General features: G+C 42.0%; 2 protein-coding genes across 2 annotated transcripts in view; both read right to left on the bottom strand.

The window, feature by feature from the left end:
* Positions 1-19031: 19031 nt before the first annotated feature.
* On the bottom strand, positions 19032-35865 carry ERCC6L (ERCC excision repair 6 like DNA helicase). Its single transcript, XM_089674473.1, has 4 exons — positions 35700-35865; positions 32960-33088; positions 26217-28797; positions 19032-21866 (listed from the first exon to the last, which is right to left on the bottom strand). The coding sequence occupies exons 1-4, from the start codon at positions 35789-35791 to the stop codon at positions 20505-20507; spliced, it is 4164 nt and encodes a 1387-aa protein (XP_089530599.1). The 5' UTR covers positions 35792-35865; the 3' UTR covers positions 19032-20504.
* Positions 35866-51290: 15425 nt separating this feature from the next.
* LOC149464502 (NXPE family member 1-like) overlaps positions 51291-60948 on the bottom strand; it is a 19229-nt gene continuing 9571 nt past the window's right edge. Inside the window, exons 4-5 of the mRNA XM_089674732.1 lie at positions 59071-59289; positions 51291-52165 (exon numbers count right to left, since the gene is read on the bottom strand). Coding sequence (XP_089530858.1) covers positions 51630-52165; positions 59071-59289 — 755 coding nt within the window. The 3' untranslated portion in view covers positions 51291-51629. The remainder of the gene's footprint in view (positions 52166-59070; positions 59290-60948) is intronic.

The following is a 60948-nucleotide window of genomic DNA, read 5'->3' as shown; positions in this document are numbered from 1 at the left end:
TTTAATTTATAAAGGTGTTTATATGAAGCTGTGAGTTTTACTCCTAAGTATTTTATATCTCTATCTTTCCATTTAAAGGGAAATTCCTTTTGTATTTTTTCTTTTTCATTTTTTGAAATATTTATATTTAGAATCTCCGTTTTTGTTGGATTAATCTTTAAATTTGACAATTCTCCATATTCCTTTAATAGCTTCATTAGATTTGGAAGTGTTATCCTGGGGTTTCCCACGTAGAACAACAAGTCGTCAGCAAAAGCGGCGACTTTATGTTCCGTGTCCCCTATCTGAATTCCCTTTATATCTCTATTTAGCCTTATTGTTGACAGCAGTGGTTCTAATGATATAACATACAACAATGGGGACAGTGGACATCCCTGTCTTGTACCGTTTGACATCTCAATGGGTTCTGACCTCTCCCCGTTCACCACAACAACTGCAGAGGGGTATCTATACAACTTTCCTATCCACTCTCTCATCCTGGGCCCAATTCCCATGACTTCCAACGTATCCGTCATGAATCTCCAGTTCACTCTATCAAACGCTTTTTCAGCGTCTATAGAGAGTAGTACCACCGGTTCTTTTCCCTTTTTACTTTTTTGGATCAGCATCAATGATCGTAACCCATTATCTCTACCCTCCCTCCCGGGAACAAAGCCCACCTGGTCCTGATGTATCCATTCTGGCATTAGCTCTTTCAATCTATTTGCCAAGACCTTTGCATATAGCTTAGTGTCAGTGTTTAATAATGAAATAGGTCTATAGCTCGAACACTGTGTAGCATCTTTTCCCTCTTTTTGAATAAGCACCATTTGAGCTTGTAGCGATTCTTTTCTTACTTCCATCACTCCACCTAATGCATTCATATATTTTCTAAGTTTTGGTACTAAGATTTCACTATATTTTTTATAATATCTCACAGTATAACCATCTGGTCCTGGACTTTTCCCAGACACTGTACCCTTCAAAGCTAATTTTATTTCATCTTGTGAGATATCTGCATCAAGGGAGTTCAATTGGACTTCGCTTAATTTTAGTAACCCAGCCTTCTCTAGATATTTCTTTCTCTTTTGATTCTTCACACTTTCTATATTTTCTGATTCCCGCAGGGGATTTATATTATACAGATCTCTATAATATTCCATAAAAACTTTGGTGATTTCTCTATTTGAGTGTTTCAGGTTCCCCTTAACATCTTTTATTTTTTCTATATAATTTCTATTTTTCTTTTTCCTCAGGGCCCTCATCAAATATTTTCCCGGTCTTTCTCCCCATCTATATCTCTCACTCAAAACCCTATTATATGCTTTTCTCCTCTCCTCTTCTATTACACCTTCCAATTCTTCTTTCTTTTTTTTTTAACTTCAGCTCTATTTCTTTTATTATTCTATTCTTGTGTTGTTGTTCTAGTATACTTATTTCTTCTAAGAGCCCACTCATTTTCTCTCTTCTTTCTTGCCCCAATCGCTATCAATATTCCTCTTATGTATGCCTTATGAGATTCCCACACTGTAGCTATGGACACATCACCTGTCTCGTTCTCCTTGAAATACCGTTCAATCTCTTCCCCTATTTTCTGGGCTATTTCCTTTTCTACTAATAGTGTCTCATTCAGTTTCCAAGCCAGCCCTCCTGTTTTCCCCTTCCCCCATTCCAATTTCATTATAACTGGGGCGTGATCCGATAGAGAGATTGTCTCTATTTCAACTTGAACCAGGTGGTCAATTAATTGATGTTCTATTAATATGTGGTCTAATCTTGAATACCTCTTATGCATGTTTGAAAAAAAGGTATAATCTCTATCTTGCATGTGTGTAATTCTCCAGGCATCTACTAATTGACTTATATGTAGTTCTTTCTTCAAGAGTTTCAGGGCCCTACTTCCTTCTCTCTGTACATGGGAGGTAGCATCCTTTTGTGGATCCATACAGAAATTAAAATCCCCTGCGAGGATCAGACGTCCTTTTTTAAAGTCCATCAACTTCCTCAGCACTTTTTTCAGATATATCTCTGGGCTTTTATTAGGACAATAAATATTGGCCAGTGTACATTCGATCTCCTGTAGTTTTCCCTTTAAGAACAAGAATCTCCCCTCTGCGTCTGTCATTCTATCTTCCAGCTCAAACCTAGTATTCTTTGCCATACCTATTGCAACACCCTTCGCTCTCTTGACCGGGGAATCTGCATAATACCATGTTGGGTGATTTCTGGACCCCAGCCTAACGTTCGATTCTATCTCAAAATGTGTCTCCTGTAAGAATACTACTGAGGCTGCTCTATGGTGTAGTTCTTTAAACAGTCTAAATCTTTTCCCAGGGGAGTTCAACCCATTTACGTTATATGTTATAAACTGAATCTCTTCCATCTTCCATAAATCTTCTCTTCCCCTTCTTCTCCCTTCTCACTTGCTTTTATATCTTTTTTTTTTTTTTGCAGGAAAAATACCCCCCCTCCCCACTTACCCACCCCCCCAGCTTTCCCCCTCCCCCCCACCCCCCTCTTTTTAGGCCTATCGTTTGCCTATTGATCATTTATGGAAGTAACTTCCACTTTTGACCTAATCCTTGGGCTAAAAACTCTGGGCATGGACGTCTTTCCCCTTGTCCGACCTCCCCATAGCTCCCCTGGTCCCTCTTGGGTTCATCTCCAGCACCGTAAGGCAGGGGCGGTAGGGTGAGGGCAGACCAGTGTAGAGGAAAAAAAAAAAAAAAACAGCCTTATCTTTCCTCCACCACCTCTCTCCCCCTCCCCCCGCCTCCTCCCCCCCACAAGTTGCCAATCCTCTTTTCTCTTCATTCTAAGTTCCCATTGATCTTCTTCCCAGCCTGGAATCTCCATTCTTTGTATTTTTAAACTGTCACAAAAATGTTTCAGATCTTCTGGGAACCTGAGGTACGACGTAACCCCGTTTTTCCATCCTATTAAACACTCAGGAGACCCCCATCTATATTGCACATTATGTTCTTTCAACCTTTCCAATAGGGGTCTCAAAGTTCTCCTTCTCCACAGAGTCCCTGGGGCCAAGTCCGCATATATCTGTATGTCTCCACCTTCATACTTAATAACTGGTTTCCCTTTGATCTTCTTCCAAATTTTTTCTTTATCTCGGAACTCATAAAATTTAACTATAATGTCTCTCGGCCTTTCTTTCCCCAGGTATCTCTGGATGTTTCCTTTTCTGAAAATTCCTTCTATTTTAGTCCTTTCCATTTCAGTGCTGTCTGTTATAGTATTTAATATTTTACAAACCACTTCTTGCAGGTTTTCTCCCTTAGAGTTCTCTGGGACCCCACGTATCATGACGTTTCTCCTCCTCTCTCTATTTTCTTGTATCTCAGCTTTATATATCAATTTTTCTTGGGCTTTCCCTATGTTAATTATTACATTTTCAAGCTCAAAGCTAGCCTGGGTCTGATTTTTAACTTTCTCCTCCGTTTCCTCCACTCTCACCAGCAGGTGTCACCAGGTCACTTCGGATATTTACCATTTCTTGTTTTATTGTTTTCTCCAGATCTTTAAACATTTCTGCCATTTCTTTTTTATTAGGTATTTGTAGGTCTTTTTCCGTCTCTATATTTCCTAATGATTGCTGATTACTGGTATCCAGGCCTAGTGATACTCTTGGGCTATTTTCCATGCTGAAATCTGCTTCTCCTCTTTCAATCCTATTCTGGGATCTTTCTGGGGTTACGTTTCCTTGGGAGGTATATTTTTTAATTGTACCAGTCTGGGACCCTTTAAGCCCACTTCCTTTTACACTTTTATTTTTCATTTTCTCTGTAACTTTTATTCTTTGTTCCTCTGTTATAAAATTCATGGATTTGGGGGGGAGAGAATCAAAGTTCTTGTATACAAGTCTCTGCACTATTCACCGGCTGGTCTTTTTGGGCTGTTCTGTCCTCAAATCTTTTCCACCTTTTTTGCAGTCACCGGGGGTCCCCCCTTTCACTTACCCCCTGCTACCCTTTAGGGAGCCATGTAATACATCACAGTTAGTGTATAGAAGATTTCAACTTTAGTCACTCACCCTCCTCGTATGTTTCATCCAGTGACCCCGCTGAGTGCTCTCACCTTCAGGGTCTTTGTTCATGGAGAGGGGGGGGGGACCCTCCAGAGGGCTCAGTGGGTATCCTCTTGCCTTACTGCATGCCCTGGGGGTCTCAGGGGAATAGGGGGAGAATGCACCGGTCCCCGGCCAACAGGTCCGCTCTGCTCTCCCACCGCAGAACGCCGGCCGGCCGGCTTCCCGAACTCCCAGGAGTGCTTTGCGGCCGGTCACGTGTTCGCGCCGGCTTCCCAGCATCCAATCGCTCTCTCACCGCTAGTCACCAGCCGCTCTCCACTCTCCCCCCGCACACCTCCACCTCCCGTCCCGGGGAGCCGCCAGGCCAGGGTAAGAGCTAAGCCGCAAGGCTTTCTACATGCCTCGGGAGGATCACAGGGGACCTGGGGAGGTCAGAACACGGAGCTCCATCCGAGAGCTCCTACATTGAGCTCTCCTCTGCCGCCATACTCAGGCTCCGCCCCGAGCTTTCAGTGTTTTTATCTATGATGATAAGCATTCGGAAATGGTATCTTTTTTTTTTCTTGCAGACTCCTTACCAGATTATGAAAAGAATGGCCGATTCAGTCAAAAAGAGATAAAAAGGAGAGAAGGGTATATGCTGACAATTGATTCTCCTTCACCCTATTACCAACCTATACAGCGTAACACACAAAAGTGAAAGTTATTGTAGCCCTCTTTGGAGGTTATGGCGCTCCACAAACAGGATATTGCAATAAACCTGCAAGCAAATAAAACCAGACCATTCACTAAGTGGAAGAGTGGGACTAATAATAAAGATGTCAGCACCTCCTCCTCCTACATGGCCTCTGGGAGCAGAATGGATTCCCTTTCTGGGATAGGCGGCACTGCTGGGCACAGGTGGGTGACACTGATAGGCACAGGTGGGTGGCACTGATAGGTACAGGTGGGTCGCACTGCAGGGCACAGGTGGGTCGCACTGCAGGGCACAGGTGGGTGGCACTGATGGGTACAGGTGGGAGGCACATTGCCCTGATGATCAGTGCTGATTACTTCTCTGACAATTGCTGGTTGTTGGCAGTACTTTCCTCACACTGTGACAGCATGAGGAAAAGCAGCCGATAACCGGCAACTGTATTTACCCGGTGATCTGCTATGTCATTGGATACAGCTGATCACGTGGTAAAAGGCGCCACGATTGGCCATTTACCGTATCCCGTGATCAGCTGTAGGACACAGCAGCGATCACTGGCAGCTCCGGGGGCGTGTTCTGGAATGACGTCCATGGACGTTGTCCCAGAACCACACAACCGCACTGTAGCTGTCCTTCGGCTATACCGCGGTTGGGAACTGGTTAAACATAAGTAGATAGGTGCACACCAGTAAGGAAATAATACAAGCTTTACATAAGAAAAGAATATTAGGACAATCAGGGGTTAGAAAAAAAAAGGAATCACTACATAATTTGCAGATGTGAAAGTGATGACATTTCATGTTGAAAGCGGAAGTAACATTCTTTTGCTTCTGCTGTGTGATGAGACACCTAACAGGTGGGAAGCCTCACTTTTGTCATTCATAGTAATACGGAGTCATGTCAAAGCTTACTGAGCTTCAAAGAGGGCAAATTGTTGGTGCCGCTTAGCTGGTGCTTCTGTGAAGTAGCCAATTTATCTGACATGTGGGGAGGTACAGTATCGCACCTTCAATAGGTGATTAGGTGGAAGTGATTCATTATGCAAGAAAATTTTTGGGAATCATCAAGCAATGTCCACACAACTATATTGATCAGAGCTTTCCACCAGTCTCACCGTAAGAAATTTGGTCCTAGAGGCATCCTGAAGCTCGGGGTCGGCACATGTGCATTAGTATGCAGTTACACGCAGCTGTAATGCTGGGTGTGCTTTCAGAAATTGGAAGATATGTAAAGATTTTGTGACCAGTGCAAATGGATATTAACCCCTCTCTTGCCTGCCTGGTCCTCTGCCTGGACACAAACTATCTTTCTGCTTGCCACTTGATTTAACCTTTGCATGGACACTGACTTCTTTCTTGACTGCTGCCAGCCCTGAACTATGCCTGAACTCCAACCTTCTGCTGTTTCATATCCCCTTGGTAGGGTGATCCGGTGGACCACAACCTGGTTACATTTCGCAGCAAAGTGGGCTTATCAGAATCTGGAAGCCCCCTTTAACAAGGGGGCCCCCAGATCCCGCCCCCCCCTACCTGAATGAGTATGCGGTACATGGTACCGCTACTAATTCCCAAAAAAACAAAGTGTAGTGTAAAAAAAAAACACAGGACAGGGTCTTTAACAAGTAGATCCAACGTCAATCACGGTGTCAGGCGTCGGCGACCGGCAAAAGAAAAAAAAAAAGTTCCGCTCCCGACGGAGGCTCACCAGCCTTATGCAGTGAGCCAGGGTGACAGTTCTTAAATAGGTAAGGGGCGGAGCCAGTCGGGGACATCATCTGAGTGACCCTGCCCCATGTGACATCATTGCTGTCACATGGGGTGGGATCACATGCTTGATGTCCCCGGCTGGCCCCACCCATTACCTATTTAAGAGCGGTCAGCGAACCTTTCTGCATAAGGCTGGCAGCCTCCGTCGGAAGCGGAACGGTTTTTTTCTTTTCTTTTTTTGGGTCGCCGGCGCCTGACACCGTGATTGACATTGGATCTACTTCGGGGGACATTCTTTTATTAAAGGACTTGTCAAAGACCCTGTTCTGTGGTTTTTTACACTACACTTTGTTTTATTGTGCTGAGATATTGCGGCCAAGTAACAAAATTTTTATTCATTCAAAATCATTACTAGAACTTTATTAATATTTGATGGTGCAGCAGTGCTGGTGTCGTGCATAGTGATATATGTATATATTGCTAATTATTACATAATTGTATTGATCTGATTGAACCCTCGAGATTGGATGAGGGAGATTGGTTAATAAATAACTGTATTGGGTTGTTTTGATAGTAGAATAGAATTTTATTATTTTGCTCTACATTGGTATTATGTAATTGCATCTTAAGACATATCTGAAGTGTTTCAGTGTGGATTATAATCAGGAATATTTTCCTAATTCTCTTTGGCCACGGGAATTGGAAATTATATACTGAATACTAACAATTGATATTTGTTAATCACTGAAAGATCAAGGTTTTGTTACTTTGCTCTGCTATAATATATATATATATATATATATATATATATATATTCTGTGATTGACCTATTTGAAATCTATTGTGGGTTATTCTCTGACTGTGTGTAGGAAATACTCATCACCAGTATATTAATTTGTATTAAAATATATATACATTTTTTTGTACATAAATAATTTATTTATTAATCACATTGGAGATATTTGTATATTTGGAAAAGAAATCACATTGGTAAAAGAACTCAAGAAAAATTAGTGTGTTAATATATTTATTCAGTTGTTTATATTATTGAATATTATTTAATTAAGTTATTTGGCTGGAGGCACTGCGTCATAATTATGTATGGGAGTTGGACACCGCCCAATTTATTTAGAATTAATTATCCCAAAAGCACCACAGGTTTTATTTAGAGGCACTGCTGAGAGTCAACAAAATCTTACCATAATACAAAACATACTGGTGATTGTATCTTCATATACATTGTCAAATATATATATTAAGTATTAACATGGCAGGAAGTAACAATGGGTCTACCTCTTCCTGACATAGCCAGGGAAATGAAGCCATCCAGACTGTAGAGGTACCAGTTCCTAAGGAATCTTGGAGACCTCAGGAAACTTTACAGGATATGCATGATATGGTGTAGTTGAATATCTTCGCAAAAGATTCGATATGGGAGACAGCGTGGAGATGTTGGTAGCAGAAAGAGGCAGGCTCAGAGCAAATGTGAGGACCTTCATCAGGGATACTTGTCCAAGAAGCGCCCGGATTCATATTAATTGATAAACACATCATAACCCAAAACTTTTACGTCAGTGTAGATCCAACGACCTCTATAGAGACGTTACAACCCACAAAGCATCCAATCTCCAGAAATCATAGAATGGTATACTATGCACCTAAAAACAGTGTGACAGAACGTGGGGTCAGACCCCAGCCCTTCTCACCAACTCGTGACCGAAGCACCAGCCGATCTCACACCGTGCTGTCACTTGCGTAACAATGCAACTCCAAGCTGCGCACTGCACAAAGATTTCATAGCTTGCGGGACTACAACCTATGTGCCAGCAGCCTGAAAGAGATTGTTACTGGGTCACGTTAATTACGCAAATAAACCCTTCACACTGCCACCACCTCCTTTTTACAAAGAAGAAGGAAACTCACAAATCTTAGCAGTAACACTATGATATTAGTATAAGCGTCTGTAACATATATTGTCACCACAGAGAGATATATTCAGAGGATTATTACATACAGTAGCACTCTTCAAGAGACAGGGATTCTTTAGTTTGCATTACAAGCTTTACAGACAGTTCAACACTTTTCAGAAAATAGGATTTATTACTAAAAAGGTCAAAATGGTACAATTAAAATATTTACAGAAAATAGATGTAACAAAGATATAAAGAGAACAATAAAACAACAGAGAAATAAAAGAAAGGAGTTCAGAAGGCAGAATACTTGCAAAAGTCCTTGGTTTGAGCAGACAGAGTCCAATTGTCCAAATAAAAGATTGCCTTGGCTCTCAAGTCTCTTAAATGGTTCCTGATTGATGTTAAAGGAGAGCTCCTCTTTTCTCCAGGCTGTCAGTCGTTTGCTATCATCTCAAAGGGGTGTCTCCTGAGAACAAATGACCAATCATCCAGTTTGGGGATGGGTGTTAGGTGGTAACCAAGGTTATCATCAAATCCCTTGCAATTTCATACTAAGGTCAATAACCTTTACTAGGTACAGGTAGCATCCTAGCACCTGGCAGATTAATATTAGAATTATATTCCAAACGCAAAGATATCAAACATAGCATATCCTTGCCACTTAGGATAAAAGAGACTGCTTTCTTCTCTCTTGTAGATACGAATATAGTCATGTAAGGTCTTGTGTGACTCATATTAAAATTACCTATCAGAATATACACTTTATATTAATGTGCCCAGTTCCTGGTGAAGTTTATGAATTTATATGAAAAATGACTGGAATGAATGTTTAATGGCAAGCTTTAGCACTATTGGCCTAACAGGTCATGACTGACTTTTTGTTTTACGATTCAGCAGAGGAAAGTGGTTTTTCAAAGAAGACCCCTTGAACCAGACTAATTAGTGGTTTACAGCCATGGAGCTCATCTAGCTGTGTTTTATTTAGGATAAGAGGCACTTTTGACCTCCATTCACTTACAGCCTCACATTCCATTCAAAAAGGAGGAGGGAGGACAGGACAGAACATAGCTGAGACCTAACCAAATGGCTGTCATGTACAGCGTCTATGTCTCTGGCGCGCACAATCGTCACAAACAGCACAAGCATGAGTTGAAGAGATCCTAATCCAAGCTCGCAAACCATTTGTCCCGGTAGCTACGGCTCATGAGGAAAGACCAAAGCGGTTCATTGAAGCTCTGATAGCCGGACTTATCTTCACAGTCTTAGGAACTGTTGTTTCTACCTCTATATCTGCTGCTAATTCTTTTTCAGTAAAGACTCTCGCAGCTGAAATTGAACACCTACAAATGAGTATAAAAGCCATTCACCATTAACTTGAAATGCAGAAAGCGGGGTTAATGGGCTTACTCGCTGTTGTCAATGATACTGTGGTGACTGTTAACATGCATTCAGAACTGGTCATCTGTTCTATAGACTCACATCAAACACATGTACTGTTCAAAAGAGAGCTCTTGTTCATTTAGGAACCCATACTCTTCCATACTTTAGCCTTCCTGAATGAAATACAGAACGGAACGAATAACCTTTCTCACGAATACATACCGCTATAACTTTCTGTCCACCGAAATGGTCAGAAACCTGCTCCATCGGGTCAGTGGGGATGAAGTAGAGATCTTTCAAATCAATTTAGCTTTCGAGATGGGAAGTGCAATGCCCCTCTACATCAATCCAGATGATCTCGAAGTTTCCTTTTTGTTGGTTGTTCCCTGTCTCCTCAAAGAACATTTTTCAGATAAAGACAATCCATAATGTTGGAACATGAAAAGGAGATATACATTTACAGATTAAAACCCCTGACCTGATTGCATATCAACCATGGGAGCCAGATTTGTATGGCAACCCTATCCTGGATGAATGCACCCGTTTCAAAGACATTAACTTCCAATGTAATGGGAATCCGTTCCTATATGATGCAACCTATGCACTATGTAGACTAGAATATCACAAACACGGTTCTGAGAGATGTAAAGTAAAAATGAGAAAAGCCACAGATCCATCAGAAGTACAGGAAATACTTGTGAAAGATGAATGGGTCATCAGTACAGCCTTAAAGAGCATGAGCGTGTTCTATGAAAAACAAATAATAAGCCGTCATAGCATTGCCTGCTTCAGTGTCCATCATAAAGGTACCACCTAACGCCAGAATCACCATCAGGAAAACTACCCTTTATCCAGTTGGAAATGAGGTATGAGAAGGAGAAATTGAAAGTATCAATGCCTTCCAACATCAAGAAATCCCAATGAATCCAGATTTAAAATTCTTACTAGAACATAAACCCAATCACACCATCCAGATGGCTATTAAGAAAGACAACTTGTCAATTGAGAACTTTGATTATTCTGAAGAAGACCACATATTATTTGACAGTAGATCCTATTCTGTACTAACAAATATTATAATTTTCAGTTTTATTGGACTATTTATCCTATGTTTGACAATATTGACGATGCATATTGTGAAGATATCAAGAAAAATTCACAAACAAATACCAACAGTATTGAAACTTGTCGTCAGCGGAGGATGTCAACAGCCATTATAATCAAATCCATATTCACAAGCTGCTATATATATGTACACCTCTAATTACTTATATGCATATCAGATACACTTAAGAAGATGTTAAACACTATGTTGACTGAATATAAATAACCTATTTAACTCTGTGGAACACAATGACGTCACACAGCCCTGACCCTACATAACCTGGCTAGTGTTGACCAGAAGTCATAAATGTCCATTGTGAAAACACAGCATCTGGATACCTGAATTTTGAGAAATATAACAAGTAAAGACAATAAGGGACCTTGAATATAGCTCTTCCCCAATGACTTTATTAAGGAAGTAAAGCCTTAAATGGATGTTACAGTTTTTCATTCATGAAAAGGAAATTAGCCTATGTCGGGAATTTTTACACCCATTATCAACAGAGTCAAATATCTGCTGGCAGATCAAGTGAATGTTTACCAATGAGCACACAGACAATAGTCCTAGCTATTCAAACACACTGTTTACATAGAATGTGAAACTATGAAATTCACATTACGGGAACCAAGGTCTTAACCTCAGCAAAATACTCAGTTGACATATTCATACTACATATATTATGACCACATTTAATACATTTTGCAACTACAAAAGCATAAAAAGAATTAACCAAATATCAACAAGTTATAAATACATATGGTATGGATTGTGATTTGGGTAGACTATTTGAGTAGACTGTTTGATATTAAAACAAATGACTTACATCTAACTCCTTGCCAAATTCTCAGAACAACATAGTCCTCAATGCTGGAGAAACTGCGGTCAGATTGGCACTCTATTACATATATTATGGACATGTAGAAATATTAGAAGCTATCGGTATAAAGTCTTCCACATGATATCGGCAATTACTGGGATATTAAAACAACCAGATCCTACCCTAGCCATTTTGAATATAAATATAGATACATATCCAATCCATTATCGACTCTTAGTGACACATATTCTTCTAGCATCAAGACTTACCATTACTAGACACTGGAAAAAAGACTTAGCCCCTTCTCTAAAAGAAGTCATTGATCTAGTCCAGACCCACGTTATCCATGAGAAATGTTTAACTTACCTAAACGATAGAATTACTAAATTTGACAAAACTTGGAAACTCTGGTCTGACTGATTCAGAACTGTAACCTAAGATATTATTATGTTTAACCTTCTTTTTGGATACTCTAAAATTATTATTTCGTGGAACTAGTAGGATTGTTAGGAATTATTCAATATTTCCTTTTTTCTCTTTGTTAAACTTTAACGCAGCACCTATACTGTGATATTGTGTAGCTTTTCACTGTCCTATTTTTGTTTTTTTGTTGTCGTAACTATATTTGTAAAACCAAATAAAAATGTATTATGGAAAAAAAACCCAAATGACTTACTACCAATATGTACCTATCTCAGAGTGCGGAGAGATAGGAGATATCTGATATGATGGACTGAAATAACGCATGAGCATCCTCCGAAAACATGCCATGACAAATTATGGAAATATTCTCTTAATATCTACCATTTTCAGAATACTTGACAATCATAAAAATATAATTCTCATCTAATAAGGATAGTCCACATACTTGAACCAACTCCAACAAATGGACATTATCGAGAGGGATATTGATGAGAGCCAGTTTAATATTTCATCAAGACATATATTTTATCAATAAGATCATACATAAACTGGGAGATTACCGTATTTTCCGGCGTATAAGACTACTTTTTACCCCTTAAAAATCTTCTCAAAAGTCGGGGTCGTCTTATACGCCGGTATACGGCATGCTGACACTTTTTAGGGGTGCGGCGCGGTGCCACTGCCGCCCCCCATCTTCCAACGGAAGGGACACTAAGTACAGAGGTGGGCAGGGGCTGCTGTTTCTTACCTGGCTCTGGTCCCACGACGATTTGGTCCAGGAAGCGCGGCTGCTAATTCATTCAGTTCGGCCACTGGATGTTCGCGTAGCTGCTCGGCTCCGCCTCCTCACCAGTGATTGGCTGCCAGAACTGTAGCTCAGGAAAGGCACACAGGCGGCCAATCACCAGCAAGGAGGCAGAGCCGAGCGGCCCCACGAAAATCGAGTGAAGGAGCGGCCGGTAAGTGTGCCGTACAGAGGAGCTACTGCAACCACATATGCTGGCTGCAGCAGCACCATACTGGAACAGGGGTCAGCAAGTGTCATTGGTGTCAGTGGGAGGAATAGTGCCCCATCATTGGTGTCACTGAAACCAATGATGGGGCATTATTCCTCCCACTGACACCAAAGATGGGGCACTTTTCCTCCCCCCCCACTGACACCAACGATGAGGCACTATTCCTCCCCCCCCCCACTGACACCAATGATGGGGCACTATTCCATCCCCACTGACACCAATGATGGGATACTATTCTTCCCACTGACACCAATGTTGGGACACTATTCCTCCCACTGACACCAATGATGGGGCATGATTCCTCCCACTGACACCAAAGATGGGGCACTATTCCCCCCACTGATACTAATGATGGGGCACTATTCCCCCCACTGATACCAATGATGGGGCACGATTCCTCCCACTGACACCAATGATGGGGCGCTATTCCTCCCACTGACACCAATGATGGTGTGCTATTCCTCCCACTGACACAAATGATGGGGCACTATTCCTCCCACTGACACCAATGATGGTGTGCTATTCCTCCCACTGACACAAATGATGGGGCACGATTCGTCGCTCTAACACCAATGATGGGGCACTATTCCTCCTATTGATACCAATGATGGGGCACTATTCCTCCCATTGATACCAATGATGGGGCACTATTCCTCCTATTGATACCAATGATGGGGCACTATTCCTCCCACTGATACCAATGATGGGGCACTATTCCTCCCACTGATACCAATGATGGGGCACTATTCCTCCTATTGATACCAATGATGGGGCACTATTCCTCCCAGTGATACCAATGATGGGGCACTATTCCTCCCACTGACACCAATGATGGGGCACTATTCCTCCTACTGATACCAATGATGGGGCACTATTCCTCCCACTGACACCAATGATGGGGCACTATTCCTCCTATTGATACAAATGATGGTGCACTATTCCTCCCACTGATACCAATGATGGGGCACTATTCCTCCCACTGATACCAATGATGGGGCACTATTCCTCCCACTAATACCAATGATGGGACACTATTCCTCCCACTGACACCAATGATGGGGCACGATTCTTCCCACTGGTGTGCATTGGAAGAGGGGTAGTCTTATACGGCGAGTATAGCCCAAACACTACATTTTAACAGGAAAAGTAGGGGGTCGTCTTATACGCCGGAAAATACGGTACTCATAACCAAGTGATTACATTTTCATTCATGGAACATGACTGCCTCTAGTGGACAGGTAAAGAACATCCAGAACAAATGGCATTCTTGGCTTTCCAATCGTCATGTACCATGGGTGGATCCGGCAGACAATGGATCGTCACAGAATATATATGCAGGAAAACAGAAAAAAAGAAAAACCCTTAAAAAAAGGCTGCCTTGAAAAACTAAAGAAAAAAACTGAGCCGGAAAAACCCTTGAAGAATCCCTTAAAGAAAATCTTGAAGAATCCTGAAAAAAACTTACTTGAAAAGCTGACTGGAGATACTTCGTTGAAAAGGACCCTTTTCCTGCTTAAAAGACCCTATTTTTGATCTGAGAAGAATTTTTGCCTGCTAATACAACTTTTGCTTGTTTCCTGACAAGAAGAAAACTGCTGACTGGAGAGACTGCTAATGAGAAACATTTTTACCAACCTGCTGTTCCACCCAAAAATCTCAGAGAACGCTATACCTGGGAATGGTGAGATATTGTGGCCAAGTATCAACACTTTTAATCATTCAAAATCATTACTAGAACTTTATTAATATTTTATGGAGCTGTAGTGCTGGTATCGTGCATAGCGATATATATATATATATATATATATATAGTTAATTATGTAATTGTATTGATCTGATTAAACCCTCGAGATTGGATGGTGTATAGGGAGATTGGTTGCTAAATTACTGTATTGGGTTGTTTTGATAGTAGAATAGAGTTTTATTTTTGGTCTCTATATTTGTATACTGCAATTGCATTGTTCTTAAGACATATTTGAAGTGTTTCAGTGTGGATTATATCAGGAATATCTTCTTAATTCTCTACGGCCGTGGGAATTGGGAATTATATACTGAATACTAACAATTGATATTTGCTAATCACTGAAGATCAAGGTTTTGTTACTTTACTCTGCTATAATATACAGTTGTGTTCAAAATAATAGCAGTGTGCTGAAAAAAGTGAATAAAGCTCAAAATCCTTCTAATAGCTTTTATTTCCATCCACACAAATGCATTGGGAACACGACACATTCTATTCCAAATCAAAACGAAGAAAAATATATGAAATGTGTTGTTCCTATAAAAAAATTGAAGAAAAAAGTGAATATTAGACTGTTCAAAAAAATAGCAGTGTTTGTATTCTTCTTTACAAACTCAAACATTCACTATATAAACTGAAAAATGTTTGAAGATTTTGCTTTCCTTTGAATCACTTAATGAATATTTGGTTGTAGTCGCACTGTTTCTGAGAACTGCTGTACATCTGTGTTGCATGGAGTCAACCAACTTCTGGCCCCTGTGAACAGGTATTCCAGCCCAGGATGATTGGACTACATTCCACAGTTCTTCTATTTCTTGGTTTTGCCTCAAACTGCATTTTTGATGTCACCCCACAAGTTTTCTATTGGATTAAGATCCGGGGATTGGGCTGGCCACTCCATAACGTCAATCTTGTTGGTCTGGAACCAAGATGTTGCACGTTTACTGGTGTGTTTGGGGTCGTTGTCTTGTTGGAACACCCATTTCAAGGGCATTTCCTCTTCAGCATAAGGCAGCATGACCTCTTCAAGTATTCTGATGTATTCAAACTGATCCATGATATGCGATAAATAGGCCCAACACCGTAGTATGAGAAACATCCCCATACCATGATGCTTGCACCACCATGCTTCACAGTGTACTGTGGCTTGAATTCAGTGTTTGGGGGTCGTCTGACAAACTGTCTCCGGCCACTAGACCCAAAAAGAACAATCTTACTTTCATCAGTCCACAAAATGTTGCGCCATTTCTATTTAGGCCAGTCAATGTGCTCTTTGGCAAATTGTAACCTCTTCAGCACGTCTTTTTTTCAACAGTGGGACTTTGCGGGGGCTTCTTGCAGATAGCTTGGCTTCACATAGGTGTCTTCTAATTGTAACAGTACTCACAGGGAACTTTACACCTTCTTTCATCTTCCTGGAGCTGATTGTTGGCTGAGTCCTTGCCATTTTGGCTATTCTTCTATCCATTCAGATTGTAGTTTTTCGCTTTCTTCCACGTCTTTCAGGATTTGGTTGCCATTTTAAAGGATTTGTGATCATTTTAGCTGAGGATCCTATCATTTTCTGCACTTCTTTATATGTTTTCCCCTCTCCAATTCACTTTTTAATCAAGGTACGCTGTTCTTCTGAACAATGTCTGGAACGACCCATTTTCCTCAGAATTTCAGAGAGAAATGCACTGTAACCAGCATGTACATTTGCTGCCTGCCTTCCTTCCTTAAATAAGGGCAATAATTGCCACCTGTTTTTCAAAGAATGAATGACCTCACTGATAGAACTCCACACTGCTATTATTTTGAACATGCCCCTTTCAATTAGTGATTCAATTACACAGAATCAGCAGCATGCATGTCATGACTGTTGGGTCTGTTGGATTCCTATTACACTACTACACCTGCTAGTAAATTATTTGCCATGTAGAAATATCATTTCTACCAAAAACAGCGACTGATCAGGTTAGTGATGTCTGAATGCTATTATTTTGAACACAACTGTATAGGTCAGGGAGGAGTTAGCACTCAACAGACAAAAGCTCATGTCTGAAAGCAAGCGTTGCAGGTCACTGCGTCAGTGTTCAACCACCACAGGACAGCAGGACATTATTCTAGGACAATAAAGGTGCACACTTGACAGAGGAAAACTTGGACTACAACCAATCTATGCTATTTTAACATCTCTAGCCAAAGGAATCTGCCAATTTACAAGTTAAGCTAAATAACAATTAACATCTTGTTTTCTACTTCATGAACCATAGTGATTGGATTAGTCCATAAACCGAACACGGTGGTTTCACAAACTCACACCTTAATCCAATTTCCATGGAGATTGTCTATGAAAAAGGAGAAAAGGTGACCTTAATCCAATTTCCATGGATGCTGGAGTGTTTCACACACAAAATTAATGTGTATAATTGTACACTTTGCTGTTGCATGTTTTATATGAATTGTATTGGGAAGCCTATTCATTTGAATGGGCTGCCCACACACAGAAATGTCATTAAAAGCACAACTTTACAACTTGATAATAAATAAAATAATGTTCTTTAGTAAGGAACATACATTCCACTGGTGGGTAGATTCCGGTCCACATCACATGTAGTTTTCCACACTTGTCATAGTGACTTCAGCCTGGCTTCACACAGGAGTGGTGCGGGAAACCGCATGTGATAAGACAGGAATAACTAGTAGGGATGAACCAAAGTTTTGGTGGAAGAAACACTCCAGCATTCATGGAAATTGGATTAAGGTCACCTTTTCTCCTTTTTCATAGACAATCTCCATAGAAATTGGATTAAGGTGTGAGTTTGTGAAACCACCCTGTTCGGATTATGGACTAATCCAATCACTATGGTTCATGAAGTAGGAGACAAGATGTTGTTATTTAGCTTAACTTGTAAATTGGCAGATTCCTTTGGCTAGAGATGTTAAAATAGCATAGATTGGTTGTAGTCCAAGTTTTCCTCTGTCAAGTGTGTACCTTATTGTCCTAGAATAATGTCCTGCTATCCTGTGGTGTATGAAATAAAGCACCGATACAGGTGCTAAAAAAAACAACCCGTCCCTCACTGCCTTACCTGAGAAACCATTGAACGATCCCAGCACTGGGCATAGAGATTAGTGAAGGAAAGATGGCCTCCACTCACCTCTATGCCCTTGGAGGACTGGAGCAATGTAACTTCCCGTTCCGGCCATATATTTTTTATTTATTTTTAATAGCACTAGGTCAATGTTTTTTTTTTTTGATCCAATGCTTTACATTGCAGAGGAGAGATGTGGGGTCTTATTGACCCCATCTCTCTCCATAAAGAGGACCTGTCACTAATTATTTCTAGCACAAGGGATGCATGCATTTCTTGTGATAAGTATAAGTGATTAAAATTAATTTTTTTTTTTAAAAAAGGGACAGTGCAAAACACGAAAACATTAGATTTTTTTTTTAAATTTAAAGTGCCCCCATCCCCACACATAGTGGTGAACGCATATGTAGGCCATGCCTGGTATTCAAACCACACACGTGAGGTATCGCCACGAACGTCGGAGCGAGAGCAATAATTCTTGCACTAGACCTCCTCTGTAACTTTACCCTGCTAACCTGTAGAAATTTTTAAAGCATCACCTATGGAGTCCCACAGTTTCATGTCATTCCACAAGCATGCGCAATTTTAAAACATGACATGTTGGGTATCTATTTACTCACCGTAACATCCCCTTACATATTTTACAAAAAAACTGGGGTACATATTTTTAAAAAAAAAAAAAAAAAATTATATATATATATATATATATATATATATATATATATATATATATATATATATATATATATATATATATATATATATATATATATATATATATATATATATTTTTTTTTTTTTTTTTTTTTTTCCATTTTTACAAACTGCGCGTTTTGGTTTCTGTTTTTGGCCAAGTGCATTTTTAATTTTTGGTTTCGGCACCAGAATTTTCATTTTGGTGCACCACTCATAAATGGTGTTCTTTAGTAAGGAACGTGGCAAGATTCCTGTCCACATCACATGCAGTTTTCCACACCATTTGTCATAGTGATTTCAGCCTGGGTTCACACAGGAATGATGCGGGAAACCGCATGTGATGCAGACAGATGAACAGAAACCCATAGATAAAATTATACAAGTGTTCACCGTACTACGAAGTTTATTACTTACGTTGTGAAATTATATCAAACCTCGCAAATCAGGCTTTATGCAACTTTTATTTTCAATTTATTTATGAAAATTGGAATAGAACTAGTACAAACATTTACATAACAAACAGCACACCAGATCATGCTATAAAATTATTTGTTAAATTTAAAACAATTGCACATACATTGTATAAAGCAAGGCACTCTCCTCACACACAAATTATTTGAGTGTTTACTGTACATAGAAATTACCTTTTTCTTTCCTTCAGGTTTTTCTCTTATCAAACCTCAAAGCTTCAGCTCCTCTGTGTAGCACGCAGGGCTGAGAGTCTCTGTGTAGCAAGCATAGCTGAGCTCGCCTAGAGCAACAGCATCATCCACTGCTCTAAAGGTTTTGTTTTTTTTTTGTTTTTTTAGAGAGGGAAGAGAGTTCACATCAACCAGCCACAAATTAAACACAGAGAAGCTGGAGCTCTGAAGTCATGTGACTGCACAGAAAAAAAACATTTACATATGATTTATACTAAAATGTATGCAGGGCAACGAGGATGCAACATATTAAAGTAGGGTAATATTTTAGTCTTTCCTTCTACTTTAAGCGGTGGAATGAAAGCAAGGCTCACAAATCAGACTTTACAAAAACTGGAAAGATACTTGCAAGCAACAGAGCACCAGATGGCAATAAAATGTATTAAACAACGTAAAACCATTGCATTCTCTGTTGATCAGCGCTTTCCGGTTTACACAATGCAAGTGAAAGCTCCATCTGGATCCACCAGCCCAGCTAGCCCTTGCCACTAAGAAGAGCAGAGTCCATGAGATACCAAGCACCAATGCAACCCCACAGAAGGTGTTGAGTGGGCCAACCGCTTGCATCATGTAGCAGTCCTAAATCACAAAGCAAGCTCTGTTACTGACTATATAGCAGGGGGCAGACTTATAAGTCACATCAGCAGCACTAATGAAAAGGACTATTCTATGATGCAGGAAATCCGCACCCTCACAGACCTAATGTGTGCTTGAATTTAAGGTCTCCTGGACTCTGCTCTTACTTTATTAGTAGCCAGTGCTGGATGGATCATTACAAGCTGTGGATCCAGGAGGAAAAATTAGACCAGCTTGTGATAAGTGTTTCGATTTCAATGGTTTCTAGTGCACTTGGTTACCCTGTCATCAAGTTTCCATATGGATACAAGCTGCATAGATGGAAGCCAATTTATTTACCATTGAACTTGGTTTCTGGATTTGTAAGAATAGTTTTAGCCTCATTATGGTCCAGCAGTTTTAGGGCAAGTTTTTTTTTTTGTTTTTTTATAGCAAGATCTGGTGCGCTTGGTAACAGTTACCAAATCTTATCTGGATAGTAATACAAGCTGCAAAAGATCTAAGTAATTGTATTGTCCATTGCACTTGGCCTCTGGAACTGTAGCATAGTGTTTAGCTCAATTTGGGTCCTGCAATTTAAGAGTGAGCACGTTTTGTCCATCAGAGAAAATCTGGCTGTCTCCTATTGTTAAATAGTTTTAAGTCAGTTGCCTGTACAGATTCAAAGTAATCATCATAACTTCAGGGTCACCCGATTTAATGTCAAGTGCCTTCAAAAAACATTCTAGCGCTTCCTTCAATTTTCCACCATCTTTAAGTACTTTGCCACGTTGTACCAGGGTGTCAAAACTGTCTTCAACGCATGGGATCTTTGCTTGAATCACTTCAGTATCTTGAGCAAGGCAGTCAACTTGTTCATCAGTAAGAAGTTCCACCTCACCAGTAGACTCCTCTGTAGATCCAGTAGACTCCTCTGTAGATCCAGTAGACTCCTCTGTAGATCCAGTAGACTCCTCTGTAGATCCTTCTTCATCCAAAGAGGTTCTAACAACAAAGCTGTCTGATTCATATTCTTCACCTGATGTCAATACACTCTCCTCTTCGGGTAGGGTCTTTCCTGCAGGTTCTTCCTCTGAATATTCATGCTCCTCTTTGGCTTCTTCAGCTTCGTCCTCAACAAGTTCATCCTCCTCCTCCCCACTGCTTTCCTTATTAGCATCAACAATGCTTTCTTCTACATCCGTTGCTTCCTCTACAGCCACCTCAATAATAGATCTCCTGGAAGCAATAGATATGCGTCTCATAGGGTTTCTGCAAGGAGAGATAAGTTTGCCACAAACAGATCTGTCTAACTTAGGTGTTGAAGCACTTAGCCCTTTGGCTGAAGGACTACTGAAAGGTGAATACACCCTCTCATTTTCATCAGCAAGGAACACAGAAGTTTCATCCTCACTTCCAGAGAGAATTCTTCTTGCAGCTTTTCTGGGACCAGTATGAAACATCTCCTCCTCTTCTTCAGTATCCATGCCATTTAGCTGAACATCCTTTTGATGCGAGTTTGTGCGATTTGTGTTAGGTTTAAAATTCTGACCTGTTTCAGGACTGTCTCCAAGGTTGGGCAGTGAATTCACCATTTCTTCTTTTACGGCTTTAACTTCACTTTTTTCCATTTCGTCATCTAAAGAATGACCCAAGTTGTTGCATTCCTGACTCATATTCTCTAGTGAATCATCTAATACCAGCATTGGGCCGTTCTCTTGAGCCACAGAGGTCTCCATAACACTTTCCATTTCACCCATGCCATCATCAAATCCATCTTGATCTGAATCTTCAAGTGCAAGATTGAAATCACATTTTGGTGTAAACTGTAAACAGAGTTTCTCTTTCACACTTAAGTTTCCACGTTCCAGATCAGACCGCTCCAATTTCACAATTTTGGTAAAGCTGTTTAAAGGGTTAGTGACTGGAGACATCAACAGAGCCGATGTTTCCTCTACAGCAAGTTTTGAAGCCAGATCCTCTGTAAAATTGTGTCCATCTAGCACAGCATTATCGGCCTCCTGTGAGAAAAATAAAAGAGTAATATGAAAGCTATGCCAGCTGTTACTTTCTGTGCAATCGAGAAAAATCACAAAACAGCATGCTATATAAAGAAGCTGTGTGGTAATGAGTTCACACTGACTTCTGCAACAGCTTTTTGGAGGTGGAGTATCAAATCTATGCTGTATGCATAAAGTGTTACAAAACCCAGGATCCTGCATTCATTGTATCTGGTCTCGCCGGACCCCGCATTCGCTAGATCTGGTCTTGCCGGACCCCGCATTCGCTAGATCTGGTCTCGCCGGACCCCGCATTCGCTAGATCTGGTCTCGCCGGACCCCGCATTTGCTAGATCTGGTCTCGCCGGACCCCGCATTCGCTAGATCTGGTCTCGCCGGACCCCGCATTCGCTAGATCTGGTCTCGCCGGACCCCGCATTCGCTAGATCTGGTCTCGCCGGACCCCGCATTCGCTAGATCTGGTCTCGCCGGACCCCGCATTCGCTAGATCTGGTCTCGCCGGACCCCGCATTCGCTAGATCTGGTCTTGCCGGACCCCGCATTCGCTAGATCTGGTCTCGCCGGACCCCGCATTCGCTAGATCTGGTCTCCCCGGACCCCGCATTCGCTATATCTGGTCTCCCCGGACCCCGCATTCGCTATATCTGGTCTCCCCGGACCCCGCATTCACTATATCTGGTCTGCTTTTAGTAAATATATACTGCTAAAAACCTTTTCTCATCAGCAGTACATAGTCTTGTGACTTCTATCAGTGTCCATCTGAGCACTGCCTAAAGCTTGTAGGAGGAGTTTAAATTCTCTTCAGGTTGTCCTATAAGATTGCATAACCTGACCCCCTGTCTGGACAGTGCTGACTGGGAGAGTGCATGTGATCAGCACAGGACCAAAGAAAAGAAAAACTCTCTAGCCATATACATTAAACTGAGCATGTGCAGAGTGACTCCTAGAGTTCTGTTCTACCAGCAGATGAATTGGGGACAGTAGAAGGGGGAGAATTAGAAGACAGAATCAAAACAGCCTTTTTACACAATGTGGAGGATTAACCCCTCAGGTTCCACAGTGAGTATAAGGGTTCATGTACACTGCAGCTGATAACTCACGTTTAGGAGCTTTTCTGTGTTTTTTTTTTTTTAGCAGCCCCTGAACTCTCCCAAATGTTTCCCTATGTGTCCATGTACACTGTCGTTTACAGGCAGTTGAGTTTACAGTTGTTTTTTTGAACGTTCCAAACTTGCGTTCAGGAGTAGATTTTATCAGCGTTTCAAACACCAAATGCTTGTAAACGCGGCTAACCACGTTTATAAGCGTTTGCGTTTAGAAGCATTTTTTAACTGTTCCATATGCAGATGCTGTCCAGAGCCTTTTTTCATCATCAGAAATGCATGCAAAGTGTTTTCTATGTGTTCAAATAGACCCAGTACACCATCGCAGTCAGTTCCAGGTTTTGCATGAAGGAAAAAAAAAAAAATAGTAGAACACGCCGCATTATGCTCATGATGGGATCCATAGTAGTGAACACAACCAGAAAAGACAGATCATCTCAGCACACACTGCTCTCTCTGCTTCTGCTCTCTTTCTCTCAAAATGTCTGAAATAGTTAATTTTTTACTGTTTTTCCTGCATTCTGGGCATTTCTGGGAGGTCTCCTGAGGTTATCTTTAAAAAACGCTTCTAAATGCAAACGCGCATAAACGCGGTATGCAAACGCAGCTAAACAGATGTTTTTTAACCTACGTTTTCCATCAGTTCGTTTCCATCGTTCAGAAGTGTTTTCCAAACGTCCCGTGTACATGGAGCCCAACTAGCACGCTTTACTGCATATACAGTCTGCTTATACTGTTGTGGGTTTAGTATCACTTTAAGACAAAATTCTAGGCAAACCGCTAAATACACTACTGAAATAAATACGTGCACACATTTACTTTCAATGATTTCTAATTCTGTTTAGTTAAAACAAAAAGGTGCGGCGCTATGGGTAAATTAAAAAGTCCAATAATGTCCGGCAGAAATAAAAAGTCTCTTAATTAAAATATAAATATCAAATAAATTGCAAAAAAATTTTTTTCTTCAAATTCCAAAATAACTATGGGACGACTCCCATAGTTATTTTGGAATTTAATTTTTTTTTTTCTTAATTTCTTTGATATTTAGATTTTATTTTAGAGACTTTTTATTTCATTTGTTGCTATTACTTTCTATGTGGCATTCAAATTAATATGTCAAACTGTTAAATTCTGTTCAGTTAGCCATGCGATTTTTCTATTGAAAATGTCCTCATTGCACACAAAATCACTAGACTCAATGGGGTTTATTTACTAAAGCTGGAGAGTCCAAAATCAGACTCCCTTCTGCATAGAAACCAATCAGCTTCTAACCTCAGCTTGTTCAATGAAGCTTTGGCAATGAAACCTGGAAGCTGATTGGTTTCTATGCAGAAGGGAGTCTGATTTTGCACTCTCCAGCTTTAGTAAATAAACCCCAATCTGTCAAAGGAGATGTTAGATGTCCAGGATGCTGTGGCCAATCAGAAGGCTGATGAAGGAGGAGTGGTTTGACCTCCCAAACGCTTTCTGATTGGCTACAGCATCCTGGACATCTGACAGCTCCTTTGACAGATTAAGTCTCCTGCGGCAACTCCCTTGCTCCGGCTTCACAGCTCCCTGTGTGCTTATCCACTGGCAGATTGGTGAATTCTGATATGAATGTGTGCTGATTTAATAAAGGTGTTCTTTTCGTTTGGTATTAACCTCAGAGCCCTGCTTGTTGCCATTTCCTGCTTTATGAGGTGATCCTGCCCATATCTCACGGGACCAGCAGAGGTGAACCACATTCCATCCATAATCCATCCATCCCTTCATCCACTCCTCTACCATTCATCTGCTATTGCAGTAATTTCTGCTTTACGACAGACACTTAGAGGTAGATTTACTAAAACTGGTTCACTCAGAATCTAGTGTAGCTGTGCATGGCAGCCAATCAGCTTCTAAACTCAGCTTGTTCAATTAAGCTTTGGCAGTAAAACCTGGAAGCTGATTGGTTTCTGTGCAGAAGTGCACCTAAGTTTGCACTCTCCAGCTTTAGTAAATAAACCACTTAGTGTGTTTATCCATGGACTAATGGTTGTTACACAGTACAGAGGAGCCCTGAATGTGCTGTGTAATTTTTACACATTTCTTTTGTTTATAGCAGTCAGTGCCTGGCCGAGTACTGGTTAATCTTGTAGGAAGTGTTTTCAATTTCCTCCGAATGTCCTATAAAGCTGCATAACTCCTGACCCTCTGACTGGACAGAGATAATCACATGCACCCTCCCAAAAAAAAAAGGGGAGAAAACTCTAGCAATACACACCAAACAGAGCATGTGCATACTTGCCACTGCTGTTCTGTACTATGGCAGATAGATTGGGGTCAGTAAAAGAAGAAGGATCAGAGAATCAGAGAAGACAGGATTAAATGGCTTTTTTACACAATGTGGAGGATTAAACTCTTAGGTTTCAAAGTGAGTAAAAAAAAAACCAAAAAAAAACCCAGCATGCTTTACTGCATATAGACTGATTTTACTGTTGTGGGTTCAATAACACTTTCAGCAGGAACGGAGTACGGGTACATTTAAATATAGAATGTGGGATACAGTCAGAGCCATACAGGAACCTGCTCACACTTTTTATAATTTGAAACTAAAGAGGTTTTTTTTTTTTTAATCTTTTCCATATCCTGTATAAATTATATACTAAAACTATCTCCCTTTTGAAATGTCAAAGACAGGAGCAGACAGGAGAAAAACTGTCCATACATGGATCAAAATTCAGCCAGTTCAACAGGGACTTGCCAAGATTCAATCTATGTATGGGCAGTCTTTGGTACAACCACCCTGTCATACTTTTTGACAATCGATTACTGTCAGCAGCTATTGCTGCTAACAGTATTCACTGTGTTCTGTCACCTGGGAAGGTGCCCTTCGCACCCTTGCTGGCAAACCACAATAGCGTACCGGGAGGCATTCCCCCCCCCATCAACATTGACTGTATTGATGGAGGAATTCAGTGATTTTTCCTCCTTCCAACCACGGTGGAAGGAACGAAAAATCGACCAATCTACGGGCTGCTTAAATCCACTATTTGTTTATATTGACTCTTTAGAAAACATATGGACTTTTCCCTCTGCTTTTATACACAAAAAAAGTGCATGGTATTTCTAGAATAAAAAACAAAAACACAAAAAAACCACAAACAAAAACCACATAAAACCCCCCCAAAAAAAAAACAAAAAAACACAACAAAAACCAAATAAACAAAAACAAAAACCACATAAAAACAAACCAAAACAAACAAACAAAAAAAAAAACACTTACCTGTGAAGGCAGATCACTTTGATGTAAAAAAGAGGTATTTTTGTCCTTTTCTTCTCTATAATCATCAGTTATTACATTGTTTTGAATGCTTATATCACTTGGAGGTTCACATTTAAATGGAGCTGGAGGCAGATTTTCTTCTTCATCTGAATCTAAAACAATGACGCTGGTCATTTGACAGTCTGCACCATTTGTCCCTTCCTTTTTTAAAGAAAGGGCTGGCAAGTTTTCTTCACTGTAGTCATCATTTACTAGATTGCTCACTTGATCATTTACTTGACCTGGCAATTCCCTTGTAAATGGAGCAGGGGGACGATTTTCTGCATCTCCACTAGAATCTTCAATTACCATACTGTCCATGTGACAGCTGATATCAGCAATTTCTTGTTCTTCTAGATCCACAATGACAGGAGGAGAAATGACCGGTTTTGAACTGGGTAGACTCCTTGGTTTGGGTTTTTCTGGGGGAGCCATCTGCCGCAGCCAAGCTCCTTCGGTTCCCTTTCTTATCTGCTCCATTAGTTGCTCATTCATCTGAGATTCCATTAGTACAAGTTCCCGAGCTTTCTGCACCCGCTCATTAATGTAATGTGCTTCGCGCTCATTTTCACATTCATCGTCTTGGCCGGACGTCTCATGTGCGTAGATGAGGTCATGGTCAGAAATGCCGAAAATGGCCAACGTATGCAAGTAAGCAATGTGTTCATCCAGATTGGTGTCCGTTTTCCTTTGAGAGGAGTGCATATTCTGCAGCTGGATCTGCGTTGTAGACGTACGAGTATCTTCTAAAGTAAACAGCTCCTTTAAATCTTGCTTTGAAAAATAGCGGAAAGGATTCTTTTTGTCACCGGTCGTTTGCCTGATTAAAGAATCTTTAAAGATTTGCCGTCGGTATATTTTCTCTTCCACCGTCCCACATGTTATGAGCCTGTAAATGACCACGTTGGCTTGCTGTCCTATTCGATACGCTCGATCGACAGCTTGAGCGTCAGTAGCTGGATTCCAGCTTGGGTCAAAAATCACAACACGGTCTGCTGCGGTCAAAGTTAATCCAACACCGCCAACCTGGGTGGTCAACAATAGTACAGAGTAGTTTCTGTTGCTTTGAAACAAACTTATTCTCTTCTCCCGGTCTAAAAGGGAAACCGTACCATCAATGCGCATAATCTTAAATCCTTTGTTTGTCAAAATACGATCGACCATGTCAAGCATTTTTCTTGACTGGGAAAAAACAAGCGTCCTGTGGCCTTCCTCTCGGAGTTTATGAAGGAGCGCAATTAGAAGAAGAAGTTTTCCAGACTCTTCAATTAAAGCCTCATCAGAAAGATGATCAAACTTAGTAACTGCCTCAGGCTCGTCTTCTGACATATCTCCTTCCAGTCCAAGCTGAATACACGCTCTTGCCGACAAAAGTCTGGGGTGGTCACACAATTTTTTTAGAATATTCAGCTCCGCCAGAGGTGATCTCGTAGTCATCAGCAACTCCTTAATTTGGTCCAAAGATATAAACTTTCTATACACGTCTTCCTGAATTGGCGATAGATACACCCATATGATGAAGTCATTCTTTCGGGTGAGAGAAGGCATCTCAGGAGCTTTAATATCTGACTGAGAGACTGAGTGCTGGTTTGAAGCTTTTTTGTTCTGGACATCACTTTTTGTTCTTCTCAGGAAGTACGGCTGGATAATGTTCATGAGGTTTTCAGAAATTTTTAGTCCAAGCGCTTTTTCACCTGCAGTAGCATCTCTCTCCCTAGCCCTAGTTATTGGATTTTCATACTCCATTTTGAAAGTCTTTGCCGTTCCAAGCAATGTCCCTTGACAAGCAAAGTCGTACAAAGCCCACATTTCTCTCAAATGGTTTTGGATTGGTGTACCAGTCAGGAGAACACGATTTTTGGCAGGCAATGCAGCACAAGACTTTGCAGTCTTTGTTGAAGAGGTCTTAATTTTGTGAGCCTCGTCTAAAATAATGTAATCCCAGACAAACTCTTTTCCATTGTAGGTAGACAGTTGTTGCCAGTTATTTATTAGCATTTGGTACGTGGTAATCAGAACACCACCCTTTTTCTGAATCTTTTCAAGGTTTCTGCTCCGTTCCTTTTTACTCACACCATGAAATTCATTTACCCTCATGCCTGGGGTCCACTTTTCAAACTCTTTTACCCAGTTGCTTATTAAGGTTGTTGGCATTATCAAAAGTATGGAACTGGCCAATCTGGCATCAAACATCCCGGAGAGGAAAGCAATAACCTGGATGGTCTTTCCAAGGCCCATGTCGTCTGCCAAAATGCCTCCTTTTCTTTTATCTTTGTACAGACCGTATAAAAATGCTACCCCTTCTTTCTGGTGTTCAAAGAGTTTATTGTATAGTTCTTTAAACAGCATAAAACCACTGCCCAGCACATCTACAAACACATCATCTTTCTCACTTTGGAGTTGCAGCTGTTGAGCCTCTTCAAGCTTTGCTATTCGACCTTTCAATTTTTCACTGGGATGTAAGTTGTCTGCCTTTCGGAAATATTCTATTGACTTCAATAAGTTACCATTCTTTGCTTCCTCTTTCGCCTTTCTTACGTATCTGGAGATAGGGAAAAAACAAAACCACAAAACACATACAAGGATGAGAGTAATGCCAAAAAACCTCCTTTACAAAAACAATATAAAAAAGATAAATCAGTAAATATCAACACTAAACAAATTCCACGAGTTACATATCCAGTTACAGCCATAACACATTAACCACTTCCAGTCCGGACACTTTTACCCCCTTTCCTGTCCAGGCCAATTTTCAGCTTTCAGCGCTGTCACACTTTGAAGGACAATTGGGCGGTCATGCAACACTGTACCCATATGAATTTTTTAGCATTTTTTTGAGACAGATAAAACTTTATTTTAGTGGTATTTATTCACCACTGGGATTTTAATTTTTTTTGCTATGTAAATTAAGAAGTCCAAAAATTTTGAAAAAAAAAAAAAAAAGTGTTTTTCTTATAAAATTTTGCAAATAAGTACTATTTTATCATAAATCTTGGCCAAAATGTATTCCGTTATATTTCTAGTGAAAAAAAAAAAAAAACTCAAATTAGTTTATAACCAAAAATTATAATTTTTAAACATTTTTTTTTTTCATACTGTCACCCTAGCAGTACAGTGTCACCATGGCGACACTGTAATACTTGTGGGGGGTGATGAAGATTTTTTTTTTTTTTTTTTACACTGATTGCTTTTACACCCATAAAGGATGTACAAGCAATCATTTCTCCTTCTCTTTAGCTGCATTCTTGCAGCCATTGAGAACTACTGAGTGAGCTGTGATTGGTCACAGCTTGTCACATGGTATAAGGCTGTTGTGAATTGCCTTGTACCATGTGACCTGTGATCATTCACAGCTTTCACACGTAGTAAGCAATGATGTCACTGGGCAGCACAGTAGCTAAATGGTTAGCACTTCCGCCTGGCAGTACTAGGGTCGTCGGTTCGTATCCCAGCCACGTCACCACCTGCTTGGAGTTTTTCATGTTCTCCCTGTGCCTGCGTGGGTTTCCTCCCACACTCCAAAAAACATGCTGGAAGGTGAATTGGATTCTGTCTAAATTGTCCCTAGTATATGTATGTATGAACATAAGTTAGGGACTTTAGATTGTACGCCCCTTGAGGGTTAGGGACTGATGTGACTGTACAATATATATGTAAAGCGCTGCGTATATTGACGGCGCTATAGGAGTACCTGAAATAAATAAATGTCACAAGTGACATCTTGCTTACTACTCTGTATGTGATCACTGATTGGTCAATCAGTGATCACATGATCGGGACCTCGTACAGAGATCCCGTCCGACGATCGGTGTTCCCAGGGAGCGCGCACAAGCAGGGTGTGGGGAGGCCGTTTATAAGCGGCCACCCGACCCTGCACTGCCACCGTCCAGCCATTTATATACAACGGCCGGATGGGAGGTGGTCAAAAACAGAAGTTTATAAATATGATCCAGATTATTAGGTCTGCTCCTGCACACTAAAGCTATGATACTTAAGTATAGTATGAGGTTTAAAGTTGGATCAAAAGAGTAGGTTCAGTTTAACCAGTTCCAAATAAATATGTTATTTTTTTGTCTGACCCTGCCCCCGCTGCCATTCCATCCTAGGCCAGAACTGCATGTCCCTAGTACTGTAGCTTCACACAAGATTTACATCACCCAAGAAGCTGCAGGATCAAACACAGTGTGTCACCAGTAACTGGGCTAAATTTATCTGGAAGGAAGGAATTCCTAATGCCACACCACCTGGAGGCCTGAGGTCCTGCAGATGTGCTGTAGCCTGTGCTCCAGATAGATGAAACGCCCAGAAAGCAAGTAGCTCATCTGGTATTTGAAGAATAAGGCCAGATCTGAGAGGGTCTCCCACATCCTCCCAACTACATCTGTTCAGTAGCACACATGGGTGACAGCCAAACACACCCTGCACATTGCTCAAACAGCACTAGATCACAATGGCACCAGCAGATCTGGGCATGCAACTTCCCAGGCTAAGGAAAGGCTACATACAGTTAATGCAGCGTACTCCACAAGAGCACCTGTTAGTGAAGTAAATTGTTTGTTTGGTCCAAATGAACTAACAGGTACACTGGCCACACTGTATGTAACCTCAGCTACATACATTATACAGCACAGGGTGAGCGCTACCCAGCCATTCAAGGGAAGATGTGTATACTAGTGGTGCACCAAAATGTAAATTCTGGTGCCAAAAATGAAAATTCAAAATACACTTGGCCAAAAGGAGCAGTTTTTAAAAATGAATATTTAAAAAAAAAAATTTTTTAAAAAAACACAACATATACCCCAATTGTTTTGTAAAATATGTAAGAGGATGTTACGGCGAGTAACTGGATACCCAACATGTCACGCTTTAAAATTGCGCACACTTCTGGAATGGCATGAAACTGCGGTACTTAAAAATCTCCATGGGTGATGCTTTAAAACTTTCTACAGATTAGCAGTGTGAAGTTACAGAGGAGGTCTAGTGTGAGAATTATTGCTCTTGCCTCCCACGTTCATGGCGATACCTCACGTGTGTGGTCTGAACACCATTTACATATGTGGAAATGGCCTGAGTATGCATTCACCACTACGTGCGCACGGGGGGGCACTTAAAAAAAAAGCATTAAATAATATTTTTTTTTTTAGTATTTTTTTTTTTTTTTGCACTGTTCCTTTTAAAAAAAAAAAAAATTGTAATAACTTTTATTCTTATCACAAGAAATGCATGCATCCCTTATGAGAGGAATAATTAGCGACAGGTCCTCTTTATGGAGATATGGGGTCAATAAGACCCCACATCTCTCCTATGCAATGTAAAGCATTAGATCAAAAAAAGTATTGATGTAGTGCTAAAAAAAAAAAAAATGGCCGGAACCGTCCACCAATGGCATAGAGATGTGTGGCGGCCATCTTTCCTTCACTCATCTCTATGCCCAGCACCGGGTTCGATGGTTTCTCAGTTAAGACTGATCTACAAAGCGGGGGCAAGGGGGCGCGGTTTTTTCAGCACCTGTATCGGTGTTTTTTTTTTCCATTTCGTCCGACAGCCGAAAGGGGTGTTTTCGGCCAAAACGTTTCAACCACTGGAATTTCGGTGCATCTCTATTGTATACAATGAAATAATACAAAGCTTCCTCAGTTTGACTTAGGTGGACAGATGACATCATGATGTCTGCCTCAGCCTGTGCTCCAAAGACTGCCCATGTGGGATGGTGACTCAACTATCTCCAACTTAGACATTTCCATACACGCCAGTATCCTTGGCTCACTAACATGGGAAAAGATGGTCTTCGAGGATTTGTGCATAAACAATGACTACTGTCCATATTTCCCCTCACTATATAACATTTTGCTGTTTACCACATTGCCATGTAGACCACACCACACCCCGGATTGTGAGAGAAACCGGGGCATCCCTTTTGGAATTTAGAATAGGAGAAATCCTTTCCAAATGTTTACCAACATAGCCAATAGGGTGCAGGACAGAAATTAGATACTGACTAGATCATATTTAATGGTCCACTACCCTTGTCTGCCACCACAATACGTTCTACTCTGACTTGTTATTCAACTGTTACCAAAATTCCTATAAAAGCTGCCCCTGCAAAGAATGGAACACTCACCTCTCCTGCGCTGGATAAAGATTCTGCAGCATTAGACCTTTCTAGGTCCCACATTGTGCTCAGCGGTTCAGCCAGTCAGCTTTTGTGTCACCATGTCCTGTAGTGACATATAGGGCTGATGAGAGGAACCACAGCTTGCAGCGGGGGACCAGGAAGTCCCCACACCAGTGTTGGATTCGGCAGGACCTTCAGCCAGCACTTATTCTTCATTACAGAAGTGATCAGAGGGAAGCAGAAGGCGTAAATATTTATTGCCCTTTTTGCAGGGGCAGCTTGATTGGAAAGTTATAGTTTAGGGACAGAATGAATTTGAACAGCACAGAGAAGGCGCAGCAAGTGTGTCTTCGGTAAAGAAAGCCTGTCACTTTTTCATGAATGGATGGAGATTCTTTTTATCCAGATAACCCACAGCAACCAATTAGAATCCATAATGTAACAGCCTAAATTCAGCAGAATGGATTCTTATTACTTGCTATGGGTTAGTGTATTGAATAAAGCTGCAAGTGTAATGTCTTCTCCCTTATAACAATGCCTGCAGCAATGGGGCAGCCTGAAAACGAGAACATGTGTAGCCCGTGGTTACCTCTCGTATTTCTCAGCAATCTCTGGGTTCTCCCGAACTGGAAAGAAACTACCATCTCTGGAACTCCGAAATCCCCCGTCCTCCCTCTCACTGCCATTTGTTGCTTCCTCCTTGGCTTTTTTTACATATCTGGAAAAAAAAAAAAATTATAGGAGCTTTAACAAAAACAAAACATAAAACAAGGAGAAAGAATGTTACAGCTAAACAAATCACACAAGTTATATAACCATTTAAAGCCCAAATAAAAAACATTATAAACTATGATAGATTACTAGGGCTGTTCCTGTACAATAAAGGTATGTTACTTGAAGAGGTGCTTTAGAGGTATAAAGAAGTAGCATCATTATCATTTAAATACTCCCCCAGGGAACCTAGTGAATGGTGCATTTGGTCCCATTCTAACCCGTACCTTGGTTGCTGAACTAGTATGGTTGACAGCTTGCCCACCTACACTATTATCTGACCACTCTTCTAGCAAGGACTAATTCTTTATTAAAATAAGTTCACCTTTTTACCAAAAATAAAAATGCACATTTTTTTGCAGGTAGAAAAAAAAAAAGTTAAATTTATTATTTTTAGCTGCAGGAGGCTGGAGACCATTGCACCAGGGATCTGCTGATCGCAGAACCGCACCGATATGACCGCTCTAATAGTGGACTGTTGGGTGTGACTTGGCATACGATTTGCAAGTCGCACCCGATGTGACCGGGGTGTTAAAGTTTTGCTTTCATTATTCGGACAGTTGGCAGTCACACAGCCATGCACGTGAGCAGTATGTTCCTGTGATGAATAGTAACATGATGGGCAGAGTGGCAGTTTCCATTCATACCCTGAGCACGCTCACTGCGTACACCCGGCACAGTGACCAAGCTGTCCCCCTCCCCGGAATCCCTTGTAATAAGGTCTGTGTGCCCAAGGGGTGGGAAGGACTGGTCAATCACATGACCAGTTACCAAAAAAAAAAAAAAAAGGGAAGGGGGTGGGGGGTGTTTACGGTGAAAATCTGTTTTGAAGCGGAGTTCCACCTGGAAAAAAAAAAGTCAGCAGCTACAATAACTGTAGCTGCTGACTCTTAAAATACAGGAACTTACCTGTCCCTCGGTCCAGCTGTGTCCTCACCACTGCTGGTTTCACCGGCCGTCTTCTCTCCCCGGCACCCGCATCTTCAGTGTGGGCACCCGGTTGTGACAGATTGTGGCTTCAGAGCCGGGTGCCCACTGCGCATGCGCGAGAAGCGCTGCACTTTGTGAATGGCCCCCGCAGTCTTCTGGGACCTGTCACATGTCCCAAAAGACTACAGGGAGGGAGAAAGGACAACTTCCACTTCCGATCGCCAGTCAAATTCAGGTACCCGCTCCTCAAAGGTGCCAATCCTTAATGGGGAGCGGGGGACGAGGCATTAAAGCAGAACTTCCCCTTTTGGGTGGAGCTAAGCTTTAAGTCAGGGCTGGAGGGCTCTACAGGTCAGTTCTCTGATACCGCCCCCTGCTCTAGAAGCATGGAGAAGTTTCTAGAAGCCAGGAGGCAGGAGTGAGGAGGGGCTGATCTGCATGCTTAGGGGAGTCTGGCCAATCCCAGGCAGGAGGCCTGGCAGTGTGGCTAGATCAGCATTGCTGATTTACACACATGTGCCGTACCACACAATGACCAATGGGAGGACAACTTCTGCTTCCAATCGCCTAGGTGATTGCAGAGGAAGAGGGAGGGAGTACCTGTCAAATTCTCAAATTCGGGTACCCCCCCCCCCCCCCCCCGCTCCCCAAAAGTGCCAATCCTTAATGGGGAGCGGGGGACAAAAGTTTAAAGCAGAACTTCCCCTTTTAGGTGGAGCTCCGCTTTAAGTCAGGGCTGGTGGGCTCTACAGGTCAGTTCTCTGATACCGCCCCCTGCTCTAGAAGCATGGAGAAGTTTCTAGAAACCAGCAGGCGGGAGTGAGGAGGGGCTGATCTGCATACTTAGGGGAGTCTGGCTAATCCCAGGCAGGAGGCCTGGCAGCATGGCTGATTTACACACATGTGCCGTGCCACATAATGGCCGATGGGAGGACAACTTTAGTTTCCAAAAGTCTAGGTGATCACAGAGGAAGTGGGAGTACCTGCCAAATTCGGGTACCCACACCCCCTCCCCAAAAGTGCCAATCCTTAATGGGGAGCGGGGGAGGACAAAGGTTTTATACAGAACTTCCCCTTTTGAGTGGAGCTCCGCTGTAAACACTGTCTGTGACCCCCGTTAGGGAGATTCCCCCTATTTGTCCTGTTAACTGTTAATACTGAAAGTGAAAGAACCAAACTAGCCTTAGCAGGGAAATCTTCCAATGGGGACACTTCTGGTGACAACTTTACAGGGATTGCCCCTCACTTCCTGTTTTGGTTATAGGACAGGAAGTAAAGGGACTTCTCACCCAGGGGACACAGATGACGGGGGTAATACCCTCTCCTTACTTTATAATGAAAAATAAGTTTTGCCGATTGTTCTCCTTTAAGAAGGAGGTCACATGATCCCCCATACCCGGAAGTTCCAGATAGTGGGCAGCACAGGAAGGATATCTGCAGTGAAGAGAACCTATCACATCCTCCTGAATGGCCAGAGAATCTTTTTCAGCCCAGTAACCCATAGCAACCAATCAGAAGCCATCGTATACCGGCCTGTCTCCAGCACGCTGAACTGTGATTGGTGGCTGCGGCACAGTGTAGTGAATATAGCGGAGTGTTAGGTCTCCCCCTAGAACAGCACATGTCACCTCTCCTGTAGCCGGGTACTGTCCGTCTCCTCCCGAGCAGCCGAAAAACTACTGTAACCGGCACTCCAGCGTCCCGGCTCCATATAAGCCATAGTGGAAGGCCGGAGAGAAGAATAATCGCCGCCTTAGACTGCCCGCGACTGTTCAAATCTGCTTCCCATAATACACCGCACGGGGGAGGGGCCAGCTGACGAGAAGGCTGTGTGCACGTGGGCGTAGCTAGTGAGCGCGTCTCCGCCGCTCTAGGTTCACAGTGCGCATGTGCATGTTTTACTTACCGTGTCCCTGTGAAGTGATGCTCTGCAGATCCAGAGAACCGATATATAACCCGGTGTAAGACAGGCCAGCGTGTGTACAATGCAAACAATAAAACGTGTTCTCTCATCTTCTCTTATGACTCGCTGTGTCGACGTCAGTTAACATGGATAAAGTCGTCCAGTCAGGGTTGACGCCGTGAATCGCTTTTCAGAAGGCAGTATACAAACAGGTGTGAGGCGATATGCTGCTTCCTGAGGCCCCTTCACACGACGTTCTGTATGTCCGTGTCTCATATGTCCATTTACGGATGAAAAACAGACCTCCATGTATTTCCGTGGACTAGCAGATGTAAACGGATGAACATCTTTTTACATCTGTTAACGTCCGCATCCATTAACATCCGTTTTTTTGAACGGGAGAAAACCCAATTTTTCTTCCACAAAAAAAACCAAACGGATGTCAACAGATATAAACAGACCAAAAACAGATGTAAACATGAAAAAACAGATGTAAACGGAAGAAAAAACAGATGTAAATGGAAGAAAAAAATATGAAAAAAACGGAGGTAAACAGAAGAAAAAACTGATGGAAAAAATGAGGAAAAGAAAGGAGAGAAACGGTAGACAGAAAGAGAGACGTATAGAAAGAAAGAAAGGAAGGAGAGAAAGAGGGAAAGTAGGAAGGAGAGAAAGAAGGAAGGAGGGAAAGAAAGAAGGAAAAAGGAAGGAGGGAAAGAAAGGAGAGAAACAGTAGAAAGAAAGAAGGAAGGAGAGAAAGAAAGAAGGAGGGAAAGAAAGTAGGAGGGAAAGAAAGGGAAAAAGGAAGGAGGGAAAGTAGGAAGGAGAGAAAGAAAGAAGGAGGGAAAAAAAGGAAAGAAGAAAGAAAGAATGAGGGAGAGAAAGAAAGAAGGAAAAGAAAGAGAAACAGTAGACAGAGAGAAAGAGAGACATATAGAAAGAAAGAAGGAAGGAGAGAAAGAAGGAAGGAGGGAAAGAAAGAGGGAAAAAGGAAGGAGGGAAAGTAGGAAGGAGAGAAAGAAGGAAAAGAAAAGAGAGACGTATAGAAAGAAAGAAGGAAGGAGAGAAAGAAAGAAGGAGGGAAAAAAGGAAGGAGGGAAAGAAAGGAGAGAAACAGTAGACAGAGAGAAAGAGAGACGTATAGAAAGAAAGAAGGAAGAAGAAAAAGAAAGGAGGGAAAGAAGGAGGGAGGGAAAGTAGGAAGGAGAGAAAGAAAGAAGGAAAAAAGGAAGCAGGGAAAGAAAGGGGAAAATTAGGAGGGAAAGAATGGGGGAAAGAAAGGAAGGAGAGAAAGAAGGAGGGGAAAAAAGGAAGGAGGGAAAGAATGAAGGAGGGAAAGAAAGAGCGAACGAAGGAAGGAGGGGAAGAAAGGGGGAAAGAAGGAGGGAAGGAAGGAAAGGAGGTAAAGAAGAGAAAAAGAAAGAAAGGAACAAAGAAAGAAAAAGAGGAGAGAGAAAGAGAAGTTTAAAAGAAAACAAAGGAGGGAAAAATGAAGGAGGGAAAGAAAGAAAGAAAAAGGGGAGAAACAGTAGACAGAGAGAGACATATAGAAAGAGAGGAGGAAGGAGGGAAAGAAAGAAGGAAGAAGTGAAAAAAGGAAGGAGGGAAAGAAAGAAAGAAGGAGGGAAAGTTTGGGACTTAGGCTACGTTCATACTAGCCTTGTGTGCAGGCGGCAGAGAGGCGTTTGGGAAGCGTTTTTACCGCTTCCCAAACGCCTCTGCCAATTCTGCACATTACAGCACATGGTGCTATTCTAACGGGAGCATTTGCGTTGCGTCGCGGCAAAACGGACGCCTCTGGTCGAGTCAGGGGGCTTTGAAGCCTCCTATTCTCGTCTATGGTGCCGCTCCGCAAACACCCAGCCGGCGTTTGCGGTGCGGTTGCGACGCGGTTTCGAGGCGTTTGCGGAGCGGTAACACCACTCAAACTGTATTATAGGCGTTTGTGGGGCGTTATTAACGCTTGGCAAACGCCTAGCAACCGCCACTAAACCGCGCATGCGGCGTTTGCGGAGCGTTTGCCGAGCGTTAATAACGCCCCACAAACACCGGACCAACGCTTGCCAAACGCTATAGGGGCGTTTGGCAAGCGTTGGTAAAACAGCCTAGTGTGAACGAGCCCTTTTAGTATTATTAGCACTAATTAGGGCCGGGATTTATTTATTTATTTTGTTGATTTTTCTCTCTGCAAGGAGAGAGATACAATCAGGCCCAGACTGGCCATAGGGCACACTGGGCATTTGCCTGGTGGGCCAGGGCCGCCTGGATAGGAGAGGCGGCCAGGCGGCACATAGAGGAAGCGGACCGTGCATTTCTCTCCTGCTGCCACTGAATGCTTCTTGGCTGCATAAATGGACGGTCTCCTCTATGTGCCGCGCGGCTTCCACTCCTATTATCTCCTGCTGCTGTGGGCTCCTGTATGCTCCCTCCACGGCCCCCCATCTCCCGCTCACTGCCACTGGGGTCCCCCCTCCCTGCAGCTGCTGTGGGGTATCTGTCAGGATCAGGGGCGTACTGACAACTCATGGGGCCCCCGGGCAATAGGGGATCATGGGGCCCCTGTGTCCTTGCCCAAACTCAAAAAAGCCTATGAAAAAGGTACCAGGGGCATCTCATGGGGCCCCCTACTGATCCCAGGCCCTCGGGCAGTACCCGAGTTTCCAAATGGTCAGTCCGTCCCTGGTCAGGATAGATTGTCCCCAGTGCTGACAATCTCCCCCCCCACCACAGATGGGAGAGAGAGAAAGCTGGTTCTGCCCTTCCTCCTCCCGCCCTCTCCTCTTGTGTCTGATCCGCCCACATTCCCCGGGAGTCTTGTGTCTTTTCTCTTTCTTTCCTTCTTTCTCTCTCCCTCTCTTTCTTTTTCCTCTCTCTCTGTTTTTTCTTTCTCTCCTTCCTTTACGTCCTTCCTTCTCTCTCTTTCCATCCTTCTTTCTCTCTGTCTTCTCTCTCTTTCTTTTTCCTTCCTTCCTTCTTTCTCTGATCCTCTTTTTTTCTCTCTCTTTCATTTTAATTTCCTTTTCTCTCTCCCTCTAATTGTTTCTTTCTCTCTTTTTCTCTCTCTCCTTTTTCTATCATTTTTCTTTCTCTCTCTGTCTTCTCTTTCTTCCCTCTCTTTCCTTCCTTCTTTCTCTCCTTCCCTCTTCCTTTTCCTTATTCTCTCTCTCTTTCATTCCTTCCTGTCTTTCCTTCTCTTTCTTTCTTTCTTTCTTTCTCTTTCTTTCTCCCCTTCATTCCTTCTCTCTCTCTCTGTTTCCCCTTCCTTCCTTCTTTTTCTTTTTTTCTCTTTTTCCATCTTTCTTTCCTCCCTCCCTTACTTCACTTTCCTCTCTTTCCTTCTTTTTCTCTCTCTCTTTCTCTCTCCTATTCTTTCTTTCTTTCTCTCTCTGTGTTTTCTTTCTCATATCCAATAAATTTGAAAAAAATAAAATTTCTTCATTTTGGCCAAAATGTATTCTGTAACATGTCTTTGATAAAAAAAAATCTCAATAAGTGTAATTCAATTGGTTTGCGTAAACGTTATAGTGCCTCCAAACTATGGTCTATATACTGGAATTTTTCTCTCTTTTTTTCTCCCTCTCTTTCGTTTTCGCGCTCTTTTTCTCTCTCTCTCTCTTTCTTGTGGCAATCCCCAAACTGTTCCCACAAAGTTGGGAGCATGAAGTTGTCGAAAATGTCTTGGTATGCTGATGCTTTAAGAGTTCCCTTTACTGGAACTAGGGGGCCAAGCCCAATCCCTGAAAAACAACCCCACACCATAATCCCCCTCCACCAAACCTTACACTTGGCACAATGCAGTCAGGCAAGTACCGTTCTCCTGGCAACTGCCAAACCCAGACACATCCATCGGATTGTCAGACAGATAAGTGTGATTGATCACTCCAGAGAACACGTCTCCATGCTCTATAGTCCAGTGGCAGCGTGCTTTACACCACAGCATCCGACGCTTTGCATTGCACTTGGTGATGTAAGGCTTGGATGCAGCTGCTTGGCCATGGAAACCCATTCCATGAAGATCTCTACACATTGTTGTTGTACTAATCTGAAGGCCACACCAAGTATGGAGGTCTTTCGCTATTGACTCTGCAGACAGTTGGTGACTTCTGCACACTGTGCGCTTCATCATGCGCTGACCCCGCTCTGTCATGTGATGTGGCCTACCACTTCATGGCTGAGTTGTTGTTGTTCCCAGTTGCTTCCACTTTGTTATAATCCCACTAACAGTTGAGTGTGGAATATTTAGTAGCCAGGAAATGTCACGGATGGACTTATTGCACAGGTGGCAACCTATCACAGGACCACGCTTGGTGTCACTGAGCTCCTGAGAGCGACCCATTCTTTCACCAATGTTTGTAGAAGCAGTCTGCATGCCTAGGTGATGATTTTATACACCTGTGACCATGGAGGTGATCGGAACACCTGAATCTAATGATTTGGAGGGGTGTTCCAATATTTTTGGCAATGTGTATATATCCAAAAACACCACATGTGCTTTACCAACCACTCTGAGGCTTACCAGAGAGCCTGTGATCCTCATATGAGAAGTCATACACCGTTTGTATGTCAGTCCAAAAGGCAATCACCACACAGTATGGCACCTTCCTAGTGAGTATCTCTCATTTGCATAGGCGGTATTGATACATGGTATATAAAGATGAAACAGAATAACGCTCTAATAGCGTAAATCCGGTATATTTTTAATATCAAAAGAGGTTAAAACCATCTCATGGATGCTCTACATACAGGCATATAGGAAACTACACATCCCAGAATTCCTTGAAGTGTGTGCATAGGTGTTGACGTTACGGCCTCCGGCTCCACCTGACACATTTCATCATAAACTACGTCATCAAGGGCACTAAGTTTTGTCATTTATGACGAAATGCGTCAGCCAGAGCCGGAAGCTGTAATGTCAACGCCTATGCACGCACCTCAAGGAATTCTGGGATGTGTAGTAGGAACATTTGCTGCAGCACTCTGTGAAAACTGCAAAACTTATTTCTGTTTTCTTGTTAATCTAGTCATGCCCAATTTGTCACACTGTTTTCACTTTTTGGCCTGATGTACTATGGTTTAGCCTATACAGCATAAAAAAAAGGCGTTCTGAGAGCCACAGGTGCAGTATAAAGCCAGCAGCCTGTCAAAATCAATGACAGGTTAAAAATCACGGTGGCTGTATGTTGTACCTAGCAGTACTCATTTACAATGTCATATGCCCACATGGAAGAAAAATATATTTGAAATATATTTTAAAAACATTCTTCCCAAATATATTGACATATATTTGAAATGCTACAATTTTGGCCATATTCAATATATTTAAAAATATATTTCAATAAATATATATATATATATATATATATATATATATATATATACACATACATACATACATACACACATATACACTGTATGTTGAAATGCGTTTTTAATATATTACAAAATATATGAAAAATACATTCTTCAGATTTTTTTTAACATATAAAAAAAGTAATTTTAACATATATTTCTACATATATTTGTAAATGCATTCCAAAAATGTAGATTTGTTTTTTAAAGACATACAGTATATTTGAAATGTACTTTTTACAAATATTTTTCATATATTTTGTAATAAAAACGCATTTCAACGTGCAGTATATATATATATATATTTTTTTTTTTTATTGAAATATATTTTGAAATATATTGAATGTGGCCAAAATTGTAGCATTTAAAATATATGTCAATATATGGTCTGACGCATGCAGAGTAGGGGGACAGAGTTTCAGGACCTTACTGCACATGCACATGCATTGGCCACGGTTTTACGCATGTGTATTAGGTGGATGCAATTTTGGAACCTTACTGCGCATGAGTCAGGACACAGTTTGATGCATGCGCAGTATTGAGGACAGAATTTCAGGACCATACGTGGTAGGGAAGGACAGAAATGTGAGGCATACATGGTGAGGAGACGGTTTTTGGAGAGTTGTGTTTGTGTCAGATGGAAATGTGAAGGGGACCCTGTAAGATAGAAGAACATGCATGTCTGAGCTCCAGTCAGACAATGACACATGCACAAGACGATGTATGTGTCTGAAATGTGAGGCATGCATGGCGGGGGGACAGTGTCGCTGCACACGGGTGAAGCAGAAATGTGAGGCAAGCATGACGGGGGGACTGTGTCGCTGCACACAGGTGAAGCAGAAATGTGAGGCACGCATGGCAGGGGTACTGTGTCGTTGCAGACAGGTGAAGCAGAATATGAGGCATGCATGGCGGGGGGACTGTGTCGCTGCACATGGGTGAAGCAGAAATGTGAGTCACGCATGGCGGGGGGACAGTGGTGCTGCACACGGGTGAAGCAGAAATGTGAGGCACGCATGACGGGGGGACTGTGTCGCTGCACACGGGTGAAGCAGAAATGTGAGGCAAGCATGGTGGGGGGACTGTGTCATTGCAGACAGGTGAAGCAGAAATATGAGGCATGTATGGCGGGGGGGACTGTGTCGCTACACGCGGGTGAAGCAGAAATGTGAGACACACATGGCGGGGGGACTGTGTCGTTGCAGACAGGTGAAGCAGAAATATGAGGCATGTATGGCGGGGGGGACTGTGTCGCTACACGCAGGTGAAGCAGAAATGTGAGACACACATGGCGGGGGGACTGTGTCGTTGCAGACAGGTGAAGCAGAAATATGAGGCATGTATGGCGGGGGGGACTGTGTCGGTACACGCGGGTGAAGCAGAAATGTGAGACACACATGGCGGGGGGACTGGGTCGCTGCACACGGGTGAAGCAGAAATGTGAGACACACATGGCGTGGGGACAGTGGCGCTGCACACGGGTGAAGCAGAAATGTGAGGCACGCATGGCGGGGGGACTGTGTCGCTGCAGACAGGTGAAGCAAAAATGTGAGGCATGCATGGCGGGGGAACTGTGTTGCTGCACACGGGTGAAGCAGAAATGTGAGGCATGCATGGCGGGGGGACGGTGTTGCTACACACAGATGAAGCAGAAATGTGAGGCATGCATGTGCTCAGCTTCCCATTGTCAGATGGGAATGGAATCCATGCCTGGTAGGGGGACAGGATTTGAGGGCTCCATCGCACACGCACATGTGATGCATGCCTGCTAGAGGGCCTACTGCGCATACATGGCATGGAAATTTCAGACACGCATTCTAGGTGGGACCATTCCTTGCATGCATCGTACAGACATTGGACACATTTGTGGTAGTTCCATAACCAGTACAACCAATGAACGTTCATAGGATTTGCATCTGTTTTATACCTTCTTATTTTTTATTCATACCCATTTTTCTCTGCAAGACTTGGCTGAACCCCAAAACCCCCAATGGTATGCTGGGCCATCAGGCTGATGAAGGTTTCTATGCGGTCATCGCAGCAGCCATACATACTCCCACCCTGAACAACGGATAGAGATGACCGGTGTCACTGGAGGAGAAGATGCAATCCTTCTACAACGGGCCAATGGGGATGAGCTGACTACTGTTCACCCCTTCTGACCAAAGCCCAAACTTTTCACCATTCACTCCTGTCCAGCAGGATTGGAGAATCAAACCTAGAAGTAATATTTCTGCTACTTCCATATACTGTATGACAACTTCCTGCTGTCACTCCTTCATAGGGAAGTCGCAGGTACTTGCACCCCCCCTGGGAACCACCAACAGCACCAGGAATCCCTGACACCTAAGCAAAGGGGTGACAAAATATGGCCGGGGGCCCCACCATCTCCACCCCTTCCCCAGGAGCTGTCATCTGGCTAGGAGTACCGTCGAGATTGGTCATGTGCATCAGGTTTTGTTTCTTTTTCCGGTGGGCATTGTCATCGACGATGGATTTTCAAAGAGGGACATTTTTGTGGATTTTTTTTTTCTTTTTTTAACCACTTAAGGACCACTCTCTAGCATTGTTACTGCTACAGGGCAGCCCTCCTCTGCAAAATTACACATGTATACACTATATTGCCAAAAGTATTGGGACGTCTGCCTTTACACGCACATGGCGTCCTAGTCTTATTCCGTAATAATGTGCAATGTAATAATAATGTAAAGATGTCCAGAACAAATCATTTCAGAACTTTTTCCAGGAGTGTGGAGAGTGTGACAGTGGGTAGTATGTACAGAAGAGGAGTGTGGAGGATATGGCAGTAGGCAGTACGTACAGGAGAGGAGAGTGGTGGGTAAGACAATGGGCAGTACCTACAGGAGAGAAGTGTGAAGGGTGTGACAATGGGCAGTACGTACAGGAGAGAAGTGTGGAGGGTGTGACAGTGGGCAGTACATACAGGAGAGAAGTGTGGAGGGTATGACAGTGGGCAGTATGTACAGGAGAGGAGTGTGGAGGGTGTGACAGTGGGCAGTATGTACAGGAGAGGAGTGTGGAGGGTGTGACAGTGGGCAGTATGTACAGGAGAGGAGAGTGGTGGGTAAGACAATGGGCAGTACGTACAGGAGAGAAGTGTGAAGGGTGTGACAATGGGCAGTACGTACAGGAGAGAAGTGTGGAGGGTATGACAGTGGGCAGTATGTACAGGAGAGGAGTGTGGAGGGTGTGACAGTGGTAGTATGTACAGGAGAGGAGTGTGGAGGGTGTGACAGTGGGCAGTATGTACAGGAGAGGAGTGTGGTGGGTAAGACAATGGGCAGTACGTACAGGAGAGAAGTGTGAAGGGTGTGACAATGGGCAGTACGTACAGGAGAGGAGTGTGGAGGGTATGACAGTGGTAGTATGTACAGGAGAGGAGTGTGGAGGGTAAGACAGTAGGCAGTACGTACAGGAGAGGAGTGTGGACCAAATGATGATGGGCAGTACGTGTGAGAATGGAGTGTAAGACAGAAGGCAGTAAGTGAAGGAGAAGAATGCTCGGAGTAAGGATGTGAGGAAAGTGATGGGTACAATGCTACTACCATTTTAAGTCATGGGCGGTATGGGGGCATGGACAGTGTGGGGGTATGGGCAGAAAGGAATTCTGAGGGTATGGAGGTGGTTTACTTTATTTGCCTGTTGTCAGCAAGGATGTCTGTCAGGTGAGGTGGGGGGTGGAGGAAATGAAGCCGGCTAAGAAGGATACTTATCTGGGAAGGAGGAATGTAGAGGGTTGGGGAAGGATGTCCAGGGACTGCGTATTGGTTATTATGGGGACTGAAGAGTGACTATTCAAGGAGGGAAGTCTACGGAAAAGTGTCTGTCAGCGGGGGAGGAGTTCTTGGAGGGATCTCAATCAGTGGGTGGGGAAGGGAGTGTGAAGTGACTTTGGGAAATATCTATGGGTGGGGAAGGATGACTTTCAGTGGTGGTGTCTTTCAGTCATGGGTGCCAGTAGACTACTGGGAGGGGGGACAACTTCCGCTCCCGATCACCTAGGCGCTTGCAGCAGAAGAGGGTACCTGTCAAATTCAGGTACCCGCTTCCCAAAGGTGCCAATCCTTATTGGGGAGCGGGAGACAAAGCATTAAAGCAGAATTTAAGCATTATTATTTTCATCATATGCAGGTTATACGTTTTGAGCGTACAGCTTTGTCACTATTGTAGGAGGGAGGTGCATTATAGAACCAGCACAGTATTTTTGAGCACAGAGTCATTGTTTCAACCTATAGGGGGAGGTACTTTACAGCACCTGTCCAGCACATCTACTTTGCAACACAGTTTTGTTTTTTCCCATACTGTACATCCTAAAGTAGAACTATAGCTTCCTATTAAATACAATCTGTGCTTCAGTATTTTAGTACCACAAATACTTATTAGGCCTGTCAGTGAAATCCACCTAATGCATCTTCCTGTGATGGTGTGGCAACAATACTGTACTGCTCCTGAGGTCAGAGAAGCGTTGTCACACCACAGTTATCAGAATTGTCACTGCTGATTCACAAGCCTATAGTAATTCAGAACCTGGGCATACCTAGCCATCCACTGCTTTTTGGATTGACAGCACTGCCTGTGGTGCTAAATCCCTCCCACTGTGACCTGCAGTGTCTGTAAGGGGGAGCATGTGAGAAGGAGGATTTGGCTCAGTCAGCGAAGGTAAAGAAAGTTTTGTTAACTTTATTTAGACTGTCATACAGGAGTGTTTAGACCAGGGGCGGACTGACCATTTGGAAACTCAGGCACTGCCCAAGGGCCCAGGGTCAGTAGGGGGCCCATGAGATGCCCCTGGTACCTTTTTCATAGGCTTTTTTGAGTTTGGGCAAGGAAACAGGGGCCTCATGATCCCCTATTGCCCGGGGGCCCCATGAGTTGTCAGTCCGCCCCTGGTTTAGACTTTAACAATTTGAGCGATTAGTACCTTTGTGGAGTGGTGCACTGTATAGCTTATAATCAAGATGGTAAACAGCACAACAGCCAGAAGAAAAAAAATGTTTTTTTCCATGTAGTAGTCACAGCTTCTTAGACTGAAAAAGACTTCTATAATTCTGTGGCACACTGTTGCATTAAAATAGAAATATTATAATTCTACAGTTTAAAAGATTTACAAATCCACGCCCCAGTATTTTCAAACTAACCTCCAAAAATTAAAAAAAAAATAATAATACACAGCTGCTATGCTACAGATATATAACATCAAATAAGATTTTTTTTTTTTTTTGCGTGTATAGGAGGACAGTGCTAGTGCTTGTATATACAAAAAGTGCAAAATGTGCAATCAATATCAAATACCACATATATCAAAGTGCAATACAGGCATACCTCGGTTTACAAATTTTTTTTCGCAATACGAACGGATTAACTGGTTTTCGATGCATTTATGAATTATTTTTTTTTTATCATGTCCTTGTGCAGTACTATGCCTTTAAAGTGCACTTTAAGGCAGAGTACTGTACAAGGACATGATAAAAAACCACTGTGATTGATTTCTGATCATTAGCGGGGAGCAGGGCTTTCAGCGACAACTGGGTCTGACAACTAGCAGCCAGCACCTTGTCAAAAAGGAAACAAAGTTTAAAAAGATTGTCACCAGTGTAAGAAATTGCAGGTAAAAGTGCTTACAGTTTTTCTTCCCATAAATAATTTTTATTGACGTGACAATTTTTGAACTTTCTAGAACATTTGACCACTCTAGGATGAAATCGGTTCCCTAGCACAACAACCTGGCTCCTGTTCTGGGAATGTTCAATTACTGTCTGTGCTGGCCCAGCTCTTCAGTCTCCTTCAATCCCTCACTTCACTTTCCTACATAAAGTTTTAGGGTGCTGCTGGAGGTAGAGTGAAGGGGAATACTATAGAGTATTAGGGGAATACTACAGAATGTTACTTGAGTGACAGTGAGTCTGCTGGGGCTGCCAAGATCCAGAATTTGGAGGTCTACACAAGGGAGGCTTTAACAAGCAAAAAAAAAAAAAAATGTTAAATGCCCATATCTTATAGGAAGATTTTTGTTGTCAACAGGGTCTCTAACTTCCAATCTGTTAAGGTGCATCTTGCAGGAACATCTCAACCTACCGATTACAGGCAGAAAGGACATTAAGCTCACTTTGGCCCAACTGCTTTCCTGTTTCCAAAAACTAACAAGATGCAAGTTACAAAAATCAGGTAACATATCTATAATACTACATTATTACTTTGGATGCCAATAAGTGCATATGACAGCCTTGTGTATATCAGTGTTTCTCAACCAGGGTTCCATGGAACCATAGGGTTCCTCCAGAGGTGGTTAGGGGTTCCTTGAGCAATTTCTGCCTCTCGGATAAGTTCCCACTGACACCTTTAATCTATTTAGCTATCTTTATGGAGGATTCTTCCCATTGACCACAAGTATAAAGGAACACATTCTCCTCACTGGTGATCACATTGATGGATCATGAGTTGTAGATACATCTCAGGGGTTCCCTGAGACTTGCAAGTTATCGTAGGGGTTCCTCTGTCTCGAAAAAGGTTGAGAGACTGCTCTCTCATCACAATCAAACAATGGAAAATAAAAGTCACAGTTGTTGCTTACAATGGTCAAAGTCGTGAATGTGTTTCGGGGAAGGTTGCTCTTTACTTTGTGTCTGGGAAAGAATTAGATGTTGACATAACTACAACATGTTCAAAAAGACATCTAGTAATTTTAAAGGTTATAGAAAGTGCAAAATGCAGTAGCCAACAGCAATCAATATACAGTACATCTTTCAGTCATATAACTTTTATAAATCAAACCAAATCACTGACTTCCCTCTAAAAATTTTAGCTGCTAGTTTGTCTCTGGTTTTAATATTTTGAGTCACTGACCAGGAACAAATCTGTAGCAAGCATTTTAGTGTCATGGTTGGCACTGTTACGTTATAGTTGCTATTGTGTGCCCCATGGAGTAGCGAGATTTCAAAAGTTTGAAGATGCAGAAGTCAGTATAATATCATGATGAGTACAATGATGTAACAGAATTTTGATGCCATAGCAAGATCATATCGAAGTCAGCATTGTAAGGACATAGGAAACATTGATATGTCAAAGCAAGATTTGTAAAGATGACCAGGGTATCATGTGATCACTATGATTGGTCATAGTGATCAAACGATTACGATATAAAAAACAGTTATGAATGGTTTTCATTTAGGACTTCTTGCTTAGTGTTTTAAAATGTGATGGCTGTGGGCCAATCACAGCTTTACATGTATGAAATGTGAGTTCAGGACCTTAGATATTGTATTTTTCTTGAGGGTTAGGGACTGATGTAAATGTACAATATATATGTAAAGCACTGTGTAAATTGATGTCACTATACAAGTACCTGTCATAATAATGAAGCACATAATGACATTGATTTGCAGGAACATTTTTTTTTTTTTAGCAGTTTAAAAGGAGGACTTCCAGCTATGGATATATTATACATAGTATAAACAACCAGAAGGGTCATCTGGAACCAGGGGACCAATCTATCATCGGCTCCTTCGCGGGCAAGTGCTGTATTAGCTTCCTCAGGGGGAAAGAAAACAAAAAACACAAAAAACAAAAAACAAAAAAAAAAAACCCACACAAAGAATTAAATCAAAAACTATTTTATTTTGTTAATTTTTTAATGTGTGCACCACTTAAAGTGTCTATGTCACAACTGGATCATTCTTATTTAAAAAGCCACCACTTGTAAAAGAAACAAAACAAAACAAATGAATATACTTGCCTTTCCACTCCCTGGCTGCACCATGTATTCCATGTAGAATATTAGTGGCCGACGTACTGAAAAGCCTTGAAATCGATTTAAATACTTGTTCCCTCGCCAACTTCTGTGGTTGCCCCCGCTGGCTTGGATATCATATACGAGCCAGCGAGAGGAACCAAAGCAACTGGCAGAGGGGAAGAAAGTACTGAACTCGTCCAACGGCCAAATACTTGCAGCAGCTGTGAAGCAAAGGTGCAGCAGGTATTCAATACATGGGCTTCCGGAAAGGGAAGTATATTATTTTGTCTTTTACAGGTGGTGCTATGAGCAGCAGGGACCCTGTGCTGACCTGGTCACTTTAAAAGATAAAATAATCAGTTTAAACATTTTTAGAAATTTTTTAAACAAACTAATATTTTATACAGTATCTTTTCAATTTAAAGCAGCAATTTTAGAAAAACATTTAACACCGATAGACCCTTACATAATAAATATATAAAGAAATTATACACAGTACATAGCTATTGAACATTTGCTTTCAAGCATTAGAATCTTTCAGCCATCCCCCCGCCCTCAATTCTTAAATCTTGTTTCAGCCATAGGACGGAGGAAGATTTCAATTAATAGAAGAGACATCAACACAAGGGACACATTTTACTGGACTGTAAATTGTGACTCTTGTGCTTATTTTTGATCTTTTTTTGGCTGCACTTAGACTGAGTTGGAGGCATTTTTCAGCAAAGTGCAACACTGAACATAGAATTTCCTTAACACCAATAAATACAAATGTAAATAAAACCCAAGTCACAGTTTCTGAAATTCCGGCAGATATGAACACCATTTAATGAAGTTAATTTTTCAATGCAGCTAGTGTACTTAAAAGCAGTTTTTTTTTTTATGGGGAGGGAGAGTATTGGTATTTGTTGGTACCCGAATCCGCTTACTCAGTCCTCACCTAGGTGAGGATGACACCACACGTCCCATCCCTTCCCTGTCCACAGCCTCCTGGGACACATCCCAGAAGGTTACAGGAACACTGTCCATGTGCTGCACGATCTTGTACATGTGCAGTGGGAAGCAGACTGTGATCCATCCAGAAGTCAAGCTTCCAAATCCAAGATGGCGGCACTAGGGACTCAGCTGTACAAAGAACTGGCTTCAGGAAGACAGCGCTTAAATCCATGGACTGGTAAGCACCTGACAGTATTTGTAGCTGCTGACTTTTAATAAAAAACTTGAAGTGACTAACTATCAGCCTAATGTAATCTACTGTAGATTTAAATTCGGGTGACAAGCCGATTGGGAGTGCTGCAAGCACATGTACTGATAAGGAACATGCGGATAGGAGAAAAGGGCAGAGTCAACAGAAAGATGAGCCTATCCAGCCTGATTTTGTCCCTTCACAGTTCAGTCACAGGCAAGTGACCTAACTAGTACGTATCTGTAGAAGAGGAAACTGGTGTCACCAACCTGACTGTCTGACATGGCTTTGTAAGCCAAGAATGGCTATGGAGAAAACAAACAGATCCTACAGCAGATACAAAATCATCCATATATCTACAATATACCGTAAGTGGGACTTTTCACTGTTTTTCATGGTTTAATTCTATATTTCTTGGTGAAATCCTGGCAAAGTACAACAAATGTAAAACATATATTTAAAAGAAGTATAGCCAAAGCTTTGTTTGTTCATACTCCTGAGGATGACAGATGTACATTTACTTTTGTTCTCCTGTGATCCAGTCAGCAGGCTATTGTTCCGTATCAGTTGATGGGCCAAAGTTGTGCCAGGATCAGTGAACATACTGACAATTTTGTCAGGATCGATGCATCTGCCTGATTGACATCTGGCTCTGCCTTTCATCCTGCGGCTGCGAGCCGGAGACCTTTGTACCCACCTCCTGTCCAGCCTGGTACCCCAGTGAGCTCTGGAGAAGAGCGGACAGCAGTGACTGAATGTCTGTGCACACTACACCATCCCATAGGCCATCTCGGTGCAAGCAAGAGAAGGTGTCTATGTTCCTATACACAGTGGGACCACAAAGAATGAACATAGCCACATTGTAACAGGAAGACAGACCACAGGAAAAAATAAAAAGAAATATGGAAATGGCTAAAAGCAACAGAAAGTACTTTGAGCCAAGAATACCTAGAATATACATTTGTTTTTTTAAACTGGAGTTTGTCACTTTAAATCTGATCTAACACCTAATATCTAACGTTATCTTGTTTCCCAAAGCCTAAACCTAACCTGAACCATTAAGAGACACTGTCACCTCGCCCATGTAAGGACCCACCCAGCTGCCTGATTGACATCTGCCTCTTGCTTTCACCTCAAGAGCCTGAGGGCAGAGCCAGCTGCACCCACTTCCTCTCCAGTCTGGTACTCCAGTGACCTCTGGAGAAGCAGAGTGGACAGCGGTTACTACTTTCAACTGCAAGCAAACCTGAGAGCTGAGTGATCAGTGATCATTTAATCTCTCAGTTCCCAGTCTTAATGGTAGCATGGGACACCAGCGCTACATCATAGAGGTGAATACGTAATTTTATTTTAACTAAGCACAAACTTTTCCTTTAACAGATATATGACAAAAACAGGTTGATCTGACTCTCAACAACAAGCTCCGGTGGATGGGCGTTTCTAGAGTCAAATGCTGTGGTCATGTCCCAAGCATCTATCATCCCGATATTAAGTCCTCTAAAAATTCTCTTTAATAAGAGGTACTGAATATAACCATGAAAGTTACTGAATCGCTCTACGTCAGGGTTAAACTCTCTGGTGTTCTCAGACTTTATGATAACATTTGTATCCGGACTTCGTAAAAACAAGTTCTCTATGGCCCTTCGTATGTTGAAAAGTCTTTTGATGAAAAGGGAACAAGGAAAGGGCCGTAAGTGCTGTCCTATACCTATCACAACTATTGTGTTGGAGCCGCCACCAAGCCGATCGAGTTCATTGGCGATGTAGGCGTGATCTCTGACGTTGTAGAAGGTCGGAGCTACAAATGGATGTCCATGTTTCTTCCACTGAATGTAGATATTGTTTTTTATGTCAAATGCCATATGAGTCTCGTGCCAACCGGTTCTGTGGGTGTTAAAAAATACCATATCTGAAAGATATAAAAGAAATTTTTTTTTTTTTTTTTTAAACATTTTGGCAAAAAACACTCCAAAATTAGAGTAGTTCTTGATTTAATTTTTAAGCAGAAGACTCCAGGTATTCTCAACAAGAATAGTAATAATTTTAAGTTAAAAGAAATGTATCAGGATAAAAACTTGCATTTGGAAAAAAACCCAACTTATAAATTTGCCATTTTGTAAATTGTACATTGCACTTTAAAACTGGTTATGTTTGGCACAGGGTTTTTAATGTCAATAAAAGCACTCAATCACCACCTATAATCTACCCCTTATAACCTGGCAAGGTCCTTAACCTTACCCCTAAAACTATCCCTCACCCCCCCACCCAAACATTCCCATCCTGACCCTTACACTCAATGCTTAACCTGATCAAACATCTAACTTAAGATTACTTCCTAAAGCCTAACCCTTTAGGACAGGGCTTTCAAACTGGTGGCCCTCCAGCTGTTCTGAAACTACAAGTCCCATCATGCCTCTGTCTTTGGGAGTTATGCTTGTAACTGTCAGTCTTGCAATGCCTCATGGGACTTGTAGTTTGGCAACAGCCTGAGGGCCACCAGTTTGACACCCCTGCTTTAGGAAAAACCGTCACCTTGCCCATGCAGGACCCCCTCCCCACAACCCAACTCCCTTATACTCCTAAAAGGTTACTATGCCAGATTCCTGCACTTCCTTTTCACTTTTTCCTCCATTGCAGCCAGCAACACTACCTGGTTCTTCTGCATATGTAGGAGAATGTGGCTTCCCTCCCATGACTGTAGTCACACCTAGCTGCCAAGTACAAGGCATGAACACTGTTGAGTGACTGAGGGAGTAATGTCATGGCTCCTCAAGGTCTCCGACATTGCAGATTTCAGTATTGGCTACAACCCAGTACGGAGTGTTGAGGGAGTTTAGGCAAGGTGAATATAGGGCCAGGTTCAAGTGGCAAAAATTGTAACCACTGGATGTCCATATACGTACAGTGATGGCTCCTCACACCCATCATCCCAGCCATTAGAATCCACAAATGCACTTAAAACCTTGTTAATTGGCATTTTTTTTCCTCAAGGATATGGTTTAGAATAGTTTCATATAAGTCATATATTCATGTTCTTGTAATACATTAGACTAGATACCGGTTTGGAATTAATCTCCAAACAAATAAAACATTTTTTATGAAGTATCCTGTTTGACCGGTAGAGTCTTGCGAATATCTATGCAAAACAAAAAAAAATTATGTTCAGCATTCCCTTTCCAATAAAAAGGTGACTTTGGCAGCTGATCAGTAGACAATCTGACTGGTAGACACAAGTGATTCATTTTGATGCGAATTGAAATGCGAACAAAACTTTTCGTTATTCAGAGATTCGGATGTATCCGATCTGAATCACAATAGTAACGAATTTCAGCGAATCTGAAATAAATAACAAATTTGTATTCATTTGTATGACATGATGCAATAGTTTGGGGCCTTTCGTAAAAGCGGAGCACCACCCGAAAGGGGAAGTTACACTTTAAGGCTGTCCCCCGCTCCCCATTAAGGACTGACACCTTTGGGGAGTGGGTACCCGAATTTGACAGGTACCCGCACCCACATTCGCTGCGATTGCCTAGGCGATTGGAGGTTGTCCACCCTATAGTCTTCTGGGACACGTGACAGGTCCCAGAAGACTACGGGGCCATTCACAAAGCGCAGCACTTCTCCCTCATGCGCAGTGGGCACCCGGGAGAGACAACATCCAGTGAAACCAGCGGTGGTGAGGACACAGCTGGACTGAGGGACAGCAAGTGTCTGTATTTTAACAGCTACAGCTTTTGTAGCTGCCGACTTTATTTTTTCAGGTGGAACTCCACTCTGTGTGAAGCATCTGAAATAAAGTAACAACAGAACGAATGATCCAAATTAATTTGGATCCTTTCGTATTATTTGGATGAGAGCTGCACAGCAGTCTGACTCTTGGATAACCAACCAATTCTTTTTGCATTAACATTTTTCATAATAAAAAAAAAAAAATGCACTACATATGAAATAGAAACATATTGCAATAAATACAGCAAGGTAGAAAAGTACTTTGTTTGGATTGAATGGAGTGCATAAGTAATCTCATGAAATTAACACATTAAAACGAATATAGCCAATATTCCAAAAATACGAATCGATTCAGAATATAAAAAACAAATCTGAATATAAGAAACCAATTCTGAAATTGAATCATTCTAACATAAAATGAATGCGACAAACCGAATTGATTAACTTTATGAATGAATCCAAAAAACATTTTTCTATTGTGCACATCCCTACTGATTGGACGCTTGAAAGAAAATGATCAGGGCTTTAAGTCATGAAGACAAGGAGAGACAGGTTCCAACAAAGTCAAGATAAGAATTCACCCAAAGGGGTTTTTCTGGCTAACAAAGGCAGTAGCTGCAATGGGTTAGGCTGACAGACTGAACCCCTTGGCACCGGCACCTCTTAGCCCTTTAAGTGTTTCAGAGCTGGGAGGCGGGGCTTTAGGGTCATGCATCCACCGTGATTCGCCGTCACATGATCGGGAAAGGTCCCAATCAAAAGAGGAGATTGGGACCTTTCCGTGAATACCGGACATGTGTGCTGGGAGCATGTGCTCTCAGCACATATGTTTGTTTTTCTTAATTGCACACATGTGCGGCCACTCGGCGTCTAGGCCCAGACGCCAGGAGGCCACACATTTGTGTGCGGCCGGCGTGAAGAGGTTAAAATGGAGTGCATGTTCACTTTAATTAAGCAATTCTTTTTAACCCAAAATTTACAGAAAAACCTTGTATGTATTTTCTAAAAATTCTAAATGTGTTTGCAGCCAGTTGACGGACAGTGCTTTTCTTTTCCTTACTGTTGATATAGTAATGGCAAGTCCGTTAGAGTAACCAAAAAAAAAAAAAAAAAAAAAAAAATCAGAAATCAGGCTAAGGATCAGCATGACAGCCAGGCATCTAGCATCTTAAAGTGGCCAGCAGTAAGTTCCTGTTATAACAGATTTTCCCGAACAGGATGTCATATAAAAGAATTCCACTTTTGTTAAAAATAGAATATAGCATAAAATTGCCACAAAAGCCATTTTATAGTTTGCCCTCCCACATATTTGAGGCTTACAAACAAACCCTACAAGTCCAGAGTCCTAGTAGATATACTGTGCCAGCCACAAGCAAAAGCATAAAATGTTTTTTTTAGAAAACACCAAAAATAAAAAAGCAAGCCAAAACATCAGCCATGTCCCCATAATGAGCATTTATTGAACATGTTAAAACCATATAGATATTCCTAGTCACCATTAAAAACCAACCATCTCCCCTTCAGACTTTGTATTTAAACATATTAAAAAGCTCAAATCTGAAGCCACTAATTTTTTAGAAGTGAAAAAAAATTAAATGCAATATGGCACCCTAGAGGTCCTCAGAAATGTAATTTCCTGCTTGACTCACTGCTTTTCTCAGAAATCTGAACTTATATAAAAGTCAAATTTTGGGCACTAACTGCAGCGGGAATTTTAATTCTAGATCAATACTCCCTAAGGGTTATTTACTTCTAACTCTGATGTATGAAAAATGATGATTTTTATTAGCTTGGACTTAGCTTTTAAGGCTTGTTTACTCTTGCAGTCATTGCCAGGGCTACGCCCGGAAAAGCAACCCATGGTGGACCCATTTTTTCGAGGGAAGTTGATGATAGGCAGCTGGGAGGAAAAAGCCTGCAGCACTGCACAACCATATGCAGTACACGGTTGCGGAGCAGCTGCAGTGCTGCTCCATACACTCAAATGGGTTGCGTTTGGTGGCAGGACTGTTTGGAAAATGCAATCTGTGGTATAAATTTTTTTCGAGAAGCAATGCGCCATGGCATGTATGCCATCTCCTCTAGCTGCGATGTTGGATTTATATGAATTATCTGGTGAATGATGCTGTGCTGCCAATATCCTAATTATGTGTGACGTTACAGAACTAAAACATAGAATAAACAAATATATATCTAATGTATTTCAACTATAAATTCGTTGGATAATCACACACTTATAAGTGGCTTTTATTAACTAGCACCAAAATATATGTGCACCTTGCTGACTTCGCACAATACAGTGCCACCCCCATGCTCACAAAACTCACCTCCAAAATTTGTATCATCGTGTGTATATAACATGCCATCCAGATTCCACCAACTCCTCCTGCCGCCTTCTCCAGACCACAAGGAGCTTTTCAATCCTTTCACATAGAACCAAAATGGAAGGGAGGTATGGTGCCTTTAAACCTCTTATGCATTCATACCATCGCCTTCACCTTGCACATATATAGATATAGATAGAGAGAGCAATACACCTCTTATAGTGTAGTAAGATTAAAATTCCAGTATCTATTAAAATAAAGTATTGCACTCATTTTACAAGATAAGCAAATCACTTCTATTGTTGAGATCTCAATAAGCGCTTCCACATGAAGTCACTTCCAGTTCACGTCCACCTCTGTTTTCCCTACGCGTTGCGTCACTATCACATGACTTCATCAGGGGAAACGGTAGGCAGACTACATGTCCTTAAATACTCAAATAGGTGTAGTGGATTCCGGTGGCCATTTTGTTGTAGCACTTGCATTTAATTTTTTTTACGGTGGCTATTTTTCCTATGGATTTTTAGAACATGAAGCAATCTGCAGCCATTTTATTAGGATCCACAGAAGAAATTTTTTTAAAATAAATATTATACTCCTATTGTGCTTACATTATTAAAATTACAACCCACCTAAAACAAGGTACTATATAATCAAACCTAAAATATAAAAAGGCACCATACCTCCCTTCCATTTTGGTTCTATGTGAGAAAGGATTGAAAAGCCCCTAGTGGTCTGGAGGAGGAGAAGGAGCTGGTGGAATCTGGCCGGCATGTTATACACTCACTACAAAATTTGGAGGCGAGAGTTTTGTGAGCACTGTATTGTGCAAACTCAACGTATATTTTGGCGTTGGATGATCACGCACTTATATGTGGACTTTATGAAAATACACACATATCTATCTACATATACATACACATTTTAAATGCATTAGATTTATGTTTATTATTAGGTTTCACACACATATTTCTTATTTTCTTCTAACGCCCTGTAATGCATGTGTCAAAGTTCCCTATAATAAAAATAGTGTTTGCTCTCACTTCTGTGCTGAATTGAACAGTTTGAAATTAGTTATTTTTTCCTGCATTTTTACACTGGAAGACCCATGGATGTCAATGGTAATGCATTAAAAACGCATATATTTGCGAATTTTGAGGCATTGGCAACAGGTATTACCAAGCTTTGGTGTATTGGCTGTTAAAAAATGCACTAGAATCATCAGCGCACGTCAACCAGTGTCAATAACGAATATCAACACAAAAGAAATGCACACCGACAGATGACAATGTACCTGACTAACACTACCAAGAAGTGCACCTCTACACATGTGTACAGATATAAAATGGGCCCCCGAAATAGGGTGATCAGACACCCCCGGTTTCCAGAGGCTGTCCCCACGAAAAAATAAAAGTCCTAATTTTATCCTCAGTTAAAAGAATAAGTCCCTGATTTTTTTCCAGTTTTAAAAATGGCATCCCCAGCCTGGGCAGCTGCAGGGTAATCTATTTTAGCAATGTTTCTTTGATTGGCTTGAAACAAGAGGAGGGAGAGGAAGGGTGTGTCTACTCCTGGCTGTGTCAACGGTTATTGATGACTTCACATGTCAATATTACGTGGCCTTCTCAATCCCTAATCAGCTTGTGAAGGCTTTGGTCGGGAGGTATGGAGTTGGATTATTTGCCACTTTACCTTTTGCTTGTGATGGTGACCTTCACTGCACATCTGTCACAGTCATGGATCAGGCTCAAAGACCAGTAGTTATAGCAGTAGAGAGGCTCCCATTGACCAGCAGGATAGGTATACAAGCAGGTTACCCTGGAGGATGATGCGGGCTAACCTGAGATGTGGGGGGGGGGGGGTCTAAGCACTAACCCATATTTACCAGAGCTCCTGATGGTGGAGATGGGTTTTGCTGCGTGTTAGTACCAGATTGTGGCCCTCAGGATCACCCCATCAGGAGGTGAGCAAGCTGTGGACCAGTAGCAAGTATAGAAGGTTGGGATCCAGTTGAAGCATAGTCCGTAAACAAGCCAATGTTTGGTAACAAGTGGTTGCACACGCGATCAAGCAGAAGCATAATCGAGGAACAAGCGACTAGTAACAAGTGATGGTGAAGATAGTGGGAAGCTGCAAGTATGCAAAAGCCGCAAGATATCAGTTTGGAAAAGCACAATAATTTGGCAAACAGGAAGTGTAGAGACATGGATTAAATCAGGAAGTCCATAGGAGGAACAGAAAGTTCAAGGTTCACCAAAACCAGAGACAAAAGTAAGATTGTCCTAAGATATCAGATAGGGAGCTGTCCAGCATTTCAGATGGCAAAGTGAGCCACAGCCCAACATCACAGAGGTCGCAGGTTCAGACCTGGACAACACCTGTGCCTGCACTCTTGACCCAGAGCAAAATGGGTTCAGGTGTTCTTAAACCATACCTCCCATTGTTAGCAGAATTTCACCAAGCCCAACATTTGATGTGACATATCACATAGCTCCTTTATCCTCACTCCCTGTCCCCTCCAATAAAAGCGGGCATGGTGACTAATGTGTCCCCACATTTAATTTTGAAAATCTGGTCACTTTACCCTGAAATGCAAGTTGCATGGCAGAGAACTATGTGGAAAGAAGCTGCAAAGCTGCCCAAACAGCAAACACAAATGCTTGCACAATTAAAGCTTAAAAATTAAGGTAAATTAAGTGGACTCACGTGGTCCCTGGAGTTATGCTTTTAAATTTCTCAACGCAGCGTGGATACTTACGCTTTAGGACTCTTGAGAGGAATTCTATCCATTGGCGGAGTGTTGAATCGCCCATCAAATATATCATTTTGTCAGCCAAACATTTATTTATGTTTAACAAAGGCGCAAAGGAAGAAAGATTGCAATGTGATGGAAACCATTGGTTCTGTAGGAAGTATCCACTAGGAAAGGGAATAGAGGTCCCAATTTTGCATTTTGAAGTCACAGGCATAAAAGTTTCTGTAAAAAAAAAAAAAAAAATTGTGTATAAAAGGAGTTTGTTTGGTCTTTTAAGCTCAAAATGCTCTTTTAGTCGTTTAGTACACATTATTATCACTGAATTGTAAATGGAACCTATAATGGATAAAAGTGGAACTGCAGCTAATTTTTTTTTTTGTTTTGAAAGGGGCAGAACAAGGGTCTTTAAACGTTCCTGTATGGAGGCCACATAGTATATTTTACAAATATTCGATGGCCCAAAAAAATAAAATCAGCCCCCCCCACATCAGGGTTTCCCAGTATATTGGGGTCCCCAGAGTCCCTTATTATCCAGGTCTCCACCAGAATTCCCACATACATTGTGGTCCTCATCAGAGCCCCTCTTACATCATCAGGTGGAAGCAGAGACTATAGGAAACCTCTGCTGACCTGAATCCTCTTTCTGTCCATATTGAGAATATGTCACTGGCCCTAGCCTGGATAAAATTTTGCAGCAGGCCAGATGTGCCCCATGGGCTGTGATTAGAGTCCATTGGAGTAGAAAACATTTAGAACCATTGACAGATTCCTATTGCGCTCTTTCCCAATTGGTGATGCCCTAAAGGCCCAAGTAATTGGACGTCTACCTAAATTGAGGGGATTCAACCTTTGACAAGTATAAGCTCCCATCTATAAAATGTTCTGATGGCAACTGTAGTTTTTAAAATTTTCTCTCAGCTGGCAATTAAAACCCAAATAGGTGTTCTAACCCTTCCACAAACTATTTTTTTTTTCAAGGGGCATATTAACCACTTGCCCTCCTGAGGATTTACCCCCCTTCCTGACCAGGCCATTTTTTGCATTATGGTGCTGCGTTACTTTGACAATTGCGTGGTCATGCAACACTGCACCTAAATTAAATTTACGTCATTTTTTCCCCACAATTTGAGCTCTCTTTCAGTGGTATTTGATAGACTATGCGGTTTTAATTTTTTGCGCCATAAAAAAAAAAAAACCCACCACCATTGACTTTTTGCTATTAAACATGTTCAGTAAGAAATTTTTTTTTTAAAAAAGTCAAACTGTCATAAACATAGGCCAAAATATATGCTGAAACATCTTTGCTAAATAAAAAAAAAAAAAAAATCCCAATATGTGTAAAATTAATTGGTTTACATGAAAGTTATAGAGTTTACAAATGGCGGTATAGATACTGGAATTTTTTTTACACTAATAAATGGTGGCGATCACTGACATAGCAGGACTGCGGTGGGTATTCTGACACGGGGGGGGGGGGAGAAACTGACTTGGTGTCACTGATATCCCCAGTGACACCAATACAGTGATCACTGCTAAGAAAAAAAAACAAAAACACTGATACTATACTAATAGCACGGGGCAGGAAGGGGTTAACATGAGGGGCGATCAAAGGGTTAACTATGCTGGGGAGTGTTTTACTGGGGGTGGTGTGTTGGTGCTTCACTGTAAGAACACTGCTCTGGATGGCTGTGCACAGCCATCCAGAGCAGTGTCCCCGAGCCAACAGGGGCAACCGTTGGTAAACAAAGCAGTCTTCCTTCCCATCGAAGATGCTCAGTAATCACCAGGCGCCAGCAGGGAATCACCGTCCGGGACCCGGTGAGTGACAACCGTGGCCACAAATGGCAGCATGGGTAGGGCTCATGCACGCCCCCTACCTAG

Source organism: Staurois parvus, unplaced genomic scaffold (assembly GCF_062004578.1).
Source record: "Staurois parvus isolate SC_StPar_1 unplaced genomic scaffold, SC_StPar_1.0 ptg000151l, whole genome shotgun sequence".
Lineage (NCBI taxonomy): Eukaryota > Metazoa > Chordata > Amphibia > Anura > Ranidae > Staurois > Staurois parvus.
Note: the sequence above shows the minus strand (reverse complement) of the source record. Positions and strands in the feature narration are given on the sequence as shown.

Bases quoted from the DNA above. Each gene is read 5' to 3' on its own strand.
- ERCC6L (XM_089674473.1), bottom strand. From the start codon at position 35,791: ATGGCTTATATGGAGCCGGGACGCTGGAGTGCCGGTTACAGTAGTTTT. The intron at 28,798-32,959 runs GTAACCACGGGC...CCCTATCTCCAG, and splicing joins ATTGCTGAGAAATACGAGAG to ATACGTAAGAAAGGCGAAAG. The intron at 21,867-26,216 runs GTAAGTGTTTTT...TTTTTCTCACAG, and splicing joins AAAGTGATCTGCCTTCACAG to GAGGCCGATAATGCTGTGCT.